Genomic DNA, 64,914 nt, shown 5'->3' with positions numbered 1-64,914 from the left:
TTTCCGAGAGCTAGAAAATGTCCACATGCAGGCGACAACTGTTAAACAGACAACATCCAATTTTACATTACAAAATACATACCGAACACATCCAATTATACTGTATATCAAACAGATTTGTACATGTCTTAAAACCCATTCCTCATTCGAAAATATAAATAGCAACACAACAAACTTTTCTCACTCATCACCCACCCTCCCCCGGATTGAAACTATTTTAACCCACTTCTTATTAACATGTGACACCGCCTGAAGATATTGTTGTACACAACTCAAAAATTCCTCTTTCTCCTAAAAATGAGCAAAATTTGAACCATTATATTCAAGTCAAGTTTAACTGAATTTAAAAAAAAGACAACAACGAACTAAATCAATTATTGACTGCAAATGTATGTTAATTTTTGAATAATTTCAGATTACTTTTATTACGATTTCTGTTTCATACATTCAGACTGGCTTTCCCAGAAAAAGAAATCAATGAATTTTGAGCTTTCTTCCGATGATCTGTGCGAAGGAAGTACGTTGTTTCTATGCGGAGACACGAACGAAAAACGGAAACAAATATTCAAAATCTGCTTTGGTGCCCAAAAAGAGCCAGTGTAAATCGACATCTTACAAGCCCCCCTCATTTCTGCACCATCAACATCATGAAAGATAAGGAATTAATGTCTTCAAATCATGTTCTTATAGGAATAGTAAAATCCCTTTAGCGGGGAGGGGCCGACAAAACAAAACACCGTCCACCAATCTACTGAAAAAAAATGTACTCGCTGGGGGTTTTGTCAATCACCAATCCCACTTCACTTGTAAGGAAGGTCTGGTTTGAGATCACGCTTCATTTTTTTAGAAGAGGAAGGAAAGGTCTGCGTGAATTTACTTCCAATCTATTTCACCTTCACAAAGACGATACTGGCAGAGAGTACTTCACAATGTCATACAACGAGGTGGACATAACGCATCATGGGGTTGACTCTCGAGAATCTGTTAAAGAGACACAATTCTACGCATTGCCTGAATCCGATTTATGTCCGGTGAAATCATTAAAATTATACTTCTTGGCAAAGCGTAATCCAAAAAAAAAATAAAAAACAACAACAATTCATTCTCCCAGCTTCCATTGACAAATTTCGAGTCCGCCTATGATGTGTGGTACACTTGGAAATATGATGTCAAACATTTCCAAATCTGCTGGATTGTCTTTGACTGATACAAACCACTGTGTTTGAGGCACCACAGCTACTGTGTTAGCCCAATCTTGGGTAAGCTCTCTTGAGATTATGTCGGTAACAGGCCACCGGAAAGAAAATAGCATCCAAAGTTACGTACATGCATCATCCGTTTCTCAGCGCCCCGATATAGCGAACCACGTCAGCGAGTTGCGACTGGTGAGGTAAATCAACGCAATATGTAGTCTACAGACCCTTCATCATCAGCATCCACCCTGTGGCTGTTAGGGAATGTCCGGATAGTAATATGCTTGGTTGTGATTCTCTTTTCTGCGGCTCAACATTTCATGTAGCTGGGGACTGCCGATTACACATTAGTGTGTACACTGTTCATGGAGGAAAAGAAATAAAGAGAATCTGTTGTAATTGATTTAATCCTTTCTGAATTTAAATTGTTATTTGTTAACATTTCAAGAAATATTATTACAACTTTGACTGAGAAGTAAATGTGAGAAATGTTAATAATCTGTTTTAATGAAATTATTAATTTGAAAGTTTACAAAAGTATTTAAAAGTCGTTTTACTTCATGTAAAATTTGTTGGTCATTACTATATACTATCTAAAATTATGCACAGTGTAAGTGGCATGACATGCACAAGTGTAAATACATTAACATAGAGATAAAAATATATACATTGACAAAATGTCCAATATTAGATTTAATTCGTAGTATAGGCACCCCATAATTAAAGTTTCTTTGTGCTAGAACACAAACCAAAAGAATGACAACATAAAAGATTCAACACTCAAACACATGTAGTGCGAGTAAAGTAAAAGAAAGCAAACCGTAAATTATGTACCTTTTTCACTATATGTCAGGAAATTACACGGGAGTCAGACACGTTCCACTAGCATGCGCGCAAATACAAATACACAAGAATAGGTTGGACCCAATCGTCTTACTTGAACGACACATTTCCGATACGCATTCCGAAGCAGCCATTACTAACAAAACATTTGATGTTACGCGGAACAACCGTTTTAAAAAATCAGATCAATCATGAACTAATCATAAGTAAAGCTGATGTTGCACCAATTGAAAATGATATTTAAAATTTATCGTATCTGCTTATCGTCGTTATTATTATTTCATAAATCTAATATCATAATTCATTTTACAATACAAAACTAAAGGAACAGAATTCATCCAAAATAAATACTGAAGTTTTACCATGCATGTGTATGAAAAATAAAAATTTATGTATTAGATATTGTAAAATTTATTGTAGATCAATTTTAAAATCCTATTTAATAAACTGATTTCCAGCCGCTTTTCTTAACCTCTATAATAGTGTGATAAAATAGAAGGGTTATCCATAAACATACTCTATTTCATCCAATCTCATCAACGCTCTCACTACCTTAAACCCCCTGTGCACAGAGTAAAGGACCCTACTGATGACTAGAGGTATCGAATTTTTAAATATTCTGCATCGGCACGTGAATTTCTTATATGGAAATGACATTATACACCTGTCATATTTTTGTGATATTATTACTATTTATTAAGATATGTTTTTTATTGTTCAAATGACTGTACAATGATTTTAGAAATTAGGCCCGAGGCCTTTAAGTTGAAAATCCAACGTTCACAATACCTAATGATTGGAGGCACTACTTCATAGATCACTGATGACAAATGAGATTTTGTATTAATGACAAAAATGCACGTTTATTTTAATCTTTATTCTATTATCAAACTTTCCGAAGAACTTGTTCAATGAGTTTAGCCATCAACTTTAGACGTGTCAAACAAACAAACTCCGTCTGCAAAGATGCATGTGACGTCACTGCTACAAGCCATTTCGTCATCAAAGTATTTCAAACAAGTTATACAGTCAGGTTCGGCGAATGGCACCCATTCTTTACAAGTCCCTCGTATGGTTTTTCTAAATACTGAGACAATAAAAAGAATAGTTAGGAACATGCTTTTGAGCACAACTTTTTTATGTCAATAAGCCAGTTAAGCTTATGTATGATTGGATAGCAGTTAATTTAAATTTAAAAATGTTTCCAATCTTTCTGTAAGAAGTTTAAACCGACTTTTATTTGACATAATTTTTTTTGGCGATGAGCAATAGTTTCATTGGTTTACGGTGATACTTTAACAATACTTTTAATGAGAAAAAAATAGAATATAAACTAGATCTATAACCGATCTCGTTGCGAGCAACGAGGAGGTCTTCCGTCTGATTTTAGAACTTAAGATTTATGTTTGATCTTGATTTTGCTATTTAACAGTTAAAATGATTTAAAACAGGAAAGGAGGCTCTACAATTTAAGGGCCAGATACTAATTTGTTTTAAGTGTAAGAGCTTTGTTCAACAAGTGTTTAGAAATTCGTCACCGTTCTTGAGTTATCTGTGAAAAACATTTAAGAGGCCGGTCCCTTATCTCCTTATCGGGGCCACTGAACCAAATTTTTCAGGTTGCATGTTGTTAAGTACATGTTAGGTTGAGCATCTTTTCTTCTACGCTGCATTTCAAAATATTTTTCCTTTTTGAGATATTTGGACTTTTGAGCCCTAAAAACCCCTAATTACGTAACACATTAGAAAATCATTATGTTGTTAGGCTACATAAATGTAAGATAAACATATTTGCTTCTATAATCTATTACAAAATAATCCCTCGGTTAAGAGTTATAGGAAAAAGACTTTAGAGCCCTCTAGGTCCCTACATTTAAGGGCCAGCCCCTTTTTCTTGGTATTAGATGTAAGGTTATTTGATTTTATAGACAATGTGCTCAACAATTGTTTAGAAATTTGTTACAATTCTTGAGATATCTGATAAAGAATCTTTTAGGGGCCGGTCCCGTATCTCCTTATTTGGGCCACTGAACCAAATTTTTAAGGTTGCATGTTGTTAAGTACATCATTTTGATTATATCTTTTCTTTTATACTGCACTTCAAAATATTTCTCTTTTTGAGATATAGGTGATCAAAATTTTGGATTTTGACCCCTAAAATTCCCTAATTACGTTACACATGAGAAAATCATTATACTGTTAAGCTACATAACTGTAAGATAATCATATTTGCTTCTTTAATCTATTACGAAATATCCCTAGGTTAAGAGCTATAGGAAAAAGACTTTATAGTCCTCTAGGTCCCTACATTTAGGGACCAGCCCCTTTTTCTTGGTATCAAATAAAAAGTCATTTAATTATAAAGACATTTTGTTCAACAAGTGTTTAGAAATTCGTTACCGTTCTTGAGATATCTGAGAGAGAATGTTTTAGGGGCCGGTCCCTTATCGACTTATTGGGGCCGTTTAACGAAATTTTGAAGATTGCATATTATTTAGTACATCATTTTGGGCATCTTTTCTTCTATACTGCATTTCAAAATATTTTTCCTTTCTGAAATATGGGTGATCAAAATTTTGGACTTTTGGCCCCTAAAAACCCTTAATTACGTAACACATGATGAAATCATTACATTGCTTGGATACATAATTGTAAAATAAACATATTTGCTTCTATAACCTTTCATCAAATGATGTCAAATGAAAGGTCATTTAATTCTAAACACATTTTACATAACATGTTTTTTTAAAAATATTTTTCAGAAAAGAGATAAACAAAGAAAACAAGAAAAAATAATGACGTTTTTTAAATCTCAATTTCCGGGTCCAAGCAAGCTTCAGCGCCTTTTGAGTCAGACAAAAATGAATGCCTAAAGACACATCTACAATCTTTTGACTACAATCCCTGAAAGTTTGAACTTAATATCTTCAATCGTTAAGGAGAAGATCCCAGGACAAGCCGACCCTCTGAAAATCGCTAAAACGTCAATATATCAAAAACGGAAATGACGTCATCAAAATAAAAAAATTACGTATAAAGTTGAGATCAGTATCTATCATATCTGAAAGTTTAATGAAAATCGGTTGATTCGTTTTTGAGAAATCGCGTGCACAAAATTTGTTGGAAAAAAAAGAAAAATAGCGAAGAAAAAGAAACAGAACGAAAACAATAAGGTCTTCCGTTGGAAACGGAAGACCTTAAATATTAGAGACATCTGAGGACAAAATTGCGGCAAAAAATGTTTGCAATTCAAACGGAAAGGTATTACAAGAGAATAACAGTTCTTTGCACTATCAAACTAACTATATCCCACATTTCCATTGAGTATTGTTGAATGCAACTTAATTTCTTTTGTTGAGGACTTGCAACGCAATTTGTTTTTTTTCTTTCATAGACATAGAGATACAATTCGATAATCAGACAACATAAAAAAAAAATTCAAAAAGAGTTTTTAACATGTAAATATATTTTTTTATCAAATCTGATTGCTTTTCTTGTTGCTAAATATATAGTATCTGCTTCAAAATTGTTATTGATAAATGACTTTCCAGTTTGTACTTGGTCATCAAGTATAAAAAAAAAATTATTATTATATAAACAGTGCCTATTTAGGAGGGTAAAAGTTGAAAATGACACCCCGAGAAAACCATTGCCAACGGACGCGAAACGGAGGTTGACAATTTTTTTTTCTCAGGGTGTCAATTGCATCTCTTACACTCCTAAACAGGCACTATTTATTTTATTTTACTGAGTGTCTTAATTTTTAAAAAAATTGACGTGAAATCTATGGCGAACCGTACGCGATTACTGTGGTTTCATTAATATTCAAGGGTATCAATTTTCGTGGTTAAAGTGAACATCACAGTTTCAAGGATACGTAAATTCGAGGCCAATGACCATATCAATTCAAAATCTTAATAGAAATTGCATTTCAATGAACATTTAATTTGGTGGATCAACTTAACAACGAAATCCACGAAAATTGGTATTCAACGAATATTGATGAAACCACAGTAGTTTATGCGCATGTAACAATTCGTTGTGTAACTCGTTGCCAATCGTGTTGCTTACACTAAAGGTAATAGAACGGATTATCAACTGCGTCTAAACCATCAAATTTCAATATTTAAAATGAAAGAATAATGAACTAAAATGTACATCTAAATGGAATAAGGCAATAATATTTCAATATCTCTAAACACAAAACAATCCGAAATATACATACTTTCAAGTGCAGCTCGTTCCCCATCTCTTATATCTAATGAAAAAATATTTAGTTTGATAACGTATGTTTGAGAGGACATGACAAACAACTGTATAAGGAATATATGGTGACGATCTTAAAAGTAGAGCAATATGTGTGAGAGGGTACGTACGATAACATGATAAAGGGCAAAGCTTGCTGATTCATCTTCAGATTTTCGATCCAAACTTAAACATTTGTTATTTTAATACAGCTATCATTCATTTTGTATATCTTGCAGAAATTGGAAAACTATACGAGCAATATTTGACAAATCAACTCTGCTGTTAAAACTCGGAAGAAATAGAGTAGACAATGAAGAATGAATGACGTCACAAAGTCTGGGAACATAAGACAAATGCACAATGTTATATTTTCTGAATCATATCAATAAAATACCCGGCCTATCTTTGAACAATTATTACTAGTACTGATTTATTTAATGGAATCATACGATATCTACAGGAATAAAAGAAAATCAGGTGTCTCTTTGCTTGATTTGTTCTTGATCCTGTAAAATGTTGATTCTAGTACTTACTGTCACCTTTCAAAACAGCAATATGTACCTTTTTTCTCCTCCTCGCATTTTTCTTTTTCTTCAGCAAGATTATCTTCGCAAGTCATGTCTGGTTCTTTTGGCATGTTGCGAATTCTGGTGTTTTGCAGACCAGTCATGGCAGCCAAAGCTGCGCTAGCTAAAAAAGCAAACGCGTTTATGTTTATTTTAAAATAACATTTATTGTTTTTGGAATCAAAACAATGTACTGCTGTTCTACAATTATTCAAATACTTTATTTTTCTTAAATTAGTCTTTGTACGAAATCAAATTTAGAGCAAACTGTTACCAAATCGTATAGATTTTTTAGATTTATATGTGTATGATTATCTCCTTATAGAATCTAAAAGCAAAAAATTTATCAAATTATTAATGATTAAATGCATTTTATCATTTTCTTGTCAAATCATGTGTATGATAATACTGTACCCTGAACGCTTACTTGTTTTATATATTGATATGTATATGGTTACAATATAAACAAAAGAAAAATGATAACATTTAAGAATATTTCAATGTACTGGAGTATTTCGTATTTCAAAAAAATTCTGACCTGCAAAGGACAAAATTCCAATAGAACCAGCTACTACCAAACTCCCAGAGGTCTGATCTGACTGTGCTGGGTAAAAGGGTGCAACTTGTCCATAACAACCACCGAATAGCAACACTGCACCGACAAACACCCAATGTTTATATCTCAGCATCTAAGTTTGCAAAATATCTTAGTGTTTAATAACAACTAATCTGTATAGACGAATGAAAAGGATAAATTATACTTATGGGAAAAAATATTTGGTTATAAGGTTGAAAAAGACAACTTCATCAGGATTTGTAATTATGGGTTGACTGACATATTTTAATATTACAACCTATGGTTCGGACACATAAATTAACCAATTAAGATAATTAGCTAAACGTATTTTTGTAGTATCGTTCAACCAGACGCTTGCCTGTCTCCTTTAATATCCGACAAAACAGAGTCTCTCTTGATTGCCGGAGATAAATGGAAACAGCCGAGCGTTTGGTTGAACAAGACAATAGTTCAATCTTGCTTGGATCCATACAAATTCTCAGAAATATTTCGATTACTGATACCACTTGCCATGCAAAATCACATATCGTTGATTTTGAATAAATGATAATCGATAAAATCAACTCCCTACAGTACTTCAGTACTTTGATTAAAAATTTGGGTCCACTAGGGGTTTACTTTGGGTTTACTCGGGGTTTAGTTTGGGTTTACTCTGAAATTACTGTTGAGGTAATTTCAATTGTATACACTGAAGTGTGAAGCAGACTAGCATGTTATCTTATCATCCTACTGCCTGTAATTCCTATACTTTGTATATTTCGAATACACAGTTAAAGTCTACTTTCAGGGGTATTCTTCTGACTGGGTTTACTCTCTGTGTCCTCTATGGGTTTACTTTCTGGGTTTACTCTGGGTCCACTCTAGTAAACCCAAAGTAAACCCAGGGTTTAGCTGGGGTTTTCTTTCTGTTAGGTTGGGTCTGATTGGTACTGTACAATATCAACAATAAATCAACAATTGATCATTTTTTGTTTTAAACTCACTGTTTTTGGTATATACATATAGATACATGTATAGGTTATATGCATTTATACTAAATTTAAGGTTTTAAATTTTTCAGGTAAACAAACTTCCCCACTAAAAATCAAAATACACTGCAGGATATTGAAAAATGTACGCTTATTTGAAATCATTACACAAGGCATTATCTGTAGTTGATTTTTCTGATAACAGATTTATAATTATCATTTTTATGAGAGCATGATTATATAAGGTAAAATGATTACTACAGAATTAGCGTTATTCAAAAGAAAAATAAATAACTTGCATGACCAATATCTTGTTCTACATTATGTATCGTATTCAACACTAAAACACAAATATAATTTCTACAAGATTCGATGAACAAGCATCAAATCAAATAAGATCTTTATTTTGATTGGATAACAAATTCACTGTTACAAAGTTACCTGTGGGTATATTCTAGTCCTACCTTGCATTGGGTCGTGTTCGGCAGGGTTTAACGCACTGGTGGGGTCATATCATACATTATTTCAAATATTAAAATATTTTCTGTGATAACATGTATTTTATCGATTAGTGAACATTCAGTGTTATAAAGTCACGTGTGTGTATATTTGAGAGTCCTGCCTTGTAGTTTTTTTTTTTTTTGTTTTTTTTGCATGGACCAACATACCGGATGAATTTCGTACTAGATGAGTCACATTAAACATTTACTAAATAAATAATTTTCTTTTGATTGGTTCGACATATTCGTCCATTACAAGTTTACATTATGGACGATTGTTGAATTGCTGACATTTTGTAGAGCGTGTTTTCTACATAGATAAATGTATCAGGTGAATTACATGAAACACCATATCGAATAACAAGTTTTCCTTCTACATTTTACGCATCTACGTATAAAATAAAATGCCTGCGAGTAATTCACTGTCACCTTATAGCGTTATTTGGGACACAGCAAGTATCTTCGTTTGTGCGTACATACAATGGTTATAATGTAATTCACGTTGTGTAGGGTAAAAACTTATGTATGGAGAGGTTCTGTGCAGTATTTTAGAAATAATTTTCTAGTGCTTAATCTAAGTCAAATCATTTTTTTTCAATTTGTAAATGTAACCGAGTTAAGACAAGCATATTGTCAAACTTTCTCGCATCATGTGATAGAGTACATGCACTTTAAAATAGTTAAATTAGAAAAACATCTGCAGCATTTGATTTTTTACATATTAACAAACAGATAATAATCTAATACCTAATTTTTAGAAGTTATGGAATGTCATTGCATTGATCGTCAAATATAAAATTTTTGCTTAGTTTGTTTGTTGTTTTTTAGACAATATCTGTATTTTTATATTTATGTATGATAAATGTTTTACAGCCCTTCTTTATAATATATTTTAAACTGATCTTCAAAATATGTTTCAATGTTTCAATCATAACACTTTATAAATGTTTCAAGCATAAATATTTCCAATCACATGAACAGTTTATTAATTGTTCAAAGCTGCTTGACTTTGACTATTTTCTTTTCAAAATATCCAGCTTTACAGAACGCTTCTTTATTTATCATTTTTAACGGCTCTTTCGCCGCTTCTCTGATAAATATCGTGAAATAAATAATTAATTAGTAGTCTATAAATGTGTTAATTTGAAAAGTATATCATTATCACTGAATATGCAAATAATTAACATGGACGCTCCGAAATATGACGGAGAGAATATCTCCATTATTAGTCGATAAAAAGGAAAAAACAATGATTGTATTTGAATTTTTTTTTTTTTTTTGATTATCTACCATAGCACTTACGTAAAGATGAATTTAAACAAAAATGTTGATAATATAAACAAAAGTGTTACCTGCATGTTCAATAGTTGATTAAGATGACATGTCGTACTCGACACTGGTAGGAATGTTTTCAGCTGGGTACAGTATACTAAATATATCAGACCAAACACCGAATCAAGTTACATTAACGAGCTACCTCGGGCTGTCCAACTATCGCCTAGTAGTTGTTTAAGGCATTGTGGTTGCGTAAATACTAGGTACATGTATGTCAGTTGTGTAGGGTAAAAATGAACGTGAAGAATGACAATAACAAACTGTACACCATCTCAAAAATCCATAGAGCGACATACGAATTTAAACCAGAACAACACGGACTTCTAAAAAGACAGAGGTTGGGCCAGGGGCCTAGGAAGAAAAAGCATTCCTTTTTGACCGGTCACATTCGCCGTGTGCTCGTTGTAAAATGTAATTATTTATGTATCTATCTGAAATGTTTGCTTGAATTTTGTTTTAAAATTCTCTTTTTTTTCAACTTCTTTTTTTTATAGATCCAACAACTGTTGAGTTTATTACCATTATTCTCCCATTATGAAATTTCCACAGGTGCTCTAAATACTCAAATTTAAAAAAAAAGTTTTGATGCATAATTTTTAACTACAATAAGTTTTCATATATAATAATATGTTATGAAAAAGGCACTGCAGAATAAGTAGATAAACATACATTATCATCTTATTAACTAACAGAAAAATAAAATGAAGCAAGAAAATATTCCCCGAGGTCTTTATATTTTAAAGTGAATAGAATTGATAGATACAGAAAGCAAGCTATATTACAGACTTGTTTTGATTTTGTCATTGTAAAAATTAATTGATACTTGCACGGAACCAGAAAAATAAATATTTTCCGGTGTGGGGAGGGAGGGGGGGGGGGGTCGGAAATATATTTCTTGTAATTTTAAGAAATTCAAATTTTGCAGGGGGATGGGGGTCCACGTCCCGACCCCTAGATCTGCGGTTTTTGGTGTTTTTCTTTGATCGTCGTTTCTCTGCCAAGTTCAATGACACGAATCCTCGAAGTGTATAATGTTGTTAACATATATTTGTATAAAAAACGGGAAGAATTTTACATTTCATTATACTGAATGCTGCATTTGGCTTAAAAAGTCTAGTTAATTTCCAACAAGAATAAAGATTTTTGACTTTGATACAATAAACTCAGTCTATATTTTTCCTCTTACAAGTTTCGAAGAAAGGAGACTTTCCGCTTTTATGTCCTTATCAGGCATAAGATTAATATCATTATGCATGAGAGATGGAGCTGATATTTTCAAAACCGTACTTAAATAAGACTAGCATGAATAACAATGCCATGTTTGAAAATTTATGAGTTTTCATTTAACAATAACCCTATCTATTCTATATGTTAAAAGTATACTTTTTACTATGGTTTAATCTACTAGACGACGCCCATGTAAGTATAGAAGACTTTTGGTTAATGCTTGACGTGTTCGAAAACATTGTCCTAGTTAGCTGAGATGAGAAATCACATGGTGAATTATAATATTCAACATGTATCAATTCTTGGTTACATGTACAACAGGGAAAAAGAAAGTAAGAAAATTATTTTTTTTCTCATTTCAACCATGAGCGCATATGTGTCTATTTAACTTCCTTTGACATAACTTTGATAATGTAAATATAAAACTACTGTTAAACTGAGAACAATAGTCAAACGTATGCTGACTATGTATAAATCGGTAGAAAAGTTGCGTCATCATTATCGTTTGGATATTCTAGCAATCGTGATGACCGTAGCCTATGAAAACAAATTAATACTTGATAACAGCATACTTTTATTTAACTCAATTACGTTTAATTGCAGTTTACATCTTGTCAATTTCTGTAATTGAAAGAAGAGTTCTTCATTTAAAAGGTTATTTCCCCATATATATTGTATGTCTTTAAGTTCAGTCATCATCAACTGCTTTCTTAGTCGGAACTAACTCCCAATGCTCTTCATATATTCGACACTTTTTTGTTTACAAAGCTGGTGTATGCCAAGTAGTTTCCCCTCACAAGTTAAAGCAGAAAGTTTTTCCTGCTTTCGATGGTGCTTTTTTATTTTACCTCTGCCATTTTTTTTCTTGTGCGATGCGATGTGGTGGCGTTTTTTTTCTTAATCCGTGCGCCCCAAGCTGTATATTTTTTTTTCTGTACTTTTGATGGTTTTGATATTTAATCATCATCAGAATATATCGCTGTCATACTTTCTTCGCCGAAGCCACGATCTTGCTTTCTGTTGTCTGGTTTTGATTTCCACCTTTCTATTTCTTACATTTTTACGGCTGTCTAAAGTGAAAGTAATGTAGCTATTCGTATATTGCAGGGTAAATAAATCAAATGCTTATTTTAATTGAATTTATTAAAATTTTTTCTGGAGTTGATAAAAGCTTTAGCGCATTACAAAGTCAAATTTTTAGTTGTTTTGATATGTAATAAATGTGTTTCTTTAGTAAGTGTTTTATGCATCAAATGGAAGCTGAGGTACATTTTCTTTTATATTTACAATTATGTTTTCCATGAGCAGGGATGAAGTTGGTATACTTGGTATACTTACTTTCTTATTGCCCGTGACACCTTTGGTGTATAGGGCTGTAACGAGGGTTATCCATACTTTTCGTTCCCTGCCTTGCTTTTGGAGTGTGTCTCAGCTTCTCTTTTGTACTTTTATTTTAGCTTCCACTATCTGCCTCCAAGTGAGTTTTGGCCTTCCTCTCCTTCGTTTTCCCTCTGGTGCCCAGAATTGCTTTTTAAATACTGTTCAATTTCCTTCTAAGTACATTGCCAAGTCAATTCCAACGTCTTCTGAACATAGTTGAGGCCATGTCCTCCCAGACAACTGTCGAGAAGGCCCTGATATTAGATGGTATTGGACCAACATAGTCTTAAGATCCTCCTCAGAGACTTTGTATGGAATGTTAGTAATTATTTGCTTATACACTCTCTGTCATTCGCCAGTACTCTGACCAGTACAAAACTTCAATTTTGTTCTAAAGGAGTACTGACTAGAACTCCAAACAGTTTGTAGCTTGTTCTTGCCTTGGATAGTCTCTGTTTGATATCGGTCTCTGCTTCACCATCTGTTATTACTCTGCTACCAAATTAAGTAAATGTCATTGTGTGTGGGAGGATGTGATATTCTACTTTCAATGCTGTTGGGTTGTTAACATTTGGGATCATGACTTCTGATTTTCAGTACTGATTTTTTAGCCTTATGCTTCCTGCGTATTTGTGAAGTATGTTGGTCTTGTATTGAATGTACTGGTATGAATGGGAGAATAAGGCTATGTTCACAGCAAAGTCTAGGTCTTCAAGTGTCGTGAATGTGTTTCATCGGTTGTTTCTCGGGATGTCAGGTGTTTTATTTTTCATGATCAAGTCGTTGGCGTTGAGTGTTGATGACATTACACAGCCTTCACGGACTCCTGTTTTGTTTTTTTTTTTACATCAAACTCGATGTTGGTATTTCTTACTCTGCATCTTACGTTGACATAAGAAATCGTAATGATATCTATCAGATGTGGGATGCCATATGACTACAGATAACAATTTTCCGAAGACTGTCCTTATGAATGCTATCGAAGGCTTTTTTTCAAAATAAAATCACTATATAATTGTCATTGCAATTCTGTACACTGGTCTATGATGTTTCTTTGTGTGTTTTTATCAATACATCCTCGCCTTGGTATTAATCCTGTTTCCTATTTACACAGTTTGACATCTACAGCTGGTTGTTTTTTGTTTGTTTACTAAATACTACATGTATGGGAAAGGAAAATGGGTGAGGTGTGTCTTCTTCTAGCATCAAATGTATTAGTTTTACTGGTAATATATTAAACTGCATATTTGGTTGTCCCCTCACTGTTAGAAATGTTTTTTAAGTGTTAAAAGATCATCACAAGTATCAACTATTTAAAATAAAAGCCAATAATTTGGATTAATAATTTGATGTATTTTTTTTTCGAAGTGGGTTAGATGCTTTATGATATATACTTTCATAATTGTAGCAAATGCTTTCTTTGGTGATTCATGCGGAGTATATGGGTGGCGCCAATAAATTTATGTGTATTTGTTTGCTGCAATGATCGCTACTTTTCTAACCCCCACAAGTCATCAAAGAAAGCAATTTATTAGTTATGCTTATATCAAATTATCTCTTCCTTCATTATTTTTTAATTCAATAACATGTTTAACATGTTGAGTTAAGAACAAAGTTTGTAACCGACTAATCATGTTACCAAATAAATATGAATATTTCATTACGATTTCGTTGTTTAATTTGCTTAGTGATTCTGTGTATGAAACACAATTACATCATAAACATGCAGTCAAATCTCCGATTCATTTTATAGATTTGGACATAGCGACTTTGGATCACGCGGTCAAATGTTCATGGTTGGTTTTCTCACAATCAGTTAAACCACAAGTTACCTTAAAATATATGTTATAATATAAAATATTATGTATGTACAACTTATACACCATATTAACCCTTCCGCTGCCAAGGTATGTCGTTAATGGAGTTCTAGTTAAGCAACTAATTGTACTAGCATAAAAAACTGCACGTTGTAAACTGTTCTATGGTTTCAGGTCAATGGAGTTATCAACAAAAAATAAATAACTAAAACTATCGGCAACGAGCGATTTACATTTTAAATCTCAACACACATCAACATCAAAAATACATGTTAACATAAACATTTTTAGAATTTAAAGCAGTTTGAGCTGTATTTATGTATAAGGTTTCAACCATGCAAAAAAAACCCAAAATTAACAAAGATAATAATGCATACGATTACTATTTAATCATCAGATTTTAACACGATCTCTTTTTTTAGTGACAATGAAAATAAACAAATATTGCAATAACATTTATTACGTTTTTATATAAGCAATATTTTGTTTACATCTGATAAGTATCTGCAGAAAAATCTACGAAAGATAGTCATAAGGAATTATCAACTGTGTGGAAAAAAAATAGACGCATGAGCACGACAATGCATTATATATGTGTATTACCCTACACTAGTGTGATTATTGTTTTTCTATTATAATACACATTTTTGTTTGTTTTTTTTTGTTTGTTTGGTTTTTTTTTCTGTCTTTATGTGGCATGTGTTTCGCCAGTCTGGTTTCGTCTTTTCCTAGCCAAAACAGAAAAAAAAAAAATTAAGAAGAAAATTTAATGGTACGAATTTTAAATATTTTACAACAAACAATAAACTCACATGTATAGAAGCCATTACTTTTAACCAAGCAAAATATGTTTTTCCTGGTTTAATAATTGATATGAAGTTACTATAACCTTACTTCTGTTGGTACATGTTGACTGCTACATGTACAACAGCAATAACAGCGAGAGCAATCAGAACAAAGACAGACACACAGACTCCTATGATGATTTTGTACTCTGTCGTTAACCCCGAACTTTCTCGTTCCTGGGGTTAACAGGTGCCGCTGTTGTTTCTGGTGGTGAAGGAGCTACTGTTGTTTCTGGTAATGGGGGAACTAATAAAGAATACAAACTAATACGTTTTACGGTGCGACCGTTGGGGCGAGCACATCATATATGATCAAACAATGAATTATGATAAATCAATGAAAATAAAATTAACAACGTAAATGAATTTGATTGCTAAATAAAATAAAACATACATATTTTTCAGTAAATTTCTCATTATTCATAGTTTATTATTTGTTTTGATTTATCTATTTATAAATGGAACAATAGTTTAATTCCAGATACAATGTTGTTAAATAATAAAGATTTTAATAAAAATGTTCATTGCACTGTATCTCCTCTTTTAAATTTATTGTAACATCAGTTGTTCATCCCCTTCTTTTGCAGTAGACATTTTTTCTTAACTTACACATAAAAATTGACTCATCATAGAGCTTGCCCTATGTTTGTTTCAATTTATACATAGAAAATTGACTTAGATCTATCATGGATTTGCCCCCTCCACTTTTTGATTTTTTTTTTTCAATTTAGGCTTAAAAATATTTGCTTATCATATTAAAAGAACATGGAGTTGCCCCCCCCCCCCCCTTGGGATTTTCAGCATGTAATAAATCGAAGTGAAAATAAAGAAACCATTGAACTGCTAAAGAGCTGAATGATTAGAATTTCCATGGTTTTTTTTCTTTTTGCTTGTAAAGATTTTTTGGATGAGGCTGCCATCCACCACCCCCCCCCCCCTTTTAAAAAAGGTGAAGCTACGTAATTATAGTGAATAAAATAAATGTGAGCATTCATCCAAATGAGTGCAAGTTACAACTGTTTCCTTATCTGAAGAAATATCTTGTCCGATTTACTGACGCCAAAAAAATCTGTTGAATGAATGTGCAACTAGTCCAAATGTTCTATTCACACACGCCTTGCCGGTAGAGCTCGCTTCGCCCCGGCGCTGTGCGCCGGCGAGCTGCACCTGCTATTAATAATTTACTTTATGACATTAGCCTCTACTGCGTATTTAACATTGTGACATTTGGGCCTTTTGCGAACGTTGCTTGAGATTCACTAAATTGATAAAATGAATGTGTATATTAAGGAATGTTAATATATACAAATTAATGTAGGTACATAGCAAATAGCACGATCGTAGCGTAACCGATCACAAAAAAATTAAAAAGTCAATGAAAACATCAAAGACAAAGACAGACACGCATTAAGATGATTTTTGTTCTGTCGTTAACCCATAACTATCTGGTTTCTGAGGTGCTGCTGTATTTTCTATATGTTTTACGGTGCGTCCGTTGGGGCGAGCGCAGCATGTGATCAAATAATGAATTATGATAAATCAATAAAAATAAAATTATCAACGTAACGTTAATGAATTTGAATGCAAAATAAAAAATAAACATGCTTATTTTTTCTAGTAAATTTTCACTTTTCATAATTTATAAGATTGTTTATTTATTTAAATAGAATTTATCTCGGATACAATGTTGTTGAATACTAAAAGATTTTAACATACTGTTTATTGCAGTTTATTTCCTTTTTTCTTGCAGCAGACATTTTTCTTAAACTTACATATTAAAAATTGACTTATCATAGAGCCCCCCCCCCCCCCATCTTAAAAAAAAATATTATTTACGTATAAAAAAAAATTTGCTGATCATATGAAAAAAAAAGGTTTTGGACCCCCCCCCCCCCCCGGGAGGATGTAATAAATGTGAAAATAAAGATACTATTGAGCAGTTAAGGAGCTAAATGCATACTACGCACTCACCATTCCTCACCCGGATTAGAATTTCCCTGATTTTGATAATTTCTTTTTCATTTTGCTTGTAAATATTTTTTGAATGATGCTGTAAATTTGTAGTGAATAAAATAATTGTGAGCATTCATCCAAATGAGAGCAAGTTACAACTGTTTCCTATTTAAAAAAAAAATATTTCAGCAGAATTACAATAACTACTTAGAGTAATTTCCCCTTATTGTGACGTCAAAGTTCACGTCGGTCAAGTGCCGTCTGTCTCTTTGAAAAAAACTCTGAAAAAAAACCTAAGTGAAATATACTGTTTTGTTTACTTAAAAAGCATGATATTCTTGAAATTACACAATTTATCTGTTTCTCAAAAGTTTTACTTTGATTCTCGCGAGAATTTTTTTATTTACAACGCATGACGTACATAGTCTTTTATCTTGTTCTCGTGAGAGCGTGAAATGGGAAACCATATTTACAGAGAATAACTGGGACGATTAAAACAAGGCAGTACTGGTCCGATTTACTGACGCCAAAAAAATCCGTTGAATGAATGTGCAACTAGTCCGAATTTTCTATTCACACACGCCTTGCCGGTAGAGCTGCGCGCCGGCGAGCTGCGCTCACTGTAAGAAAATGATCTGGTATAGAATACGTATGCTGCTTGTTTATCATCGTAAAATTTAGACCCATTGTAAGCGTTGCATAAGATTCATAAACTTGATAAAATAAATGTAATGTGTATATTAAGGGATTTTAATTTGGAATGGGACACTTGTCTAAATTAATGTGAACAAAAGTGCATCATAATCCATCTATTTTACCGATAAAGCATTGCTAAAGGAGAAAAGCCTACAGTGCCCGTCGAATCCCCCACACCTAGGATATTTAAACGACTTAAGAAAATTTCATACAAAGGAATCTGACATTTGAAAGTGTACATCAGTTCACAACTTTGTTCTCTAATCAACAACAATTTTAAACATACATTCATATTATTATTTTCATGTCTATGTTTATTTTCTTTACAACGTGATCTCAAACAATTTCCGACTGTGTTAGCGCTATTGTTTATAAAACGTTATTTGGAATTGGCAAGATCGTTATGCTTTTTTGTCGGTATCTGAAGAGTAATAAATGTTTTTCAAAATACTTAAAGGTTTATTACATAAAAGAAGTTTAAAAATAATTTTTACATCAAAAAGGAAAAATTCAGAATTTAAAAAAAATCATTTTGATTCGAACACTCTCAGCAGAATGGTACTTTCTAAGTCCTCCGCCTATCACACTGTGCTACGTTGAAACATATTAGTTTGCATGAATAACTTTTATATCTTGACAATTTTGAATAAAAATTTTGAAGTTGTGAAATCCACAAATTTGGAGCCATTGTGGGTCTAAACCCTACTTTCATAACTCAATGATAAAAAAAATGAGAACCTATCCTTTAAATAAAAGTACTTTTAGAGTGGAGTCTAAACCCATTCACACTAAAAATTGCAATTCAGCACAGTAAATGCTCAAGACGTTCCCCCAAAACATCGTGTGGCTTAATTTGGAAACCAATATCACTTGTGTTTATAGAATGAAAACACGCTATTTTAACAAGCATCGTAAAATTTAATGTAGAAACAATGTATACAAGCCAAGAATGCACATTTTATTAACATTCAAATATGTTCCTTTTTATTGCTTCAACTTAGGGATCTATAATGTCTTGTACGCCCCTGTCCTTTATTAATGTATGGCCAAAATACGTTTTAAAAATGGTAAATATTATAAACTCTAGTACACATTTATAGTTAATGCTCTGTATAATCAAGCTCCGTGTTTGGTAACAGTTTTGCGAAATAAAAAAGTCTAAATTTTAAGAAATCTTTTTTTTTGCTTATTATTATAGTTAGTTTTTCACGATATGGAAATGTCTCACATCATGTTTTGAATGGAAAAAAAACCAACAATATTTTGTTTTCTTATATTATTCGGCCATAACTGATAAAGACAAATTAAAGTGTTATTAAGCGAAGTTTGAAGTTTGAAACCATAGCCAAACAAGTTGAGAAACGCGATATGTCTTAGGAAGATCTATTTAAGTCAATATAGAGGAAATGGGAGAAGATTAGGGATATATTAAAATAAAAGTGTAGCTGAACTGGCAACACAGCATTGTATTTATAGTCGGGTAAAGAAAACATATAACTTTCATAAAATTTTGAATTTTGTATAAAAAAAGATACCATTTTTAACAGAAAAAAATAAAATAAAGGAGAATACATAACGTTGTTTACCACCACCGGTCTGTATTTCATAAATCAGATTCATGAAAAATAGGAAGCGTACAGCAAGACACGACATCTTTCCAGTTACTGGGTACTTTTGATTCTGTTGTTTATTATTTTTAAAACAGGCATATAGATCACGGATAATTGAATCACTCAGCCCAGCATTTGTAAATAATTATATCCATTGTACATGCATTAAAAAACGAAAACCTTTCTCTTATTCGTGCTCAAATATTAAAAGAGCTTTCCTCAGGGTTTATATCTGCATTACCGATGGGTGGGTTTTTTTAATCGAATCTGTAACCAGATAGCCGTCCTGGGTTGTATTTTTAATTGCATGTAGTCAAAAAAAAAGCGACGAACAATAAATTGCGATACGGAATCTAATCATATATTATCTAATGGACTATTGAAATTGAAGTAAATATATAGACATCATACTCAGTGTGAAGTGTTGATTGTTTATGATGATAACATAATTATTTATGATTATACCACTTGGACAGAACTAATCTGAACTATTTTTCTCTCTGTGGGATTGATTATTTATAAGCCTATATGTTAATAGACGCTGGAGAGGAGAGATTGAGAGAGAGGGAGATATTGAGAACGGTCGGGCGTTTGGGAGATGTTGAAAACTGCTCGTCAGTCAGAGTGATTGAAATTTGAATTTGTAAGACTTTAGAAGTTGCTTCGTAATAGCTGTACGATCACCCTTGAATAAATTATTGTTCAGCACCAAAATGGAATTCTAATTCCTTTAATGGACAAGAAATTTAACCAATCCATAGGCTTACACCTGTCTATATGGTGCCCGTGACCAGGATAGTAGGAAGTACCGAAACCAAGGAAATGACTTTTGTTATACCTTTATATATAGCGAATGCCAAAGGTCGAATCATAATAAGGTGAAAAATAACGCAGTACTTTTCTCATTAAAATATGGTTTTATCAACTAGGAAATTTAATGCAATGCCTTTGACAAGGCCTACTGAGCAAAGACATCGATTCAAGTTTTTTATCCCGTTTTTAAGCTGATTTACTTGGTAAGAAACCCAACCATATTTTTTCCAACATGACCTGTATTGTAAAAAAAACTTTGATGAATGCGTAAGGTTATTCATTTGTATTGATAAAATTCTCATTTATTTTATGTAAAAATTGTATGCATATTTATAAACGATTCATGTGCATGACATTGGAAAAAAGGACCGGGAGGAACAGTGTGGCAGGGAGGATCACAGCAAACTCGTTTACGAAATTATATAATGAAATACTAGTACTTTTTTTGACGTTAAAAGAAAATAAGAACTAAACTGTTATTACTTGTTGAAATGTCGTAGGGAGAAGGAGCCTTCTGGCAACTTCTCTGAGCGGACCCAGAACTATGATTTCGCGGATGGTCCATCTCAATCAGGATTAGTCAAGCCATCATTCTTTTGCTTATTCTAAGAGGAGATATGCTTCTGAGATAAACTCGGTCGCGGCGACTTTTTTTCGCAATCAAGCATTATCAATAACCATGATAGTATTACATCCATAGGGCAAGGACCGGTTCACGACGAGAAAAAATCGCCACGAAAATGCACTTGCGAACCTCGCTAAAATTTCAAGAATGCGAATAAAAAGTAGGTTAACGTATCTTTCCTTTATATATCAGCCATTTATTTATACAAGACCAAAGTTCTTTTACTCTGGGTTAGTTTATCTACTAGTATTTCATAAGTAAACGCTTTTAACGCCGTATTTATTCCTCAAATGATCAAGTAAGTGCGTTATATATTTCGTTGTATAATTTGATAGTTATTTAGGATAAATTCGTATTTGCTCATGTTAAGGTATACGTACTATGAATTAAAGTATGGGTTCATAAGTATATGAGTATAATGTAGCCAAGTGTTGTATTGTAGAGTAATGCGGGCCATATTTTCCACGAAGTATTTGTTTACATGTAGTCCACGAGTATTTCCTCAAAGTTGAAATATTATGTATGTGTAAGAGTAATGTGTATTTGTATGTGTACATGTATGTGTATATGAAAGTAAATATTTAGTAAAGCGTGTATCGTTATGCAAAACACTATGTCAACAAACGTGCTAGTCCAATGCATGAGTAAATCGGTGTTATATTGCTTTGTGAACGCACGTTGGTAAGAGCACGGTGATTGCTTTGTGACAATAAGCGCGAACGGAGCTGAGTGGAGAGCGCAAGTGAACGCACGTGAAACCACTATTAGCGCACTGTAGGCACACGGTCATCGCACTGTGAAAAATGGGAAGGCAGAACGTGTCAGGTGCTGAACGTTTTATTCATATTTCAGGCACTTTTTTATTTAATGTGGTCAATAAACCACGCTTACAAATTTGTAAACAAACTGTTATGCCATCGTGTTTTAAATGCTATGTTTTCCCACACTCATGCGCAGTGGCGTTACAAATGGCGGATCACATTAATATTCATCAGACGTGTAGCAAAGTATATTGACAAATAATTAAAGACAGAACATGTTTTACAAGCTTGGAGTTTGTGAAACGTCTAACTATAAGAACCATGATGTATATTTTAGTCAATATCATGTCAACTCCAAATACGCCACCTATACCTTTAAATATTTTTATTAACACTTCTGTATATAAAAGAAATCAGATCTAATAAATTTAGATAAATAAATCGCTTAAAAATGAAAACGAAATGCAAAAAATTCATTACATTTGTTCATATTAGCAGCATTCATAAAATTATTTTTTCACATGATATTCTCTTAGACAAAACAAAGAAATAAATTTACGATCTATAGTCATTAAGAATTGACAACTGCGAGATAAAAAAATTAGACGCATGTGCACGACAATACATAATACATAGGTGTTTATCGCAACAGGAACTTGTTTTATGTGGCCTCTGTTCTTCCGCTCTCATTTCGTCTTTTCCTAGTTAAACACCAAAAAAAATATGTTTTTAAAAAAATAAATGAATAAATAAAAAAATAAATAAATAAACCAAAGAATATTTAATTTTACAAACATATTCCTAATATAAGAGAGTAAAACAAAATCGAATGAGAAAGACGTACTACGAGATTTGTATTATAAAAATTAAACTAACATAATTTGTATTTCAAAATGTTAATGCTTTACATTGTTAGTCACCAATAGATATCATTGAAAAAACTAGTCCAACCGTAAACAAATGAAGAAAGAATTAATTACACATGTTTTGTAACCATTACATTTTACATTTTGTCCCAAATATTGAGAATTAATGATGGATATAAAATTCCTATAACCTTACTTCTGTTGGTGCATTTTGACCGCTACAACGACAATGACAGCCAGAATAATCAAAGACAGACACACAGACTCCTATGATGATTTTGTGTTCCGTCGTTAACCCCGAACTCTCTGGTTCCTGGGGTGCTGCTGTTGTTGTTCTTTCGATAACTAATAAAGAATACGTGATACCGTTAATAATTTACTCTATTAATTGTCCTATAGTGCGTGCATATCATTGTAAAATTAAGGGTCTTTGCAAAACACTGCTTTAGTTTCATTAATTTGATAAAATGACTGTGTATATTAAGGGATGATAAGCTAACCAAATAGTTTAAAGTACTTATAAGCTGATTCTTTTTTTTACCTAACGGTTAGTTTCACCGATTTTAACATAATTTAATACATAAATCAACAACGTTAATACTTCTATGTTCAATTATATTAAAATTATTTGTGCTAAAATTGATTATCATTCATATATAAATCCATAACTTTTACCCATAACTTTATCCATAAATAATATATAATTAATCTGTAACATATCCATTACTATAATCCACAACTTACTTTTAATTTACAATTAACTTCCCAGTCTTTTTATTGCATTTTAATAAGTTACAAATGGAAATGTTATTGTTAAGTTTTGTTTGTTTGTTTGTTTGGTTTTTTTTTTCAAAATGATTGATTTGCTATAGAATGCATTTAAGCATCACAAACATACAGTCATGCAGGTATTGAAATATGTTAAATCAAAGGGGAAATGGTCCGTTTCATAACAATACCCCAGCAGCAAAACATTCACACATAAAAGTCAGAATGCATAACGTAATTTAAAGTATATATACGCCATTTCAAAACCATAAAGCGAAAAATAAATTTTATTTTAGTCATTTAACAATGTTTACGGGGAATAAACCGCACCTGTTTTGTTTTCGCTCTTTCGCCCTCATTTCATGCACCGAACGAAATTGAGACTGGGCGATTTTTATATATTTCTGTTTAAATCGTTGCGTTGATTAGGAAATAAAACTTTCAATATCGTCTTTTTACATACATTTCTCTTAGGACACTAACAATAGAACGGGCAAGTCGATAATTACCTTAAAGTTCAATCTGGTGCTGTTTTAAGATGAGAAAGAGGGTCAAATCACTTGTAAAAATATACCTTTATTCAATAACAGAAGAAAAACATCTTTCACTGCTGACATTTAGATTGAAAAATTAATCAAAAATAGCCATAGAACAAATGAAAATAGTTTGTCCTCTAAAACAAATAAAAAAAAACCAACTAAAAATGAGAAATGAAAACAAATCAGATCATGTTTTTAAATATACGTGGATGTGCTGTAGTAAATGACAACCATATATTACCGGTGACTTGAATGATTCGTGCTTCAGCTATTCATGTAGCAATTAATAAACAAAAATCACTCTTTTATGATAAATCATAGATAAATACATGTACAGAATCTCAGTAAATTAAATGCAAGCATTGAACGAAAAAAGTAACTTTCCCGCATCGGTGGTAATGGCTTCGTGATTTCACATTCATAAAAATTACTCGTGCGATACATGTGAACAGAAGCTGATCAGAAACACAACAGTGTCTTTTATATTGGGTTCTATACACAACAGTTGTTATTGTTTTGTTTTTTTAGCAGTTTTTATACTTTACAACTAACTCTGTATATTTTGACGCTTAAGGTATTCAATGTATAACGACCACATTGTGTACCTAATAAATGAATGGTCCGATTTTTTTCATTTACCGGACACATTAATGTACCAAAAATGATTAATTTTTTATTGTAAATAGATAAATGAGATGATAACATTTTGCAAGTACATGTAAGTACAAACACAGCTCTTTTTCAATTTATATGTAATCTGATAATAGCGTCGGAATTTTAACCGTCGAGATCAATCTGATTACATCGTCTACTGTACAAACTTTTAGTCATTGTGTTGAAGTCATTGTGAAAACTTTGAGTTAAGAATAAATGCATTAAACTCATACAAATAAAAATCTAATAATTCCAAATTGTTTGCACACAATTACATACACTCAGAGAGAGAGAGAGAGAGAGAGAGAGAGAGAGAGAGAGCTTGTGTGTTGATTATCATACTTAAATTAAAGTTTTATAACTGAACTATATAATTTCGTTTTCGGTTTCTATAGTCATTCATTTGAGCGGGGTATTATTTCAGGACTCCACGTGCTCCTCCTATATAGCTAGAAGAAAATTATCGAATGAAAAAGTTTTTGTTTTATGTTTTTTTTAAGTCCTTAAAAAGAGTGTTTTTATTTGAAATTATTCAACAATGATTTCCTTCCGACTTCATGATTATAACTCATGTACTTGCGATCAGAGTCTCTTTCCCTCACTGTCGTATTACATGTATTTTTGTTACAAGATAAATTCTTCATATATCTAATATCATTTTTAAGATTCAGTTGTTGATTACCCGTATTTTTCCGTGTCCTGTTTACAACAAGTATGTGAGTAAAAAGGTAAATTAAATATTAGCAGGTTAGTCAGCATTTGTAAAACGTCAGCTAAATCGCATGCATACAGAAAAGAGCGGGCACTTGTTCAACGGAATGATAAATATCGCCATTAAAAGCTATTGACTTGTTGAGTATATCCAGTTGTGTACATATCGTTAGACAATTTTAAAAATGTTACATGCACATGTATAGTTTAACGAATAGACAAAACCTAATAGTCATATTTTGACTACACACGCGATCTTAGTTCAGACAAGAGAAGCGATGAAGGGTAACATGTAGGTATGATAGAATCAATATCTAAATGAATAAAAATTCGTATCAAAAAAACTAAATAACAGTAGATTTCAAGACCTCCTATCTGAAATTTATTGTTTATTTTATCACTAACTGCGTATTATTTTACATCGTCTATTCATTACGGCAATAGTACTACAGAAGTACGTAATAAAGAATGATCAGACGAATTATGAATAAAGAAAAGAAAGATGCATGTAAAAACAACTAGCCGAGAATCAAGACAACGATAAAAGAAACTGGTGTAGTTGCACGTTGCAGGGTCTGTACCAAAATAATTTCAGTGGAAAACAATGTCTGAAAAATTTAGTCCGAATTTCCTGTTTCGCTTGAAGTCTAACTTTGTTTGAGCCTAATTCCATAATATAGTAAACATATCAAATGTTATGTCAATAATAATTCATTTCATAAATACTTTTTGTGTTTAGAACAAAATTAACTTATGACATTGACCTTTTTAACAATCCGGATTTGAAAACTCAAACCCTGAGTAAACAACGCCCTTAAGTTATGTATACATAAAATCATAAATTATATTTTTAATAAAAAATCATTAATAGCAAGCAAATTGCAAATTGCAAAAAAAAATAATAACAAAAATAGACAAAACAAAACCAAAATCTTGTTCATGAGTATAAATAGAGTATAAATAATTTCTTTACCTATGCCAGTCTGTATTTCATAAACCAGATTCGTGAAATATAGATAGCCCACTACAAGACACACAATGGAGGACATATTTCCAGTTATTGGGTATTTGAGTGTGTGATATTAAGACTACCCCAGGCACACAGATCATTGGTCGTTGATCAGCTTAGGAGTATTAAGTCTATCATTCGTACACTGACAAACGTATGTACACTATTATATTTCTTGTTTATCCCACCGTGCGCACATTTTAAGAAAAAGTTTCCCCTTTTTATTGCTTTAATTCTAAAAGAGCTTGAATCAACAAGATTTATATTTTGATTTATTAGTGGATGTTATATTAATCGAATCGATTATAAACGCGTCCTGATTTTATTGTAATTGTTCAAGACATTTACCTTCTAATCTCCAATCAGCTATAAGCAAACTTAGCTTGACATAAAAATGTTAAATTGAAATTGAACATTTAAACAAATTGACAGTATTTGCATCATGTAATATGCATAAGAATAAAATTCATATACCGAGTGACATAGATTTTACTTATTGATAAGCATTTATTGATCAATAACTTCGCACAAAACTACACAGAATCTAGTTTTTATAGAAATGAATTTATTTTAAAACTATTTTTTTTATCCTAACGCTTAAAAAACTGCTGTCTTAAATATCGGTGATTCGGGGGCTAAGCAGTTTAATTGGTGAACTTAGATTCAAATGGATTTGATATCATAACATGTATATTACTGTACATTTTTTGAAATGTTGCCGTTTATTTATTCATCATATTCCTTTACATGATATGTCTATTTATGCTGACACGATTTATACACTTATCATAATGCCTACACGTGAAATAGTATGTTCTCTTTAAGACTGAATCTGAATAAAGGATAAATTATGCAAATGAGAAACGTGTCATGTGTATTTTATACTGAATATCTTTAATATACAAAGGTGAGTGTTGCTTAAAAATATTTTTTTTCTAAATAGTAAACCCTATCTTTAAAATGATTTTTTTTTATTTGTATACACCATATTAACTTCACTTTTGAAATTACTTGAACGAGCTTTCTGTATATCCATATAATAATGATATAACTTGAGTTCAGGGCAACAGGGAGTATATTTGCCGCTGGGGTCGAAACGGGGGAAACATATTTCCATCAAAAGAAGCTTAATATAATAAATGTTGCTAGCAACCCACCACTTTACGTCCCCGTTGTTTATACTTCTCTTTCTTCTTCTGATTGCCTTTCATGACTTCTATTTGTTTTGGTGTTGCATATGAACATCGAAGTTACTGTCAACCAATCCACAAATCAGATACTATTTGTTCAAGTCATAAGAATATATTCTTGATATTTTTTCACCAAGTTAATATCAAAAATAAAATTGACCGACCAATTTCAATTAGACTTTTAAATATCTTATTAATTGACTTTTCGTTTAAAGAGAGCTTTCATAGAGGCTATACTGTCAATATGACGAACGCTATTCTTTTAATATTTATCAAAACAAAGTAAATTGGAAGGATATCTAAAATGGGTAAAACGAACATGACCAACAGTAGAACATATTGGAAGTATTTCCAATAATCAACTAAAAATAGCCAGGTAGACTAGTTTGAAATTATTATGTTATATTCCAGAGCGTTATTAAGTGGGACAGAGCAGCACCTTTAGAGTTGGACACTATCCCAGAGCAAGCATGAAATTATTAATTTAATTTAAATCTTTTATTTAATTCAGTTGATTTTATAAAATACAATGAATATGAACAAAATGGTGTTGATTAAATGTTATAAATTATCAAGAGATTGTGTTAATTAATTAATTAATGATGCATGTTGTTCATAAATGTGGATATTTGAAAAAAAAATTCAAATTAGATTTTAAAGATATTTATTGTATTCTAATAATGATCTCAGGTGGTATCGACTACATCGATGTCATTAAAGGAAAGCCCTTATCAAAAGATTAACCTACAATAATAAATGATATGCAACATTCTGCATACAAGATATTTACTGTATGTAATGCAGCAGAGTTGAAAACACAATATGTCATAAGAATTGTCTTCTATATCCAATTATTGCAAGCTTCAGACGTGGAACCCCAACATCTTGTTGTAAGGGAAGGGGGAGGGAGAGATGAGGGAAGACGAGAAAAACAAATTCTTCATGCCAGTCAATTTCAACACGTAGATAAAAAAAAGATTAAGAGACACCCGTACCGAATCCTCCGAATAAACAAATGTCATTTGGAATGAAACAAAGTTTTATTAATCATAAAAAATGATTTGCTATGCAGATTTTATCAGTCACGACCATTATGCCCTTTTATGAGCAAAAAAGTGCTAATTTGTAAAAGTAATGTTTGTAGAAAATGACATAAGGATAATAGTTTTAAAACATCTATGAATCGGTAAACATTTTAAGCACCGAATAAGATGTCATTTAGTCAATTAGATAATGTTTCTCTATCACAAATTGTTTCTGAAAAAAATGTTTTGAAAAAAAATGTTTTGAAAAAAAAAATTAATAAGGATAAAGTATTAAATAGTGAAACATTTGCAAGTTTTAAGCTTATCGAGTACGTTGGTGGTAAGGTATAATGAAACTGTAGCTGGGATAACATCGCTATACAAAGAAAGGTGAATAAGCTACAAAGACTTTTAAAATTCTATATATCAGCAAATAATTTATTTAGGCAAAGCGGTCTAAATTTCATAAATCATAAATGAAATATAAAAAGCTTGTATCCGGATACACAAGGACTGTGTTGTTTGATATGACTACACCAGGCACACGGATCACTGGTTAACAAACACAAAAAGATCACTGAGGCTTGCTTTTTTATATATCGCCAGACCTTTGTATAAATTCATGTTCTTGTTCCTCGCACCGTACAGACATTTAAACTGAAGTCTCGCTTATTCGTTGCTATGAATTTTAAATATTTTTACCAATGATTTATATCTGCATTTACCAATGGGTGTTATTCTGAAGAAATCAATTATCAACGCATTTTAATTTTATGGTTAAAAACATTTTCTCTGTGATCAGCAATAAGCCATTTGCATTATTGAATTTAAATCACGTATGCAATAAAATCTTGGTTTTTCTAGATATATCACTAAATTATTGTTGAACTCAAACACTTAAACTTATTTTTAAAAATGCCCTTTGCATAAGCGTTTAAGGTTAAAAGTCATACAGCGAGTGACACGGATTGACACTTTGAAACTTAGGCTTTTTGCGCCACCTGGAATAGGTATTTAAGCATATATTTGCTGTATTAAACCTAAATGACCCAGGAGTAGACAGTTAAATTGATTTATATGGATATCCCATCAATAAAAAATATCTTTGACTAAAACTGAGTTGTTTTTATTACTTTTTGTTTGTTATTTATTATTATTTCATTTTCAAAATATGGTTTCTTTTAAAACATAGTAACTTTTGTTGCACATAATAAGGTAAACATAACAGTATAATTATGTACACACAATAAAGTTAGGAGTTTGTTGGGCAAGCTTCAGTCTGTGAATGACATGTGGCTTTCAATTTGTAAAATTTAATTTTGACTATTAATTTGTTGACAAAAGAATTCAGTGATTTCTAAAACGTGAAAGAATGACCACACTGCCATTAAAATCTACTTTAATACACATAGTCTATATTAGCGCCAATTACGGTTTGCGGTTTCCATACTTTAGATATTGTACCCAATTTATATACTATTTTGTTTACTAATTTTTATTTCCAATAAAATTGGAATGATTTTGCCGGACCCGTTTAAAAACTAGGAAAGGCCAAAGATCATGATTTCAGATTGTCATTTTGATGAAATGTAAATTCTTTCGTGCAAATGGGTACATTTAATGTATGAGTATAATATTTTTATTCAGGTTCAATCAAGTGTGTACTGGGGTGTACTCCGGGTTGTATTACATACACTCTGAGGGCGAAGAGTTTGTGATGTTTGAACATTGGTAACATTCTATATCTTATTTTAAACAAATTAATTTCGCATGTCTAATCAAGGGTTTACTTAATTACTCTTTCAAAATACTTAAATGCATTGTGAAGTCACGTTATTTACTTCCGGCTCAAGTCGGGTTTACGGAAATTCACACTCGGCTTATTAGCCAATTAAATCTTGTGTTACAGGTTGTAGGAATTATAGAAGTGTCACAACTGAACACACTTGTGATGGGGTTTTTTAAATGTCCATTGATCATTAATTCATTTGGATGACTCAGCCATCACACTAACCAAATAAGTTTGACTACTCAAGATACTTAATAAAGCGACACTCGTCAACACCCTTAAAAAAGTTATGTAAACATATCAAACAGTTTCGATGAGTAACCCAATCTAAATATAGTAACATCGAAAATGAACATATAACAACCCAGTGGCCAAAAAAGCGTAATAAAATGAACGATAACGCAGACATATGAACGATAACTCTAACGTTATTAAAGCAGAAGGATATATTACAATATATAATAAAAACATATCATTGGCCTAATGTCTATTTTGACAGGAGGTTTATCTATGCTTAAAACGTTTCAAAATTCTGTCAACATTTATTTCCAGATTCGTTTTTATCATTTTCTAATGAACTATTAAAAAAAAGAATATAATGCAAGGAAAGTTTGGACTACACTGATGTAAGCAGAATATTTCGTGTGCTATAGAAATATTGTGTGCATTTGATCAAGATCAATGATAAATACAACATCTTTGAGAGAGTTTGTTACTCATGTAAAATCAAGTGGTGAACATATCAAAAAAGATTCAGATTCAAACTACTACTAGTCCATTTAAATCCTAGATGCAACAGTGAAACGGTCAATTCCTTCATATCAGTGAATGGACAACATGTTAAATTTCAAGTTAGTAGACATTGCATCACCGAAAGGTAACAGAGTGACAATAATATATCACAGACACAGAGCAGGTACCATCAATGTATGAGAATGCAACCATTTAACCACTAGGGAAAATTAAAATGATAATACAAAATGTCAACCATCTCATACATCCATACAGCGAAATTTAAATTTAAAGCGGAGCAACACGGACCTAAAAAGAGACAGAGATGATATGAAGTGCCTAGGAGGAGTAAGCATGCCCTGCCGACTGGTCGCGCCCGCTGTGTGCTCATTGTCAAGATCATAAAAAGAGAAATAAATCGTAGTCAGTACGGTTTTTAAATAATGGTTTAAAAAGAATGAAAAACGTCAGTTATCTAATGTTTTGATGAAATTAACATTGTACTTGCTGACAAGGTCATTATATCGACCATAGAACTTGTGTAAAAATAATTTTAATCGAGGTTCTTGACAATCTTGTCCCCCAACAACTTGTATGTTAGAAGCTTGTCTCGTATAAGACATTGCTCATATGTAGAGAAGTTCTTGAATAACGAATAAACTTTGACATAAACCTCGTAAGTTAAATTCATAAATCCAAAGAATAGGGAAAAGTATAAATCAGATTTTGTTGTGTTTGATATACCATGTCAACCAATTCGATTGATCACAGTCCAAACGGAAAATATCCCGAAAGAAAAAAAAACGAATCCGACAGACGCATTGACAAGACAGAAAGTAGACAACATATTTCATTAAATTTCACAGGACTGAGAATTATTAAAGAAAACTATCGCATGCAGGGTGATTCAAATTTAAAACCAGTCGTCCATGCACCACGTAAAATCACATCACAAAACGGATCTAGAAACGGAACATCAGAAAGACGTCTAGAAATGAGAATGTCTGACAAAGCAAAGTCCTTGGGTCTGAAGCCGGGTTGTTGCACGAAACCCCAAATGTTAACTCAGTGTGAAGGAGCTGACTTTGCAAGAAACAGGAAGCACATGCGAAAATCAAACATTTAAGGTCCAAGTGACAATCCAGTCATTCAGACTGCACATGAAATAACAACAAAGGAACTAGACCCAACCAAACACAGATAAAAATCATAGGACCAACATAAATCGATCAGGACGCGAAATGAAGCCCCAAGCAAAATACAACGATTTTGTAAATTCAAAACTTTAAACTAACTTGTAACCATTGTTTGAGATACTCTATTGGTTTTGACGTCACATCTAGCCAAATGGAATAATGTGTTAAAACACTCAGAGACACTAGATTTTAGTCAATAAGTATATCTTAGCCAATAGTTAAGTTGAGTGAAAAAAAGTATCTACTCCTTTTTTAGTCAGTTCAGGCATAAAAATATATTGTAAAAAAAAACGTGTGGTTTTGATTAGAAGGAAGATATATTTACGATATGGTGTATATTTGATCGGGCTCGATGTTCTATACTACTTTATTCTGCTTTATATACTTCCTTCAAAAATCGTAGTTTAGAGTCAACGCCTTTTTTGTATAAAATATGTTAAAAACGACAACGCTGCATTGAAAATGTTCCATTTTAACATTATTTAGAAGTCAAATACGTAATATCCGTGTTACACATGGTTTATATAGTAATTAAGGATAAAACACAGGCATGCATATAACTAAAAAGCAACTGAATGGAATCAAATCATCTTTATAAATAATTCAGTTAAAATCCAGTTAGCTCTATAAAGTTGGTTAAACATATGAAACTTGTTAAGTCTAAGAAAAGAAAATTAAAACTGTGAGTTATAAACTTTCTTTCTAGCATTATAAATTCTATCGGCTCCACAGTAAAGTCTTGATTTCGCGATGTTAAAGTACGAATAGAACGGGGATAAACAATTTTCTATGATAAAAAAAATTATATCCTGAAAAATGATTCACGTTTGTAACTCAAAATTGATAATCAATTAAGCGTATGTTAAACATATTTCAGAAGAAAAATATTTTTTAAAAAGATACATGAAAAATACATAGAGATAAAAGAAGACCAGAAACGCCACTTATCTACAGATATGAATATATGAATTAAAGAATCATCTATGGAGAATGGAACATTTATTAACATGAACTCGTATTCACTTTTTCTGAATATTGATATGCTTAGTTCATCAAAAAATATAAAGACCTATTTTGCTTTTCGACTTTCGTTGGAATAAAATTATTTATTTTTTTTGGAGGGGGGTGGGTGAAAAGATTAATATTACTTTGAGGGTTTATAAAAAAGAAAGTGAAACAACCACCTAAAACGTTTAGTTCTAAAGATTTTTCAAATTAGTATTTTGTTTTGATAGCTTTTGTAGTCGTCTCCCTAAATATATCAATAATTTAAAGTGTGGCAAGCAAGTAAATGAGAAATGTTCGATTTTACTGCGGCTTTTCCTTTTATAAATTTTCAATGTCTAGTTTTTAGGACTCTGAATAATAAATCAATCGAAACCAACAATCTGGGCGTGTTGACATTTAAAAATGCCTTTGATATTCTTCAGACATCATCAGTTTTGAATAAATTATTTTGTCCTTTTGCTAATGAAGTGCATTTTCTATTCTTTGAAGGCAAAAACATTTTTTTGCGTTCACTCAATAATTAGAATTAGTCTATTTTTACTCTCCTTTTATTAGATCTGCTCAAACAGTACAATGATGTTGATACATGGCCCAGGGCGTATTTTCTTTCTGTGTTCCTCGCTCCTTATGACATCAGAGTGTTCCGAGAGCCTACTTCCAGGCTTTTCTCAAATTCAATATGGCCACCGACTGGACGGGAGCATGGTCAATTCGTTCCCAGAATTCAGTTTTATTGACTGTGTTATAGAATGTTTGGTAACACCGCGATGCATTTCAGTCAATTACTGCACTGGAGCAAAGTTCTGTGAAATCAATTACGGTGACAAAGTTGCACCTGGAACTAAGTTTTTGGATATTTCTGGATGGATTTACAGTGACATGACGCAATGGCCTAAAGTAATTATTGTACAATGTTCATATGAAAACATTATTTGTGCTACGAAATAACCTCAATCTTGAATGTGTTATAATATTTTGCTTAAATCGTTGAGATTTAATAATTGAAAAAAGGCTTGTTTATATACTAGTGTTCAAGTAAAGTAAGATTCAATTGATTTTTCTTTTAATTTTTACATGTGATATTTTGAGATCCCTTATTATTACGTAAGTTAAACACATTTTTAAATAAGTGTATGTTAGATCAGCAGGTGTTAAAATAACTAAAATATTGATAGTGAGATTAAAAACTCCCTTTGCGCATGGAACATAACGTTCTCTAACGTCCATAGGTAAAATGTTTAAATATTGAATACTGAATTCCAAGTTAACATCTACAATTATGTTACCAGCAACTTCAATGAAACACTGTACGTTGTGTATTTACATTTATGCATGAGGTAGTATTTAGAGTTTTGGTATAATCTCTTTAAAGGCATTAGTAAGTGTTTTTGAAGGATCTGATACAGCTTGTCGCTAACACTTTTTTGCATGACATGTGCTGCTAACAAAAAGTGTTTTAAATCACAAGTCCGAAGTAAAAAAAAAAGCAGGAGCAGAGCAAACATGGACCTCTGAAAAAAACCCGAGGTAAGATCAGATGTCATAGAGGAATAAACATCCTCTGCTAACCGATCTCAACCACCGGGTGTTCTTTGTTGAATGGAAAAAAACGGAAAAAGTCCGTTGACAATTAGGTGAAAAAATATGACCTGATAGCAAGTGTGAAAAACGTCTGTCAGCATGCGACCCAGTGTAAGATTGTGTTTGCTGTCTAGTGTTTTTGTATCGACCATAAAATTTATGAAAATATAAATATAAAATACTGTATATATCCCTGTCTTTTCAAATTGCTTGTCAGTAGCTTGTCTCGTCTCATAGGTATTTTACATAATATCCACTTCATTTGATTGTAAAATTACATTTTATTCACTCTTACCTGTATAGATCTTACCTACAAACACAAAGAATATCAATTTTCAATCAATATGAGCGAAATCTTTGTAGAATTGGAACTCATAATATGCGGTTCGCTTGCGATAATTTAACAACTGAGATATGACCATGTAAGTTGACTTAAACAAAAAATAACCGAACATTTAGCGCCATTTAGGGACGTAGAGTCAAAATTATTATAAGTTTATGTGTAGTGAAGTTCCTTAAAAAGCGCATTTTGTTTGCCATTTTGAAAAATTATTCAACATATTATCAATTTTGATAACATTAATGGATTTTGGAGTACAAACATGAAAAAGATAAAAAAAATAATAAATACACGGATCTTTTCTTATTGTCTTCTGTTTAAGGAGCTTGCTGGGGCGTGTGGAAGTTCAAGCTGCAACATGAACGAGACGTGTAAACACAAAAGATACACCGAAGACAAAACTGTTGATTGTGTTCTTTCAGGTATTTCCGTTAATATTGTAATTTGTCAAGTTCTTTGTCAATAATGTACCTTTACGTGGCTGACATAAATTGAAAATTGCGTGCAAATGAGCTAATTAAGGTGCATACATGAGATTTTTATCAATAGTTATGCATTTTACGAAGTTTTTCCTATGTACTTATAATATGAAACATTAAGGTAGACATAGTTATTACGATTGCATTACCATTTACACCTTGAAGAAATAAACGATGTTGTCTCAAATCACCCATGTATCATACTTAAATGAACAAACGAAAGAAAATATGACCATTTTAATACACAACACAGCTAATGCTTTTCAAATGTTTAAATACATCGAAAACAGTACTCTGTTAATTTTTGAAAAATACTCTAATAGAGTAAATTTCTTTCAATCTTTACTACATCAATTAACAGCACTATTGCAATATCTAATGTCTTTTATGACGTCATACGTACTACTAAATCACGATCACTGTACGTGCATTTCTTATACTTACTCTGATACTTAATATTAATAGTATTGAATTAAGTAGCACTAGTGAATACACTCAACAAAACCTTTTAATGTTCTCCCAAGATAATGTATTCACATATAATTACTTTATGAAATAAGGACATTTATTTGTCCTGTCGTTGGGGTGACTGATTACCACTTAGCTTTCAAATGATTAAAAACGATGTATTGATCATGGCCTCTGAATGCGACTCGTGACTACGACCTTTTTAAAATATCAGAAACATTTCTGTTTTGATTAAATTTTGCTAAGAGCTCTTTGTTTTAAGTTGCCGATAGAAATGAAGTTAGAAGTTAAACATTTTATTTTTGAAAAAAAGTTTTCTTTCAATTGCTTAATATGTAAAACAATGTAGAGAACAAATTAAACAGCAAATCTAAAGTACGTACTATTACAGTGTATCTTAAAAGAAATAATACAGATGTTATTATTCTAATCGCTCTGGCTGGGATTTTTTTTCTAAGATCATTTTGGAAGTTTTTAGTGCTATTTATTTTAAACTACATGTATCACCAAAGACTACAATAGATTTCAAAAAAGTGTCCATCGTATTAAGCATGCGCAGAAAAATACCAAATGCAAAAAAAATATATTAAATTAATAATTTGACTTCTCGTCACTGAAAATTGATTTCAATCATTATGGTCCTATTTTATTTGTGTTACTGATTAAAAGCATATCAGTAACGAAATGTTGAAGAAATCGTCCCAAAGTTTTAGTTTGTTATTTTCATTTTTTTTTAATTTTTCCCAGTGAGTGTTTGTATAAATAACAAGTGCGTTTATTAATGTTTCACGTTATGATGTGAATTCCCTTAATGTAAAGATCTAGTAAAGGAAAAGCTCCTACAGGTTTATGATATTCAGTATTCAGTATTCAAAATGTTAAAATAATACTTTGTAACAATAGTTCAGGCACAATAAAAATATAATCGTCGCTTCTATGACATAAGAAGAAAAAAAGTTTTTAATGTTGGGATTTTGTCCATTTTTAACAAATAGAATATCTCGAAAATGCCTACACTCTATTCAAAAACATTCATTATAGAAACTTTTTACTTCCTCTGTTCAGTGATGTCAAATAGAGTATTATAATACCAATCATTTATAGAGAATTTCAGGACGCTACTAGTATCTGATAGGATCCTATGGGATTTTACTTGAAATGTATCAATTTTGCACATATTTTACATTTGTTTACAAACTTCTACCCTAGGAATTTTTATTCTGCTCCACACATGAATTAAAGATATTGCTAAAAGGCATCAAATGACCAATAAAAAACGGTCTCAACATTCGTTTTTGTGTACTCAGTTTCTCATATTTGCAAGATAATGTTTTTTTATGATTTGACATGTTTAAAACATAATACATCTCGGGGTAAGAAAACGTGACAGAGGGCTAGGCATGATGGACCCTTTAACTTTTACAAACAAATATATATACCGTTAAAGTGAGACTGAGATCAAAAGTGAGCTCGTCTAAGCTTTATCGCCCCGCGGCCAGAAGTCCATGGCGTCAACCAAGCAAGAAGATGACTCCCAATGCAAATGAAATGCTGTGCGAAAGCGTGCGTACTCGAACTGTACTCGGCCTGGTTAAAACTATGGAAAGAAATGTAGACCGTGTCATCAAAGTTAATTATGACGCCATAAGGTAGAGAAAAGTAAGATTCAATCAATTAAAAAGCAAAAATATACCCGCGAACAGACATTTTAGATTCATTTTTATTTTATTCCATATAAAATCGTTATGTCAAGTGTTTTGGAAGCTACGAAAAGTATCCGAATGTTAAATTAAGCGTTATGCTTACGAACGCTCATGAAGTCTTACGTGTTAAATCAGGAGGTTTCTAAATAATTAAGCGTTCAAACCAAGAGACGTACTTGAGCATTTAGAAATAATCTTATATAGAAAGTCTTTAATCAGTCTATTTATGAATATCTTAGATTGCGGGATACCAGTAAAAAGGGGACTAGATCTGAGTGAAGCAGAACGTGAGGACGCCATTGGTATACACAGAAGGATACACGCCTCGTGTTCTGACGGATACTTCCAGTTTGGTTCCGGACGACTGATCTGTCAGTCAAACGGCGAATGGAAATACAACATTCATTGTGAAGATAGAGGTAAACATATTCTATTTTTTTCTAATCAATCGTCTAGTTATTTAATAAGATAATTTTATGATATTAATGAATTTTTTTTATCAAATATCATTTAACAAATTGCGATTCAAATATATAATCTATAAAAAAGAGTTACAAAACAATAGGTCAGAATTCATTTTCATATAATTAATTTGTTTAATAAGACAAAGATAACTCAGTAATTTATGCTTAAATAGGATATTAATCTGCGTTGTATCAACAGTAATTTTAAATTAAATTAAGCAAATCTGCCTCACAAATGTCAATTTTTAGAGACATACTTCACTACATCGAATTTATATGCGTTGTTCCATTCAGTATATATATGTTCACAGTAGTATTACATTCTAACTCATCAAGTTTATAGTCATATTATGTAAATATGATAAAAAATAGTCCATGTCGTATGAAATTCTTTATTCATCAATATATATAATTATAAGTGTCAAAATACACAATTTAATGGTTTTTTTCGCTGTTGTGTTTTTCGTACAAGAATGGCTACAATATTCGAATCATATTTATTACCACTTCACGGAGGCGGTTTCTTGGGACACGGCAAAGGTATGTTTATCGTCTAGTACGTCGACATATTTTGCAACGGATTGTATATTAATAAACGTATTCTTAACATAGTTTTATCGGTTTATGATTTTTTTTTTATAATTTTTTTTACAAAGAAACAGATTTGGTGATTTTATTTTTGGTTATTTTGTTTCATGTTTTAACCCTTTTCTTGAAACTTCAATATGAGATATATATATATATATATATATATATATATATATATATATATATATATATATATATATATATATATATATTAGTACCACCTAACTCAATATTAATTAAGCATCCCTGAGATAATTAAATGGGAGAATGGAAAAAATTGAAAAGGATGGATTAAAGTTTTCCGGAGGGATGACGAAAGTTGATAAGAAGTGGATAGACTGATGGATGTATTGAATTTAAAAGAATCTCTTTGTTTGGAAAAATCAATTTTTTATCATTTCAAGATTAAACTGAATTAAATGGGTTTGCTTTCGTTTATGAATACGACTCTTTTGTTATGGTTGCACATGTTTAAGACTGCTTCCCAGATAGAAAGCTTATATTGGCCCAGCGTTGGTCCGATGTTATTATTTATGTGGGCCCAATATTAGAAAATAACATCGGACAAATGTAATTTTGCCCATCGGTGCAACATTGCACCAACACGTTGGCGTGACGTTGGCCCATTGTCAGTAGATTGATAGTATTGGTCTTGTGTTTTTTCAACGTCGTTCTACCAACAGCAATATGTAGCCAACTTTACAACAATAAGCCAGCGTTGGGCCAACGTAAGCATACTATCTGGGTTTAAGTCTATTGTTTTTCCAGGAATATTGTGAAACCTTATATGATGCGTATTTGGTGACAATAGATACAGCGCTTGAAAATGATTGGCTCGTAAAAACTTTTGTCGAACGAGACATTGGGTCAAAAGGTGAGAAAAAATCATTTTTTTTTTTAATTAAGGGTGTTGTTTACTCAGGGCTTGAGTCCTCAAATTTGGATTGCTATAAAGATCAATGTCATGAGCAAAATTTATTCTAAACACAAAAGTATTTATGAAATGAATTATCATTCAAATAACATTTGATATATCTTATACATTATGAGATAGGCTCAAACAAACATATACTTTTAGCAGAGAAAATTCGGACTAAATTTTGTAGATTTTGGTTTCCGCTAAAACATTTTAGCATTACTCTAATATTAAAAGTTAAGACTATATTTTTAAGTTTATTTAATTTTGCACATTCTCTGTTTGTTTTATATCACTTATACATTTGAATAATGGTATAGCTCGAATTGCGAAAATATTGAAAAATGCTTAAACACGATAAAAGACATTAATCTCAAAATTTTGATCATTGACATCATATAAATTTTTGCCGACAGAATAAGTTTAATATAAGTTGTTTAATACCATAAATATTTTTGTATTAACATCATTCAATGTTTTGTAAAATTTGAGCAAAATTGGTTAGGGATTTGAAAACTGATAGAGGAAATTCGACCTGGAATATTTGTTAAAACTGTTGCTTAAAGAATCTGGGGGAATAAGCCGAGGCAAAAAACCACAAAAGTCCATTAAAAAAACTAACATTTTTTTTCTAACTAATTGCGCTTTTGTTACATTTATTAAACATATGTAATCATATACATCCAGTGCTGCCATACCCACAAAAAGTAACTTCACATTTAATTGTTATTAAGACAACAAAATAGTTATATGCTAATTTGGCAACAAAATGATATAGAAATCGGATGTTCAAATTAGTTTTTTTCATGTAGTGTGTCATCGTACCATTTTTTAAAGAACGAATATCGATAACACATATTAACGTCTATCTTTTTCGATTTTCCAAAAAAAATGGTACGAAAACCCACTCTATGGTAAAAAGTAGGTTTTCTTCTTTTAATTTTTAAGATTGGTCTTTAAATGGCTAAGTCCAGTTGTTTGCGTAATACTGATAACAATACAATCAGCTATATTGTACCCTCTAAACAAGCGATACAGTGGTGTAGTGGTAAGCGAGGAGTTCTTTAAACAAATGTCACTGTAAAAGCGGGTGTTCGAATCGTACGCGTTTTGGGTTGTTAAGGTCTTCCGTTTCCAACGGAAGACCTTGTACTGATTCTGATGGTTCTTCTTCATTATAATTTTTCTTCTTCTAGACGTTTTTAAATCCTCAATAACTTTTTTGTTTGTCATCTGATTTCATTCAAATTTTCACGGTATATTGATAATTGCATTAGGTTTCTAGAGCACAAAATAAATTAAAATCGCAACTTCCGGTTTTGAGTTATTCCCCTTATTCTAAAATTTAAGGGGCATTAGTTTCCAGACAAAGGTTCTGAAATGGTCCGTCGCAAATAATTTATAGTTTAAAATCTTTATTATTGACATTTTGAATATTGTCCTCTGATATTTGGATTTTAGTTTCTTCCAATTATTCCACTCGAATTAATCAATCGAAATCTATGTTTTAAAAATAGCGAAATTGTTCTCATGTTTTAGCTTCGTAACTTTTGAAGTTTGAAATATTTCCTAAATACATATAGAACAAGGGCTTTCATTTGACACCAATAAAAACGGGCTGGCCCCTTAAATTAAGGGCCAGTAGCCCTCAAAAGATTCTGCTTAATAACTCAAAAACGGTTAGGATTTCGATATTGCTGTCGCTGGAAAAGTTGTTTGTTGGGATCTCATAAAGGTTGTTACAATGTTATTTTGTAAGTGAGTTGTGTAGTATGAGTGTAAAAAGCTTTACATGTTAACATGTACCTGCTTTCATTTGGCAAGTTAACGAAAGTCTTTGCGCGTAAAACTGGCAAAAAGTTACCACAGAAAGTATGATGGTTTATACGGGAGGCTTTAATTCATGAGAAAAAAATTAGAACACATGCTTTTTTTTTTTTTATAGAAGTTAAAGTCATTGTTGTTTAGTTCTTATAGTGCACAGTCCTTAAAGACGAGAATCGAAAAACAAAACATTCTTTTTCTTTTCTAGTAAAACACAAAATACTTATTGAAAAAAAATCTATGCATTACATTTTAGTTATCATACTGCATGCATTTAAAATCCACCTTGAATCAGAGATGTGTATTATTACGTAAGCTATCCCTCGCCCACGGCCGAGAAAATCGGTCACCATGGTCGCGGCTGGACTACCTAGCGGTCAGCGGTTATCTAATACACGAGAGTTGCGTCTCTCATATATGAGTTAATCTAGCTGCGAACTGAAGAATTATTTCAGTTTTGATTACACATAAAGGTTTATTCTTCAATTGGATAAACGATAGGGTGTCAATTAAGAAATCGTTCAGTTAATTAATAAAAGCAATGCCATTCTCAATATAATGCAATATCAGACATATATATCAATTGTGGGTTTTAAGTAAAAAAAAGAATTTCTATTTGATAGAATTTAGTCATTAAATTGCAAGCTTTTCAAATCTTCCTAGGTTCTGAGCTGTGCGTGTGTATGCGTTAAACCTTTATGTAATCTATCCTTCGCCCGCGGCCGAGGAAATCATCCACGGCTGCACTACCTAGCGGTAAACGGTTATCTAATACACAAGATTCGCACCCGCACACTTACATGAATATGAACGTGTTTGAGTTTATATAGCCGTTAATACACTGTACACTGTTTTAATTATATGTTATAAAAGTTTGTTCATTTTGTATTTAGTTAAATTAAACATTGGAGAGTAAATTAAAAAGTCGTTCTGAAAATTAATAAAAGCGATATTACTCCAAATCGGAAATACTCGTGAGACATATTTGAATGGTTGGTTTGTAAGTCTTAAATGTTTTAAAAACTGTACAAATAATGTTTTCAATCAACAACAAACAACAACACAAATATTAAAACCTTTAAATAATGATCATCCCTCGCACATGGCCGAGGAGATCCCGCGCAAGTGACCTCTACATGTACCTTATCACGCGTGCATGTTTGGTATTTTGTACGAACGCAACTATTTTTATTATGTTTTAAACTATTATATTGGTTTCAGATGAACCGATAAATTTATTTTACTCGTACAGTTGATTTAGCATTGATTTATACGACAGCGTACAAGGTAATTTAAAAAATCAAATCAAATTATGATCAAAGTGCCATGTTTGCGGTAGGTGCTGACACGATAAGAGAATGCCCTGAATTAAGGCATTCGGTGATTATTTAAAGAATATTCACATGATTTTTGAAACAAGTTTTGTTTAGATTCTATCGGTCACATATTAATAACTTCTGTAGTGTTTCATTGTGAAAACGAACTTATTTCTGTGTTGCCCTCCCACCGCCCCGCTGCCAAGTGCTCTTTTTTTTTTAAATTCCAGATCTGTCGAAAATCATTTGATAGTGACTTCTTATGTGTAACATTTTCTTCTGAGCGTGTTTCTCTTTCTCAACCTTTTTTTTATTCGGTCAGTCTTTGTAAATTTCAACTTTCTTTATTGCGTAAATTCAATCGCCACGTGCTACCGAAAATCTTGTGTCACTTTGAACAGCGCGAAAAGCTCAGAACATATATAGCCCTAGCTTATTTATGGCTGCAGATCATCAATTCTTATGTAATTAACAGTTCGAAGGGTGCTTTCTTCAAAGTGGTCAATTTTCAAACAACAAGACTTTCATTTTCACATTAAAGGTGCGGGATCGTAATCTGAGAACGTGGCTATAATAAATTAACATGTCGAACACGCTAAACTTCTATTATATATAGTTATGAACAGAATAATATATATTATAATTGTTTTCCTGGGATAAGCTGTTATGAAATACGACTACATGTATTGCAAGTTAGGACAGATTAGTTTACTTGACTTACAGACTATAATATAGCGACATATCTGCCTCCAAAAAAAATATGCGCTTCTCAAAGTTACACTTCAGTGAGATGGACATGTGTTCTTGAGGATTTTCTTTATTGCTAATTATATGAAAATTGAATTTTAAAAAAAAGTTTTATTGAAGTTGTGTGGTATGAGGATGTCATGCAACTTAATTTACTTACAAGGTTAGCTACAGCCAGTGGAATACTAATTTAAGGTCAACAATTTCAATGATTACCCAATCTATTAAAATACAAGATAAATAGAGAAGGCAAATATTGCTTGTGACATGTACATATTTTTTTTTATATATCTTTATGATAAAGCAGAAAAAAGCAAAAAAAAAAAATAAAAACAAAAACAAAAACCACAAAAAACAAACATGGAACTTGCATCAAATTTACTTCATGTACATGTTACCAAAAATCCGACCGAATATGCGCCTTTGTCACATTTAATTAAATTAACTGAAAATAAAAACCGTAACACCATTATTTTCCACTTATTTTTATTGAAGTTTCTCCTTTTTAAAAAAAAATACATCCGTAAACTTTCTCCGAGAGAATAACTGTTGATCCGATAAAGGAGAAAAAGCTGACTTAAAAATAGGGATTTTGAATATTATTGCATCGTAGGGAGAAGTAATATTCATTATTGTAAATAATGTTATTAAATTTTACGTTACATAGCGGTGTCTGTATATCAGGAGTAAACTTTAGACGCTCACTTATGCATAAATTCTCCCGATGATCTTAGATAGCTGATTATTATTTTAAATGTTCAAGTCTACTCGTATTATCAAATAATATCAGCCCTGAATAAATTTTCATAGATGCCATCAATTTTGGCTATTTACCAAATTTTGACAGCACGAAACAAATTCAAACTTGCACATAGTCTTCAAAAAATTAGAAAGATTTATTTACAGAAATTACGTGTTTTTTATGCACGTTTTTACTTACATTTCCTTACATGAATCATGAGTACATGTACTATATAACAATTTATGCTACCCTGAAAAATTTAACTCGCCATTAAACTTCTCATTGATTAAACCCTTGTCACACTGGAGCTTCGTCCTCACAGCGATCCCGCTGCGTAATTGAATAATGTAAAACGCCATGGTAAACGAACTAGAGTCTTCTACAGCGCCGTAACAACTCAACGGTATCTTCGTTCGCCGCGGTGGGATATCCTAGCCTAGAACATTTTAGAACGCCATGCAACGGCGCGTACTTTGAACATGCACACTGTACGCGCCGTGGCTCTGCGTTCCGATAAACACGCCGTAGAAGTGGAGTAAGGTCGCCATGATAGCGCCGTAAAGTCTCCAACAGCGCACGTGCACGCAGTCAGCGCGCAGAGCACGCTGTGGATGCGCGGTAAAAACTCCTAGCACGTCATGAGCGCTCGGCGGATACCTAGCGGGAGGGCAGTCAATCGCCAAGTAGAACTCTGTGGAAACGTAGTTGGGAGCTCTGTAAGAACGCCTTTCTGAATTTTCCTTGCGATCCTACGGCGATTCCATTAATTTTACAACGCCGTGAACACGCACTGGGAACGCAACTTTGTGTGACAGGGCCTTAAAGAGTTTTCAAAACAATTACACAAACTGTGTTCGACAAATAGTTTTTCTAAAACATTTTCTTCCTGTCTTTATACAGGCTTTCAATCACAGCACGTTTTTATAACAAAAGCAGAAGTGAAATTTTAGTCATTAGTCATTATAATCGTTTGACACCAAATCATATAAATTTTCATCTCGCAGCAACAACGGAAGACCTACTCGTGGCTTTGCCACGAGCTCTGCTCTAGTTTTGTTTATCTTTTTGTATACATTGTTAAAATGTAATTTTCTTTTTATACTTAATAATCTACATTGTTAAAATGTATTTTTCTTTTCTTTTCTTAATAATTAAAAATTTGCTAATAATAACTTGAAATTATTTAATATACGTTTTCTACTACTTTTATAAAATATGAAATGTTTGTTATTCTCTTCAAGTTTGCACGATTTCATATTGTAAACAGATGGTTGTTGTGCATGCAAGAAACTATAAATGGCAAGATAAAACTTTCCATCTCTGAATCCTTGAGAGGCTTATTAACACAACAGGGACATACGCTGGACAAAAGCATGTAATTGTGCTCAAAATGCAGAATACAAGCTAAGTCAAATGTACAGTGTGCTCCTAATGAAAATTCAACGATTAACTAGGCATGTATTTCACTTCGAATTGTATCGGCAGGAAAATCACATTACAAATGCGTGTTTTGTTGTGAAAGAAAACGCATAGTAGTTGTACCAGAAGACACATAGACCACTCGGACCAATGACCAACACAAAGTATGACCAGTGACGAATAACAAGTCCCCTTGTTATACGTTAGTGGTTTGACTACCGCTGTCTTCCGTGTGGTATATATCATAGGCGTCGGAACCGGGGGGGGGCGCTATTTTTAATTTTTTTGGCAAATTTATACATACCAAAGACCTTTTTTTGCTTGTCAATATTTTGTACAAGTCTACCCCCCCCCCCCACTTTCAATTTGATTCCGACGCCACTCATTTTGTTTTTGGAAAAACTGTGTTAAATACCTACAAAAGGTGTTACCTAAATTCCTCCTGTTTCCGAAGCGGAAAAATCGACTACTACAAATGGTGGAATCGACTCTCCCATACTCTTTGTCGACTCCCCTGCGTTAGGGGTTGTATATGATGACTGATGTAAATTAGTAAATAAAATATTTTTAGAAAGTAATCAACATTTTTGTATTTAAACTCTTTAAATGAGTACGTGATTGTCATTTCAAATTTGCCTGTTTAAAGTATATGTATATACTGTAAGGTCGTGGGCATTTGCAACGGCTTATTCCCCCAGATTCTTTTAATGATTTGTATCAATTTAGTGCCTCTAGCATTCATAAACTGTATTTCATTTTTTAAAGTGTTTAACGATTTTTAATATTTTCATAATTAAGAAAATCTCAATCGTAGTGAACAATTTTATGGGATTTTTCTTGTTTTTTTTCAAAATATTTTCGATGGCCATTAACTCAAAAAGTAGGTCATTGACCTACTTTTTATTAAGAGAAAAATAACACTTCATTCTGAGTAAATGTCATCCTTAAGCAAAATTCTAATGTTTGTTAAATATTCCTACGAGTCTAAGAAAATCATTTTTTACAATCTTATTTTTTTAATGTTTTTATTTTATTTTATTTTTTAGCTTAAAATGTGAAAATGTTTTTAATCGACTTAGCCACTTAACAAACTGGTTTTTTAAATATATATTAATGAGTTATATAATATTGCAATGAACTGTTTTATAAAAAACATGAACGTTGACTGCTTTGTTTAGTATGTCTGCTAGTTGCATTCTCATTGCTAAACCTGGGGTAATGATAGTATGTTATGGTATTGAACTGCAATTATAACATTTTTAAAGCAATGATGAGTACGGTGTAAAGCATCCATATTTACAAGCAATTGCATTGTAATGAATTTAACTCATAACAATGCCAGTAATGATAATTTTTTTAACTTGAATTTTAATTATATTTTAGCACAGTTTATAATGTTTTCATAAAACGTACCCTTTTCAATGAATTTTATAAAATAAAAAAAACAAATTGATATGAGTTTAAGACGTCTTTCTCGGTTTTTTTTTTTTCAAGTACAATTTGGACATCTGAAAGCTTTTAAAGTTTTGTAATGGAATAATTATTGATAGCAGTGATAAATGAATTTAAAAAAGCTATGTAAAAATTGAAATGATTTTTTTCAAGACATATCAGACCAGGGACATGTACTCAATACCTATAAGGTTCTCTGATTGGCAACACGTCTGTAAAAACTGATGATGATTAAAAAAATCTATGGTGTGTTAAATGTCATAAATGCTATTTTAATGTTTTTAAACTTGCCTTAAAAATTGACTGCAGTAAATAGTTTTCAGGAATTATTTTTGGAATTTTTCTTTGTTAGGTGTATTGTTAGTCACTATTTGACAAGATAAATTGTTATTTATTTAATAATATTTGTAAACAAACATAATAGTCATTATAATTATAATGAAATGTATTTCAAAGAAATTGTGATCTGATGCATTTCATTTAAAGTAATTGATCTAATGTCTGACTCAATAATAAAATTGCAACAAACGAGTATGGTATATGTACTTCGTTTATTAACTATTGTAAAAACCGTTAATATTATGGTGACGCTCCTACGAAACATAATACATATATAAACTTCACAATCATAATGCATCACAATTAATTCAATTACTATAATGACACACATACAATGTGTTTGTTCAATTACAATAAATTGTTTTTCTACTTTAATTACAACCTTTATCTTATATTTTATAATTCATGGTTATAAAAAGAAATATACCTATTACAATACTGAATACTGCAATGTTGAATATTAAGAATATAGTCTGACAATGTGTAAATGCCATGATTAATAATTTCTCAAGTACACAAGTACCTACCCTAAATAAGGGTGAAAGGAACTGTATATACACAACTGTACAATTACTTGCACTGGTAGGTAATATCTGAAACAAACCTTTTAAACATGAAACTATGCAAAATATGCATGTTTATAATTGTATAAAAATATATGTAAAATCAATATCACTGTACCCTTTTCAAATATTAGTCTGTATTCAAATCATGAGTACAATTCACTGTGAAAACTTTAAACTTTGTAAACTTTCTTAATAATTTCAACATATACTCTCATCTGTGATACAATGATTACTTTGATATAATTACTGATATAAATGAACTTTACAATACAATAAAATACAATACAATACAATACAATTCAATACAATATAGTAGCAGTGCAATTATTTTACTTACAAAAGTTTTCTCGACTCATAACTGGCCTCAGCAATGGTCACAAACAAAATGGCTATTGTCTGAAATTTATTACCGTCTTCCTTGGAAGACGGTATAAAGAGTTGAAAAAATTTACAGTCTCCGGACTGTGTACTTCCTCTCCTTTGTGATTGGTAGAAAATACATGATGTGAAAATTTACATTTATTTCATTGGTTGATATACTGTTCGGCACAAGGGAGGTAATTTTCTGATGATCGTTTTAACGTACGACTTAACAATTGTTGTAGATTTCAAATCTTAAAAAGTAAGAAAACGAAATAACAATAAAAATGGCTCTTATTAAAATTCAGGCTTTCATTTTTTCTGTTAACTAGTTAAAAGCAATATTCTGTTACATCTTTTGAAATAATTTGTTCTTTTCTTTTTGTTCTGATTATACAAATACCAATGAAATTGCATACGGCATGGCTAATATCAGAAAACAAGTTTGTATATTAGATACGGTGAAACTAATATCAGTAAAACTGAATTATACTGAATGGAGTTGTATTAATTTAACTTTGATTTTACTACAGTGATTCAACCCTTCCTAAGATCTCTTTTTTCTACTACAGTCGATTTCATATAAATAACACGTTGTAAATAATTTTCAATTTTAAGCACATATTTTAAAAAAAAGTTCGATACGCTATTGCATGGAGAAGAATGCGACATGTATATAAAAAAAAATTAAATTGTCTTTGATATCTTATTGCTGTTAAGAGTTTGCTCTATTCGTCAGGAGGGTTAAAAATGGTTGACATTAACAATTTTATAACATCTCTTAAGTGTTCTTGGATTAAAAGGCTTACAAAAGCACACAAACCTTGGATGGATTTTTTATTTACCATTTATGGAAATGATTTTTTACAGAAATTGTTTGATTTTGGTGATAGTTTTGTAATTGAATGCTTACACAAGGTAAACAATGTTTTTTGGAAAGATGTGTTAAATTCATGGTTATGTTTTATTACTACCTATAAGAATCACCCAAAGGTAAAAGATAATTTTTTAAATACTCCAGTGTGGTATAACTCAAATATACACATAGCAAATAAATATGTTTTTATTAAAGCCTGGTACAAGACCGGTGTAAAGGTTATTCAAGATTTTTATGATGAAAATTGTAATTTTTTAGATATTGAGGAATTTAAATGTAAATACAGTCTCAAGGTTCTATGTACAATGCAATACAATAGTGTAAAAACAGCAATTTTTAAGTTTTTCAAAATGTCTAATATTGACAGGACTTCTGTTAAAAGAAACCCTAATCCATGTATACCATTTTTTTTCCAAACAGTTATACCCCATGAAAAGTGTACAAAAATTATTTATAATGTTTTGAATGAAAATGTAGTTGTTCCAATTGCTGTAACCAAATGGAAAACAGATCTAACGGATTATAATGTTGAAGATCTTACTATATGTGACATTTTTAAGATTTGTTTTAATACTACCAAAGATTCTTCTGTACAATGGCTTCAATTTAGAATTTTACACAAAATTCTTCCAGTTGGCTTCTACCTTAAAAAAATTAATGTCAAAATTACTGACATATGTGGGTTCTGTAAAAGTAATGTTGAAACTATTATACATGTTTTTATTTCTTGTGAGAAAATACATACCCTGTGGAGTGAACTTAGTTTATACATTTACAGAAAGACCTCTGAAAGAGTCGGATTTAATATGTCTAATATTATACTTGGCCAACTTCCATTGTCGTTTCATAACAAAGTCATTAATTTTATAATTCTTTATATGAAACAATATATATTTTGTTGTCTTATGTCAAATAAGATTCCATGTTTAATTGGTTTCCTTTGTCATTTAAAACTAAAATACAATATTGAAAGATATGCTGCAGTACAAACTTGTAAATTACAATATTTTGAAAAATTATGGGATAGTTGGAAATGTATCTTTGATGCTGACATCTAATCTATTCTCATTATGACTATTTTTTCTATTTCTGTTTTGTCACTTAAACTTTCTTTTTTTTCTTTTTTCTTTTTATGTAGGCAAGTAACCACTAAATAATACATTTAGGTGTTTTTTCATAAGTGTGGGTGTGTATGTGTGTGTGACTGAATGTCTTTTCTGTATGTTTTTTCCTTGAAAAAGAAATAAATTATAAAAAAAAAAAAAAAGAGTTTGCTCTAAAGACGGTAAGCTTTTTTAAAAAGCTAAACTTGTAATCTCTATGATAATTGAAAATCTAACAAAATCAATTTCTTTATAAAATTACTTACAAGAAAAATTATTTATATCAGTACACTATATGAAAAGTTACTTACATTATCATTATCAAAATAATACTAATTCACATACATGTAAATGTTAAAAATGTTCTAACCATTTTCCTGTAACAGAATTGTGATGTAATCAAAAACATTTTGTTACATAAGCGTCTATAGCCTACTGGATAAGAGAGTGGTCATCAATTCAAGCGGCCAGGCTTCAATCCCCAATGAAACCTTATTTTTTATTTGAATTTTTAAACTTATATATAAAATTTTTATTAAAGAAAATGGGATATGCAATTCTCCATCTCGCAAAATAATCCAAATGAATTCCACAATTTTGAAAATTTATTTCACGTCTTGCATTTTCCTTTAAAAAAATAGATCTAAAATCCTTGATTTACATGTACAGTGCATACTGTTTTATTTAATTTGTCTTTTATTTATAAGTTAATCAGTAAAATTAAATCATGCTATATATGTTCAAGTACATGTTGAAATCATAGTTTATCTTTGAAACTGTAATGTTTACAAAACCAACAAGAACTGATGCCAACGAATATGAAAAATAAAAATAAATAATTTGGCAAGTAATTTATTTCATGAAAAAATTGATTAAACCTTAAGCAATTTTTCTTCATATATTTGCAGAAACATGCGACAGTCTTTTTAGTTGTGGCTCCCTCTGGACAGGTGGTACGGATCAAGCAGAGGAGGGCAACTTTATATGGACCGGAAGTAACGCCACAGTTGAATTTGTAAACTGGGCCCCAAACAATCCAAACAATAATCGTGACAACGAACATTGTATTCGACTTCTAATAGATGGAACATGGAGTGATTACGTTTGCAGCGATCAATTATCTTTTATCTGTGAGAAAACGCTTGTCTTGAACAAGTAAGCAGAAGTAAAGCTAACACAAGTGACAGCATTTATCAATAAGCCTTGAGATAGCAAATAATCATTTATAAGTAGCTTCTGAAATCAGACTGTCAATAACAATCACTTGCCATGGGAAGTGCTTTGTAAGCTTCACCTATTTACAGGGGCGTTATTTGTCCTCTGGTAAAATATTCTCTTCGTACTAGTAACATTTTTCTATAGTTGTGGAATTTAATTTTCAATTAGATAGTTCTGGCGATCTGTTAATCTTAAAATGTGATATGTACAATCTTTCAGAAAGATTAAAGACTACATTCAAGCATCTTTTATTGCAATAATATCTCAACATTGATGTCGCGTGCGCACATATAGAATATGGACACAATGGAAAACAAATCGTTATATGATGTATATCTATTTAGCTTGTAGTTCTGTCTAGATTCTGAGCTGATATATTTAAATGTTAATATTGTCTCATATGTATATTGCTTACCATTTTTTACAACGGTTTTAACGTTTTAAATTTGAACTTACACTTCTCGATATCCCATCAATACTTGCATGCAGGAAACTGTTAAGATATCTTAATTTCAGATTGATATGATTTATGTTCATGTTATTATATCGTTCACCTATTGGAGAATTAAAAAAAAATAGTTTTTTTTTATTAACTTAACTTGAGTAAATATATACTGAGAAGAAATGAATACTTCTTGTCTTGAAATACGCCTGACTTTATTATGATTTTCAGAAATAAGATTATTGCATTGTTTTCATAAAATGATAATCTGTTCATATTTGTTCACAGTTTGAGTTTGTATCTGAGAATAAAATATACAAAGAAAAAAAAATAAATAAAAAGGATTTAGTATCACCTATCTCATGTGTTATAGATTGAAGAAATATTAACGAATTTAATTGTGACTGATTTCTTAAAGAAATTCAGAATCATAATTTGTCTTTAGCAAGATTCGCCAGTTTATATAAGGTATAATGGGTCTAAAGAAAGTGTCACATTACGATATTTTGTTTATAATTTTTGAAGTCAAAATTATTGCGGCTTATCTTTTGTTGATATGTATCTGGTAAAATCGAAGTTTATTATGAGATAATCACATAATTAATTAATAATAATTTTAATTAATAGACAAAATTTAAATGTTACTTGACCACACCTGATTTTTCATGTTTTTACAAAGGTAAGATATACATGTTCATGTTTATCATCTGTGTGCTGCTTGCAGATGAAGTGCATGTTAACAGAAAATCATTCGTGTATATTATTGATTTCATTTAACTTGATTGAAATATAAAGTATACTGCATATTTGAAATTCTATTATCCACCACCTTTCCTTGAACATTTCACCTGAACAATCAGTTGTATTGTCTCTGTACACAAATATATCAATATGAAAAACATACACGCACCAGGTACGGGGCGGACACAAAACATCCGAGTCATAAATTGTTAACCGAACTACTATATTTCACCAAAATTTATGAATAAAAGATGATAAGATAACAGATTAATTTTGGTGCTCTTTGACAAGCTACTAATAAAATAAGGCCATCTCTGTATAAATGACTGAAATATTCCTCTTTGAATTTGTCCTACCCCGCCAATTGATTTTATTTCAATTAGAAAATTCTTGTGTCTCTATTTTATCATATGCACGTGACGTTTTGACCATTTATAACACTTGAAGCATACTCTATCCTGATGTATGAATTATAATTATTCGATTGGCACTTCCTTAATTTTACGATATCAAACTAATACATATTTTATTTTTAATTGTGTATCTAAAAAAGGAAGTCTATAAGTTGATGTTCAATCTATAAACAGCATATTTCTTCGATACTGACAATAGAAACATGTTGGTCTTCAAGTATTTTAGATGTATGTGGCTTCTGATACATATTCTTGTACAATGCTATAATGGCAATCTACAGCAGGGTTTCTCTAAGCTTCAGCGTGGACAGAGACTGGACGGAACAATGATCCAATCCTTCACAGAGCTGAGTTTCTTGGACTGTGTTATCGAATGTCTCGTAACGCCACGGTGTAAATCTGTCAACTATTTCAAAGGGGCTAATTTCTGTGAAATCAATTTTGAGAATAAAACAACAGCTGGCACTAAGTACGAAGACACCGCTGGGTGGGTCTACAGTAAAAAGGAGCATTGGCCCAAGGTAAATACGGGTTATACAGAAAAGCACTTAGTTACTGCGAGTCCCCGTGTCGTGAAATTAATCGCATGTTAAGCTCAGGTAACTCAGGTAAAATCGCACATCCTCGCAGTTTATTTACTCACCTTATCCTTACCGCTCCAGTGTTCTTGTTTTCATCGCAAGTTACCTATTCAATTTTCTTCTCTCACCTAAGGTCCGATCCATAATAGGACCTGATTTTTCTACCCTTTAGTATCCATCATGTATAAATACTCTGATATTAATTTATATAAATTTTCAAAAATATGAATAACGAAGCAGTAATTGATTAATGAAGATTACATTAATGTTTATGGGTAAAAACACATTTTTTAAAATAAAAAAACAAATATTAAGAATAGTAATGAATGCTTCGGTGGTAAAATGCATTTCATCATTAGGAATACAAAAACTATTGAAAAAATTATACCGTATATATTTTTTAGAATTATTTTTTTTATAAATTAAAAGCTAATGGGATCAACTCTTCAAGAAAATGAAAACATTAAGGTCATTTGATATTAGGACACATTTTGCTCTAACATTATGACACTTAAACATGAAAATTGTGTTCAAGTATACTAAGTATGAAGCCCATACATATCTGTTATGCACCCAGATTCATTAAATCTAGGTCTAATACATGTATGTGTCGGATACCTTAAGTACGGGAAATAATATCGAAGAAATGCATGCATATTAGTTTGTAGTAATGTTTTTTATAATCTTATTTTATAAAGAGAATTGATTGTTACAATTTAAGCAATATTGAATTTGATTTGTTGTAATTCAACAAATAAATGCCACATCATTTTTTAAATTAACTCATGATTGTAAGAATGTTGTTTTTGCATGAATAAAAGTAACACTCAATCATTTATTATCAAAAGCGATATGGATCTTGAAATTTAATTAACAGTTAAGTGCATGATTGAATTTAGTTCTTTATTTTGTTTTATTTTTCAACCTTTTATTTATTAAATGACACATATTCATTTTTATGAAAGACAGAATGGTTGCCTAAAATATTAGTTCATTTTTTAAAGTAGTTAATTGCTTAAGTGCTTTATCTATTTTAAAGGTAAATGCAAGTCATATGCCAGTAAATGATGACTTACCTTATTTTCCTTATTGCTGTATAAATACGTTGCGTGTCATCGATATTGTAGGAACCAGCAGGTGCTTGTTTAAATTCAAACTGTAGCGTGAACAAAAAATGTAGACACAAGAAATATTCCAAGGACACGTTCTTTGAATGCATTCTGTCAATGTGAAAAATTATATGGACAAAAATAGATTTTTAGCTTCAAAAGGAACTGATCATTTGCATAAACGTATATAAATAAAAAATATACAGATATGAAATTAAGGCAATCATGCTATACGTATATAAATCATAATATCTTTAAAGTACCAATGAAATGTCAAACACTTAACTAAAATGTTATACAATACATACTATAGTTTATTTGTCTCAAGATAGGACTGATATTTTCAGCAGTATTTATAAGGCCATGATAAAATGTATTTATTGCCTAACAGCAAAAAGCATATGCACTTCAGAAGCATTAATCTTATATTTCATTAAAAATGAACACTCTTTCAAAACTGAAATGTTTCAAATGTAATTAATCACGTAATGTTGAATTATTAATCTTGTGTTAATTAGATCTCAATTTGATGAGGTGATATGGCACTGCTTTATTGGATAAATAACATAGAAATGATCCTATGTGTAAAACTTATTGTAGATTATGGGTTTCCGAATAAAACAGGCATAGACCTGAGTGGTACAGCGCGTGAGGACGCCATTGGTATACGTAGAAGAATGCATGCCTCATGTCCTGCAGGCTATATTCAGTTTGGGTCAGAACTTCTGATCTGCACACCGGACGGTCACTGGAAGTACAACATCTATTGTGAAGGTTCTTATAATAATATCATATAAAATGTAAATTACAACATACATTGTGAAGGTACATGTACTGGTAAAAATTTCATGTCAAATGATAATGATTTCAGATATCGGTTTTACTTCTATAAGTTTCAATATATATTTTTTATCCAATTAGCAAATCATACATTTCAAAAACAATAATTAAAACTTACCTTACATAGGTCTATAAGGAATACATCCGTTAATAACGAGAAGGTGTGCGTTATATACTACATACGAATAATATTTAAAGTTCAAAATGAATTATCTGAATTAAGGCTGAAAATTTATAAATAAGGCCAAAGACATCAGTTTTTTCCCTCATGAATAAGTAAACATGTATATTACAATCAAGAAAAGGGTATAGAAAACCTTTTATAGTTTAATAGGACAGTAAACAAGTTATATTCTGTGAAGAAAGGTGGCCAGGGCAATATTGTCAGACAACCTTTGATTATTACATTTTCATTAGATTCAAAATACAATATCATTTTATCAAAAGTATAGCCTAGTGCCTAATTCATCAACGTTAATCGTGTTTGGTTAAGCAAAATAAAACAAAGAAGAGTAAAATCACAGATTACATTTCTTTTTACTCTCGGGTTAGTGTTTTTATTTCAACAGCTGTGCACTCGTTAGTGGGTTTTTTTTGTCTTTCTTTCTTGAATTAGCCAACCCGTTTGCTGGTTTATACTTTTTAGAATGGTTGCCGCATAAAGACCACATATATTGCTTCTCTTCTGATTTAATTGAGACATGGGAGGATGCACAGGTACGTTCATACGTATATTTATTAATACATAAACATTTGCACAGGGTATTAAATTGGCTACCGCATTTGAAGACGAGTCTGACAAAAAATGCAGATATAAAAGAATGTTTTGTTGTTTTTGTATTTATTTTTTTTTGGGGGGGGGGGCTATTTTTTTTTTACAATTCTTACGTCTTGAAAAGCCTAACAGATGGTATCAAGTATTGCCAAAACAGCATAAAAATAAAATTCAGCATTAGTCCTAACATAACGCCATTTGTCCATATTTATATTTCAGAAACAATGCAAAGTTAGAAATGCTTATCTTGTTGAGATAAACTCAGGAGAGGAAAAGGCGTGGCTCCATGATATATTTCTAAAACTGAACGATGCATCAGGTAATTTTAACGCTAAGAAACGAGTACTTTAACACACAAACATTAAGAAATATGTCTCAAAGGTTACATGTTACTATTGCTGGAGGATAATAGTATAAAAATAATAATCAGAACGGTAAAAAAGTACGATTTTTGAGATAAGTCCTGTAAAATATGCATTAATAGCTCTGCTGTAATATGTTGAGTTACTTGTAACACTTAATTGACAATGGTAATTATCAAAGTATTTTTACCTGATCGTACAGACAGGTGCAATAGTAACGGGGGTTATACAGCTTGGGCCGGCGGAAGATATGAAACAAAGAAGATGTATTTTATTTGGAGTGAAAGTGGAGAAAAAGTGAATTACACAAACTGGAATCCCCTAAACCCTGACAATTATCGAAATCAGGAACACTTTATTCAAAGGCTGGATTGTGGACGTTGGAATGACAATAACTGCAATCAAAAGTTACCTTTCATATGTGAGAAAAAATTCAAGGTGTAAAAACCAGCAGAAATGCAGATGCAATAATACAATCGACGTTTTACATCAATACTCAACTTTTTACTCATCAAAACCTCAAAATGCTTTCTAGTGGGTTTTTTTCAACGGATTATATTGCAACACAAAACAAATTACTTTTAAATCTCTATAAAGCCATTTTTTTATAGATTATATTGAGGAAAATTTGTTGACAAATAATCAAAACCACAAGGTGGTTAGCAAAATTCAATTTTCGCAAAAGCATGTCTTTTCCTTACTAATACACTTAAACTGTTGAAATCATTTTACCGTCGACACAAGCAAAAACAAAAAAAAGTTCTAATATTGTACCGGTTGTTTGCAGCTTTTACTTGACGTTGCTAATGTAACGGGTGAAAACGATTCATTCGACATTGAATATTCATTATTGTCAGGCATGGAGTAATCATAATTGAGTAATCACAATTGATTGTAATGATTACTTTCTTTCGAGTAATTGTCAGAAACAGAAGAAATTTTTTATTACATTTTCTTTTTTTTTAATCGATTACAGGTACAAATTTCACAATAATTGAATTTTTTTTCTATTACTTTCGATTACCTCTCACATAATAATTTAAATAAAAATGAACGTATTGTATGAAAAAAAATAATATAAAATAGGTGTTGTTTATAATGTAATTCATAAAACTGCTTTTATTCATTTATGATGATTTTTCACTTTCACAAAAATATGAATATTTTTTTCTCATGAGGCCATAAATAGTCAGAAAATCAGTTGTTCACTCTGTGTTTCATACTTTTCTTGCAAATTTTTCAATTATTTAACCCAATCTTAGAAAATCACCTAATCATTGACCATGAGAGAGAGAGAGAGAGAGAGAGAGAGAGAGAGAGAGAGAGAGAGAGAGAGAGAGAGAGAGAGAGAGATCCCTGTGTCTATTCTGCTGAAGAAAGATAAAAAAGGTGTGCTTGTCCAGGTCAGGTAAGAAAAGAAATCCAAAATGCAGTTAATGAGAAGTGACCAACCTAGTGTTTACAAAACAATTAAAATATCCCTTCCAAGAATTTTTTTTTATATTAGATAAATTACAAGCTCTAAAATCAATTCATTTAAATCACAAGGCAATTTGCATATTGCAAATAATATAGCAATTTTGTGATGGCAAATGGTGCAAGGTCAAGGTATTATCAAAACTGGTAAGTAAAAACCTTGTATACATAATTTAACGACTGAGCTCTATATTGCTATTAATGAATAAAAGTATTTTCTGTCCTTAAGCCTGATGTATAAAGGCTACATCACTTAATCTAGCTGATCTGGACACAAAATCATGAAGGAATCTTAGACTTTAGTCAAAATTATTACACTGTCTTATTGTCTTGTAATACAACACATCGGGAACATCGGAAAAAAAACATAATACTGTAAAATAAGGTCTCAACGCCACGTTCATAGTTCAAAATTCTGAACATATTTTTATGATATATTATTATTTATGAATGATCGAAATTTGAACTTAATAATTCAGATGCCTGATGTCTATCTCTCAGGATCCATGTATTTCTAGCGTCTGTAAGTAAATTCTTACGATCCAACTCAAAATAACATTTTTTTAATTCAACAATAGTAACAGGGAAACGTGACTTAAATGCATGCTTAAATCTAAGCGTATGGAATACAATTATTAAGCTTTAGCAAGTAAGTAAAATTATTTCCCTTTGTCTACGTATTGCACTGGAATCGTCATTATCGATTTGTTTACTGACTGGAAGTAATTTCATATTCTGTTGAAAAAATCTTCAAAAAGATCACTTGGGTTTTAGATTCAACTGTAAAATCTACATTGTTTCTACAAGAAAAGTTTGGGGTTTTTTTTTCAAATATGCAATTGACACTGCTTAAGGTGGAATAACACATCGTCACAAAATGGCTGACCTCTGATCGAAACGACATTTTGTTATATTAAAAGGATTTTGTCGACGGCAACATGTACCTTACATCATAGGCGGGTGGTTAAAGTGTTGGGCTTGTGTTCCATACATCCTGAGTTCGAATCCATTGGGGACTTTTGCTGTTACTTACTAATTAAAAATTGAATTTTTTAGATATTCATTTTTTATCTCTAAACTGCAAATGTTTCCCTTATTTGACATATGTACAGTTTATTATCATAATGTCTTTCATAATCAAATAATCTACTGTTAATTCGAGTGACGTTTTTCAGGTGTGTTATTCCACCTCAGTGATATTTTTGTTCCGTAAGTATAATATTTAAATACAGTAGTCAGTATTTTTAAACTTTAAAAGCAACTTTGTTTACATAAGATAAAAGTAAGCGATCTTTTTTTCCAACACGCAATCGGCACAGTTAGGTCATATATTCACACTGCAAGGTTAATATTTAAACAAGTGCTCAATATTTTTAATAAATATTTTGAAAATTAATTTCTAGGAAATCTGGATTCTTTGGTTGCTATGTTATGAGTTTTATATCATATACTTATAGAAAATATCAGAGAAACAATAGAAAACATTATGTGATGAATGATAATTGTTAACAAATAACTCCGTGTCTATATATTCCATCTCTAAAAAACATCCCTGGAATTTCTGCGCCAGCTGTTTATATACCAAGTTGACGTCGACGTACTATTATACATCATACTCGGAGATCGGAGTTAAACGACGCATACCGAAGTCTACGTCATAATAGCCGATAATTAACGGAAAGGGTGTGATATAATATCCGAAGATTCCCGGAGAGAGGTATAAAATGAATCTTATATCACATCCCTAGGGTTTAGATCCATGGGTTGGCGCAATTTCTGTTTATATATCACAGTGCGGAAAAGGGTATATTTTCTATAAATATACGATGTATTTAGATATCATATTGATTGTATTAATGTTTTCCTCTGCATTCCATATTAAACGTTATGTAAACTGGTTTAAATTGATTAATTCGGTTTAAATAAATCTAAACCATTAATAGTTTATAACCCTTTTTTTTCTTTATATTTAGATAACCGATAAAATTCATTGCAGAGTAGTGTTAACATTGATGTGCACGATTTAAATCGCTTCGTCGAAATGTTGTTTTTCCTAACTTATAGATTCTCTTGGTGTTTGTTTTGTTTTCAATTTGCTCCGTGTTTTTGTAATCTACATCAGGGCTTTTCTCAACTTCAACGTGGACATCGACTGGACAGAAGCGTGATCAGTTCCTTCCCAGAATTCAGTTTTCTGGACTGTGTAACTGAGTGTTTAGTTTCACCACGTTGTGCATCAGTCAATTATTTCAAAGGAGCAAATTTCTGTGAACTTAACTACAAAAAGAAACAGACGGCGTATACTAAGTTCACAGAGAGCCCTGGGTGGGTTTACAGCGATAAGGACCATTGGCCGGAGGTAATTACCCTCATTGTTTCTAATTGTGTGCTTTTGACTATTTTTATTAGAATATCATATTTTATATCCTGCAAAGTTGTTAGAATGTAAATTGTCATATAAGACAATGTTAAGAGTATTATTTTTTAAGTACTTACGAGTTTTTACTGGGAGTTCTTTCTTTGTTATTCAACTATGCGGTTATTTTACAAGTATATGTATGTATTTTTTCTAACAAGTCCATTTTTAATATATGAACTTTACTTGATATCTCATGAAATATACAATGTAATTAAAAATGACTTTAATAAAGTCATAACAGTATAGTTTCTCAAAACAGACGGATACACCATGCGTCCGTAAAATATAAATTTGGCATTCTTTCTATATAAGTGACTAAAAAGACACATTACCGAAAGATTTTTAAGCAGCATAGTTTCAGTAAATACATGTAATTGATAATATTGTTGATTTTGACATAAATATTAAGGCGTAAAGTAGATGGTTTTTTAACTGACCCGTTAAAGATTAGATAAGGAACGATAGTTGTGTTCATTCAGCAATTTGTAACTCAAGGTAGTGTATTTTGGTCCTGTTAAATTTATTTTTCCTTAAATTTATTGTTCATGTATTAATCATTCTTTCATTTAAAACAAATCATTTTTCAAAGCAAACGTAGCTTAGTTTCCATCGATTTTTTTTACAGTTTAATTCCAAACATCGATTTATAATATTTTACTTTACATGTAGGAATAGGCAATGGTAAAACTGTTGTATCACGATCGATGAAACTAATATCTTTTATCAATATTGATATGTTTTTAACAGCTAGGAATAGATCAAATTTAAGTCACCACTTTTTCAGTATATGGCCAAAATCTATATTTCCTTTGAAATATTTGAGTTGACGTTAAGGTCAAGATCTAGTAAATGAAATGTGCCTTAAGATGTATCGGGGCTTAAAGTTTTACAAAAACACAATGAAAAACCGTTTTTCAAACTGTCATACTCTATATATGATGATGGAAATCAGTAACAAATATCGGGGGGGGGGGGGGGTGTTGTTGTTCATTTTTGACATATAAAATATATCTAGAATGCTCACAGTCTATCCAAAAACGGCCTTTAACAAGTTCTCGACCTCCTTTTTCAAATGATGTCAAATTTAATATAGGTATCATTATGAATAGATATAATGTTTCATTTTCTACATGATTCCTAAAAGGCCGTAAAGTCCAGGAAAATGATTCTTCTTCATAATGGTTCTAGCACCAAAAAGACACTCTTTAATCATCTACTAGATCTTTACCTTAACTGTGTGCCAAGACAATGTGATATTATACTCAGTCTGGTGATCAGCGTAGAAAAAAAGCGGTTGACGACATTAATCAATTCACTCGTATTCCGATATTCGTCTCTAATGAACAATTTGAAGAAATATAAACACTTGTGTGAAAGGATAAACTTTAAGGATTGAATGCATCACGCTTGGTTAATAGGAAAAAACATTTTCAAGCAATATATCATACCGAAAGCTAAAATTAAAAGAACAAGCCATAACAAAGCAATGGAAAAAATACCTATCTATACTCTTTCACTTGTCTGTTTTCATCTGATATGAAACCTTACACATTGTGAAATCTGTTGTTTATTTTCGTTTGCCAATGTTTTTTTAATTTTTTTTTCTTTAAATCTAGCAAGAAGTAAATATCCAATTCAAAACTACTTTTTATATGTAAGTGTAATGTTTTTTAATTAGATGATCTTTTTATTTGTAGGAACTAGCCGGAACATGTTCCAAGTCAAACTGCAGCCTCAACGAGAAATGTGTCCATACAAAATACACAAAGGAAACACTTTTTAAATGTGTTATTTCAGGTAATTTGACTATGAAACAAGAATAATTCTTATACCATTTGTAGATTCTTCCCCCCCCCCCCCCATTTTTCCACACAGAGGACCAGTTAAATTCTTGCATACGGGGTATTGTTCAAAACCATTTTTAAGCATGTCGTGTTCCTGCCTTATATTTGCAAATTTGTTAATTAGAAATATATATGCTAAGGTAGGGGTGACATTTTTATATCAAACTTTGTCAACGGACATATTGAATACTTAAGAGCAAAATACGAGGATTCTGTTTTGATTCTGTTTTGGTTCTAAATTCTTGAAGATTGTGGATTACCTAATCGAACAGGGATAGATCTGAGTACAACAAAACGAGAGGACGCCATTGGTATACACAGAAGGATACATGCCTCTTGTGCTGATGGATACTCCCAGTTTGGTTCAGGACGATTGAACTGTCAATCAAACGGGGAGTGGAAATACGACATCGTATGTAAAGAGAGTATGTAATGAGTTTTTGGACTTTAATAAGCGCGATATTTACTCCAATCTTAAAGTCAATATCTAGAATATAAAAGGGGCCCACAGCTTTATGAAATTCAAGATATGAATTCTTTAAATGTTGCTTCTTAACAATAGCTTTTTTTATTATTGCTGACTAATGAAATCTTTTTTAAAAGCCTACATTCCCTTTAAAACGGTATTAATCAAGCTCTTGATCTCCTTGGTTAAATGATGTTAAATTGAGTATAGCTATCGGGGCTACTGTAACTGTGATTTAAGATAGAATGTAAAGAAATTCTCTACAAATTTTTTTAACCGGTGATGTACGGAAAATAGCTTTATCAATTCAATTATGGTGTCATAATTGTTCTTGCACCAAAAAGACAGTCTGAAATCATATACTTGATACTTGATCTTGATTTTAAAGTAAAAATGTGAACATAGTTCATAGTACTAGCGACGACAACAATATATCAAAACCAAAACTATATTTAAAAAAATGTAGTGAAAACAGGCAATGAGAATGCAATATTCTATGTGAAAAAGAAGCATGTAACACATAGAATTGTGATATCCTGTGTAAGGTTGGAAATGTAACACACCATATGACACTTTGTGGAAAAGGGTTGGTGATTGATGCTTTTCTGAAACTAAAAGAGGCAACATCATGTAACCTGCAAGTAACACACATAATAAATGACACTGGGTAGTTATTCTGTTCTGACTGTTACAAGCACTGAAAAAGCTCATAGCACGAGCAATGTCAACAATATAGAATATTTCTGTGAACGTTTAAGCTTACATAATCTTTCCGACTTATGATTTTGAAAACTCAATACTTTTTTGGCAGTTATAAAGGTCTTGGAACATGTATTATAACACTGGCGAGTGCAAAATCAAAATAACGCACCCAAAAGCGTGAACTGTAATTTTAAGCAGCTAAACGTTTTATATAGTATTAAATACGTAAACAACTTTAAATGCGTTCTTATCATACAAATCATAGTTTGAAAAATCTTTGTGTTCTGCATTTTCGTACTTTTTCTTTTGATTTTTACTAACATTTTGAAGTCTAGTTTTACATGGATTACGTTATTAAATAAAATATGTATGCTAATAGTATCTGCCTTGTTCTTGTGGATATCATTGATGCTAACCGTATCGAGTATTTTGAAGTGCAGTTTTTATGTTGTCTTGTCACAGTAAATTATTTACCAGAACGAATAAAATGAATATGAATGAAAAGTTAACAGTATACAGAGTTGTTTTTCTTTTAGTTTGGGTTCATTACGGTTATCATGTTTATCGCCCATTCAAAGAAAAGAAGACTTGGAACAGGGCAAAGGTCCATTGTGAATCAATTGGTGCCTATTTAGTAGAGATTGAATCGGCTGAGGAAAATGAATGGATCCTTTTCAACATTGTTAATCAACATCTTCATTCGGAAAAGGGTAAGATGATGCTTACTGAGTAACTTAACGCATAATAATTTCTTAAGTGGTAATAAATGTACCAAATTTTACGTATATAGGAACGACA

At 31.5% G+C, this 64,914-nt stretch overlaps 4 protein-coding genes and 1 long non-coding RNA gene across 5 annotated transcripts in view; 3 read left to right on the top strand and 2 right to left on the bottom strand.

Moving 5' to 3' along the window:
• Positions 1 to 2,945: 2,945 nt before the first annotated feature.
• Positions 2,946 to 7,539, bottom strand: LOC128174004 (uncharacterized). The gene is made up of 4 exons (XM_052839653.1): positions 7,389 to 7,539; positions 6,846 to 6,974; positions 6,262 to 6,294; positions 2,946 to 3,123 (listed from the first exon to the last, which is right to left on the bottom strand). The coding sequence occupies exons 1-4, from the start codon at positions 7,537 to 7,539 to the stop codon at positions 2,954 to 2,956; spliced, it is 483 nt and encodes a 160-aa protein (XP_052695613.1). The 3' UTR covers positions 2,946 to 2,953.
• A 15,020-nt stretch (positions 7,540 to 22,559) lies between these two features.
• On the bottom strand, positions 22,560 to 26,700 carry LOC128170902 (uncharacterized). Its single transcript, XR_008241935.1, has 3 exons — positions 26,469 to 26,700; positions 23,020 to 23,168; positions 22,560 to 22,658 (listed from the first exon to the last, which is right to left on the bottom strand). It is a non-coding gene; the product is annotated as an uncharacterized LOC128170902 (long non-coding RNA).
• A 7,317-nt stretch (positions 26,701 to 34,017) lies between these two features.
• On the top strand, positions 34,018 to 52,719 carry LOC128174002 (aggrecan core protein-like). The gene is made up of 6 exons (XM_052839652.1): positions 34,018 to 34,341; positions 35,688 to 35,787; positions 38,255 to 38,434; positions 38,952 to 39,019; positions 39,836 to 39,941; positions 51,637 to 52,719. Exons 1-6 carry the CDS (start codon positions 34,018 to 34,020, stop codon positions 51,885 to 51,887), a joined length of 1,029 nt encoding a protein of 342 aa, XP_052695612.1. The 3' UTR covers positions 51,888 to 52,719.
• Positions 52,720 to 53,745: 1,026 nt separating this feature from the next.
• LOC128174001 (uncharacterized) lies at positions 53,746 to 57,653 on the top strand. Its single transcript, XM_052839651.1, has 6 exons — positions 53,746 to 54,063; positions 55,251 to 55,354; positions 55,837 to 56,006; positions 56,719 to 56,789; positions 57,067 to 57,166; positions 57,412 to 57,653. Exons 1-6 carry the CDS (start codon positions 53,746 to 53,748, stop codon positions 57,651 to 57,653), a joined length of 1,005 nt encoding a protein of 334 aa, XP_052695611.1.
• A 3,054-nt stretch (positions 57,654 to 60,707) lies between these two features.
• Positions 60,708 to 64,914, top strand: part of LOC128172898 (neurocan core protein-like) — a 6,125-nt gene continuing 1,918 nt past the window's right edge. Inside the window, exons 1-4 of the mRNA XM_052838636.1 lie at positions 60,708 to 61,044; positions 62,802 to 62,901; positions 63,197 to 63,373; positions 64,653 to 64,826. Of these exons, the coding sequence (XP_052694596.1) occupies positions 60,727 to 61,044; positions 62,802 to 62,901; positions 63,197 to 63,373; positions 64,653 to 64,826 (769 nt within the window). The 5' untranslated portion in view covers positions 60,708 to 60,726. The remainder of the gene's footprint in view (positions 61,045 to 62,801; positions 62,902 to 63,196; positions 63,374 to 64,652; positions 64,827 to 64,914) is intronic.

Source organism: Crassostrea angulata, chromosome 2 (assembly GCF_025612915.1).
Source record: "Crassostrea angulata isolate pt1a10 chromosome 2, ASM2561291v2, whole genome shotgun sequence".
NCBI lineage: Eukaryota > Metazoa > Mollusca > Bivalvia > Ostreida > Ostreidae > Magallana > Magallana angulata.
Note: the sequence above shows the minus strand (reverse complement) of the source record. Positions and strands in the feature narration are given on the sequence as shown.

Coding starts and splice junctions, on each gene's coding strand:
- LOC128174004 (XM_052839653.1), bottom strand. CDS start 7,539: ATGCTGAGATATAAACATTGGGTGTTTGTCGGTGCAGTGTTGCTATTC. Junction 6,975..7,388: donor TGGAATTTTGTCCTTTGCAG/GTCAGAATTTTT, acceptor TTGCTTTTTTAG/CTAGCGCAGCTTTGGCTGCC. Junction 3,124..6,261: donor GGAACGAGCTGCACTTGAAA/GTATGTATATTT, acceptor TTATTGTCTCAG/TATTTAGAAAAACCATACGA.
- LOC128174002 (XM_052839652.1), top strand. CDS start 34,018: ATGATGTTGATACATGGCCCAGGGCGTATTTTCTTTCTGTGTTCCTCG. Junction 34,342..35,687: donor ACATGACGCAATGGCCTAAA/GTAATTATTGTA, acceptor CTTCTGTTTAAG/GAGCTTGCTGGGGCGTGTGG. Junction 39,942..51,636: donor ACGAGACATTGGGTCAAAAG/GTGAGAAAAAAT, acceptor ATATATTTGCAG/AAACATGCGACAGTCTTTTT.
- LOC128174001 (XM_052839651.1), top strand. CDS start 53,746: ATGTTGGTCTTCAAGTATTTTAGATGTATGTGGCTTCTGATACATATT. Junction 54,064..55,250: donor AAAAGGAGCATTGGCCCAAG/GTAAATACGGGT, acceptor TCGATATTGTAG/GAACCAGCAGGTGCTTGTTT. Junction 56,790..57,066: donor AGACATGGGAGGATGCACAG/GTACGTTCATAC, acceptor TTTATATTTCAG/AAACAATGCAAAGTTAGAAA.